The 69,451-nt window shown below is 42.6% G+C and overlaps 7 protein-coding genes, 1 long non-coding RNA gene and 1 other non-coding gene across 12 annotated transcripts; 2 read left to right on the top strand and 7 right to left on the bottom strand.

Moving 5' to 3' along the window:
* Positions 1–2,119: 2,119 nt before the first annotated feature.
* LOC133891561 (type I inositol polyphosphate 5-phosphatase 4-like) lies at positions 2,120–7,658 on the top strand. 2 transcript variants are annotated; one of them, XM_062332287.1, is made up of 14 exons: positions 2,120–2,886; positions 3,041–3,128; positions 3,773–3,856; positions 4,059–4,149; positions 4,367–4,471; positions 4,560–5,060; positions 5,225–5,360; positions 5,465–5,658; positions 5,750–5,858; positions 6,091–6,239; positions 6,345–6,583; positions 6,772–6,835; positions 6,971–7,007; positions 7,097–7,658. In XM_062332287.1, the coding sequence occupies exons 1-11, from the start codon at positions 2,857–2,859 to the stop codon at positions 6,562–6,564; spliced, it is 1,707 nt and encodes a 568-aa protein (XP_062188271.1). In that variant the 5' UTR covers positions 2,120–2,856; the 3' UTR covers positions 6,565–6,583; positions 6,772–6,835; positions 6,971–7,007; positions 7,097–7,658. The 2 variants fall into 2 exon arrangements, with proteins under 2 accessions (XP_062188271.1, XP_062188270.1); XM_062332286.1 differs by having other exon boundaries at positions 2,121–2,886; positions 6,345–6,588; positions 7,097–7,655.
* A 4,460-nt stretch (positions 7,659–12,118) lies between these two features.
* Positions 12,119–12,191, bottom strand: TRNAF-GAA (transfer RNA phenylalanine (anticodon GAA)). The gene has a single exon. It is a non-coding gene; the product is annotated as a tRNA-Phe (tRNA).
* Positions 12,192–15,443: 3,252 nt separating this feature from the next.
* On the bottom strand, positions 15,444–15,791 carry LOC133891280 (uncharacterized mitochondrial protein AtMg00810-like). The gene has a single exon (XM_062331989.1). It carries the CDS (start codon positions 15,789–15,791, stop codon positions 15,444–15,446), a length of 348 nt encoding a protein of 115 aa, XP_062187973.1.
* Positions 15,792–34,513: 18,722 nt separating this feature from the next.
* On the bottom strand, positions 34,514–35,749 carry LOC133891796 (non-specific lipid transfer protein GPI-anchored 5-like). Its single transcript, XM_062332550.1, has 3 exons — positions 35,090–35,749; positions 34,897–34,968; positions 34,514–34,807 (listed from the first exon to the last, which is right to left on the bottom strand). Exons 1-3 carry the CDS (start codon positions 35,427–35,429, stop codon positions 34,692–34,694), a joined length of 528 nt encoding a protein of 175 aa, XP_062188534.1. The 5' UTR covers positions 35,430–35,749; the 3' UTR covers positions 34,514–34,691.
* Positions 35,750–40,927: 5,178 nt separating this feature from the next.
* On the top strand, positions 40,928–47,713 carry LOC133891774 (uncharacterized). Of its 3 annotated transcripts, XR_009904265.1 has the most exons (6): positions 40,928–41,068; positions 41,179–41,367; positions 42,200–42,303; positions 46,772–46,859; positions 46,932–47,021; positions 47,171–47,713. It is a non-coding gene; the product is annotated as an uncharacterized LOC133891774 (long non-coding RNA). The 3 variants fall into 3 exon arrangements; XR_009904264.1 differs by having other exon boundaries at positions 41,179–42,303; XR_009904266.1 differs by lacking the exons at positions 40,928–41,068; positions 41,179–41,367; positions 42,200–42,303 and adding an exon at positions 42,341–42,391.
* On the bottom strand, positions 42,681–47,172 carry LOC133891773 (replication factor A protein 1-like). Its single transcript, XM_062332521.1, has 9 exons — positions 46,082–47,172; positions 45,733–46,003; positions 45,558–45,651; positions 44,895–45,004; positions 44,740–44,818; positions 44,518–44,653; positions 44,278–44,438; positions 43,899–44,193; positions 42,681–42,803 (listed from the first exon to the last, which is right to left on the bottom strand). The coding sequence occupies exons 1-9, from the start codon at positions 46,220–46,222 to the stop codon at positions 42,792–42,794; spliced, it is 1,299 nt and encodes a 432-aa protein (XP_062188505.1). The 5' UTR covers positions 46,223–47,172; the 3' UTR covers positions 42,681–42,791.
* An 881-nt stretch (positions 47,714–48,594) lies between the features above and the next one.
* Positions 48,595–49,865, bottom strand: LOC133891272 (non-specific lipid transfer protein GPI-anchored 20-like). The gene is made up of 3 exons (XM_062331982.1): positions 49,165–49,865; positions 48,998–49,063; positions 48,595–48,900 (listed from the first exon to the last, which is right to left on the bottom strand). Exons 1-3 carry the CDS (start codon positions 49,814–49,816, stop codon positions 48,734–48,736), a joined length of 885 nt encoding a protein of 294 aa, XP_062187966.1. The 5' UTR covers positions 49,817–49,865; the 3' UTR covers positions 48,595–48,733.
* Positions 49,866–53,066: 3,201 nt separating this feature from the next.
* On the bottom strand, positions 53,067–54,178 carry LOC133891025 (non-specific lipid transfer protein GPI-anchored 20-like). Its single transcript, XM_062331714.1, has 3 exons — positions 53,691–54,178; positions 53,524–53,586; positions 53,067–53,427 (listed from the first exon to the last, which is right to left on the bottom strand). The coding sequence occupies exons 1-3, from the start codon at positions 54,019–54,021 to the stop codon at positions 53,237–53,239; spliced, it is 585 nt and encodes a 194-aa protein (XP_062187698.1). The 5' UTR covers positions 54,022–54,178; the 3' UTR covers positions 53,067–53,236.
* A 4,552-nt stretch (positions 54,179–58,730) lies between these two features.
* LOC133891279 (potassium channel AKT3-like) lies at positions 58,731–62,721 on the bottom strand. Its single transcript, XM_062331988.1, is given in 11 exon segments — positions 58,731–58,968; positions 58,970–59,615; positions 60,039–60,114; positions 60,283–60,480; positions 60,644–60,829; positions 60,937–60,969; positions 61,107–61,205; positions 61,296–61,541; positions 61,637–61,954; positions 62,020–62,077; positions 62,192–62,721. Coding segments are annotated over 11 exon segments (2,628 nt in total).
* Between the last annotated feature and the right edge of the window lie 6,730 nt (positions 62,722–69,451).

The raw sequence follows: 69,451 nt of genomic DNA, 5'->3' as shown, positions 1-69,451 counted from the left end.
TATCCCTCTCACTCTCTTTCATAAGTAGCCTCTAGTGTCTAAATCAATATATTCCTATGTAAAGTACTTGTATAAAGAAAATATTTGTTTTTATTTTGTCAAAAGATATATCATTATAGCATAGTCATATAGCTTAATATAAAACTACTACACCAACAAGAATTTTCCCTGCACTCCAAGGCCAATCACCCAACGTACACATATATAGATCATTGGTGGAGGCAGTATCTAAAATTCAATGTGGTTTAAGGCTTAGCCAACCGTTATCTTATACTGTAAATAAATGACTAGCTGCAAAATAGAAAAAAAAAATTAAATCTAAACAGCGATTAGATTATATTGAGTAAATTTAAAAAATTAACTATTTTAACATATATTGCAGAAAATTATAACTTCTGATGCTCATTACAAAAACCTATAACTATTTTAACACTTAGTTAAAAAAAACTACAACTTCTCACCATATGTTCACATATCATCCTCTATAGCATGTAATAAGAGGATTAATCATGAGTTCACATGTTACGAGAGGATGATAGGTGAGTCTATTATGATAAAATTGTAGTTTTTTAACATGTGTCAAAATAGTTATAGATTTTTATAATGAACATCAAAAGTTATAGTTTTCTACGGTATATATCAAAATAGTTATATATTTTTAAAATTTACTCAATTGTATTGAACTACTGTACTTGTCGAAAAAGGCTCGGCTCGTCACTATAACCAAGATTCATTCAACATCTCCTTTCCCCCTTTTTTTTTCCCTCTCTCTCACCAATCTTTACGCACTTTAATTCGCTTTAACTACCGCGACCCCTACTAGCAAGGTAACCTCTCTGTCCGAACCAACAAGTACCCTTACCTGCCAACTTATCATTCACTGACACGTGGGGTCTACGAGCTCATTGTCCCCACATTTCAGTGGTCCGTTTCGCAGGTGCGGTTCCTATCATGTGTTATCGTAGCAGGGGCGACGGGACCGAATCCGTCCAGCAGTACACACGACCGGTTGACCGTTGCCAGGGAGCGGGCCAGGGTGCGCAGTCACTGCACTGAGACCCATCGAGGAGGGCAGGGCAACTACGTGTGGGTCTCACATGGGACCCATGGGGTGCGCATACCAATTCTCTTCATTGTACAGTAACAGTGTTTTTGTGAGTAGCAAGCTAACTTAGTAGGATCTGGATCTCATGATGTCGACGTTATGATGACTTTGTCGTTGATGTGTGAATCTAGTTTCACATATCAGTGACGACGCGCGACGTTAGAGGATCTTTGTCCAACGTAGTAGACGTGTCTTTGCTGGTTTGGGGGGTTTCTATGGCTACCATTGCAATGTCATAGTTTTTTTTGATAGGAAGATGGCAACGTATTCTTGTGGTTGATTGCAATGATATAATATGTTTGAAATGTGACGGTTTTTACGATTCCTACCAGGAATTGAATTGTTTCCTGTGATGTTATTGTGTATTTTTTCATGACCTTCCTAAAAATTAAATTATTTTTCTGTGAAATTCGTGCGTCCTAAATGATGCCGTAAGCCTAAAGTATTGTTGACATTCTAACGGACACATGCTTAGAGAATGGTTCCGGTTCTTGCACCGTGTTTCAGGACGAGAATATAGATATCTCGTGGCTCAAAGGAGCATATTTTTAAGATTTAGTGCAAATACAAATGTAGACAATATTATTAGAAAGCACAGCTGATCACGTATCGTGAGAGATATTCCTTGCAGTTCGTAGCCTTTGCTATAGTGTATGTTTACCCCAAATTGCGAGCAATAAAACGGATTTCACGTTTGGCGCACTAGCTAGAAGCAACGGAATCGATCATATACCATGTCAAAAGAAATGTGACAAGCATTGCCGCTAGAAAGTTACAAGAAGGCCTCACCGGAACAGCATAATTGCAACGTGAGCTTGCACATGGCATATTCGCAAATTTCTTTTCTTTTCCCGGAAATGGCATACAAAGAAATCCCAAAATTTGGTAACTGTTTTTTATTTCTTCCCCGCATTGCCCTCGGGGCGAGCAGCAAACTGCTTTGTCCACGCCACTCGAGTCCACTGCCATTTGTGCTCCCTGCTGCAGCTGCTTCACCAATCACAGCTTTGCGTTTGCGCTTCGCTGGCCCCTCCACCCTTTCCTCTCCTCCTCCCTGGATTTGGGCGACAAGGCCCAGAAAAGCAAGAGGGAGAGAGAATCAGAGAAGGCCAAAGCAAAGCAGTGCGAGAGAGAGCACAAGGAGAGAGAGGGATAAAAGAGCACAAGGAGAGAGGGATAAAAGAGCAGCAAAAGGAGAGAGCACACACAAACAAGAAGCCTCACCGCACAGTCCGCACCTCACTCTCTCTCCTCCACCACCCTCATTTCTCTCACCTGCACACAAGCATTTCGTTGTCCCCCTTGTCCTCCTCCTCTGCCATCCCATGTCCTAGCTCCCCAGCTCCCTTGTATCATCTCAGTACTGCAAGGCTACAAGTAGTAGGGCTTGGTACTGCACGAATCCTACCTCCTGCGTCCTGGAGGCTAAGGTGGCGGGGAGGAAGGCGGCAGCTGCATTGCCGTGCCGGCAGGGGAGATTCTTGGGCTCCGCTCCCACTGGCTGAAGGATTCGTGCATCAGCCGTCGAAAAATCCAATCTTGACCCGGTTCGTATCGGTCGGCCGGCTGATTGATCCTTGTTCGCGGCTAACTTGGTCTGAGATTCGAGGATCCCGGGTAAAAGTCCCGCCTTTGGGGACGATTCAATCCTGGATTTGAGGTTTCTTGCTGCAAAGTCGAGACTTGGGGTGGCGGCCGGGTAGATAGATCCCTCTTGCTGGCAGCGCCCTGCGAGGAGCAGCTATGAGACAATGAGAGAAGAGAGCTCCAAGAAGAGCAAGGTATTATGAGCTGGTTTAATGGTTTCTTCTTGATCACATAGATCGCTACATCCATCTTGATGTTCATGTTGAGCTGTATTTTCATCAGCTAGCTGATGTTCTTTCCATTGTGATTTGTTCACTTTTCCTTTCCTTTTCCTATTCATGTGTGTAGCTTTCATGGTCCAAGTCCCTCGTGAGGAAGTGGTTCAACATCCGGGCTAAAGCGCAGGACTTCCATGCTGATTTCGATGCCGGCCAAGGTATGGTTAATGCATCGTTTTGGCTGTTCGAACATGAGTAATTGCAGTTGCAGCCCGTTTCTTGTTAGGATTTATTTATTTCTCTGCATTTATTTTGAGATTAAGAGTTAAGAGAGCCCCATCCCAACCCCAAATGGCATCATTTACCTTTGCTGCTGCTGTTTGGTCTGGGGAAATAACATGCCTGATCCAAGATAAGTTCATTGCTTGAGGTTGGGGTTATCCTAATGTCCTATTGTGTTTGTAATTATCCAGATTAAATTCCTAGTCTCGATTCAAAGGTAGATGTGCAACCAAGTGACCTGTCCCTATCAAACACTTCTGTTGCTACTCATAGATATCTGCTAGTGCATTTCAGTTTCCAGTTTTGATCTAGTGATGCACAAGCTCTTAAAAGGTCCCAACCAACCAACAGCCTTTTTACCATACGTTTCTTTTTTCAAATTTTGTTCGATGTTGCTTGGATGGCTCCTCTATCTGTATGTTTCTCATATCTATCCCATTCTTTGTGGTGTATGTTTCTACTTTCTGATTGAATGGGATAGAGATTTCATCAGAGCTCACGAGCAAAGCAAGCACCTTTCCCTTTACATTTGCTTCCTTCGTTTTCTTTTGTGCTCAACTGGCCGTGTGATCCATTCTAGGAAGGGATGGTGGCGGTGGATCGCTGAGGCCTAGCGGCTCAGCTAGCGAAGCATGTGCAAGCACGGCCAAGAAAAGCAGACCTGGTACAGTGGAATGAACCATTTTGACCACACCCCTCCCCCTCTCTTCCTGCAGCTCCAGAGATGCAGCTCTTTCCCCACTACTGATATGTTTTGCTGCTGAGTTCCACTTTATCAAGCTCCTTTAAATCTTTGTTCTGCATCAGCTCTTTTCTTCTGCCAAGTTATATGATTGTTTTGCCTGTTGTTCCTTGTGGGCCTGTAGACCGGTCATCATCGAAGCGGAGTACCGATCGTGCTCGCCGAGGGAGGAATAATTTCGATGTAGCACGCCTGACTGAAGTCCAAGATTACAGGTAACTGATTAACCATGTGTGTTTACTGCGAGGGCCATCATGTCTGTTGTGTAATTTGAAAATTTCAGTTTAGTAGATTAGATGGAATCTACTGTCCTTCAATCATTATCATTGTCCATATTGCTATTAGGTAGTTCATGGTTTCATGCAATTTGACTGTGCAACAATATGCTAAAGGAATCTGTTAGATCATTCTTTCATGTCCATTTGCATGTAGGATCTTTGCTGCGACGTGGAACGTCGGTGGTAAGTCTCCACCAAGGGGGCTGAATTTAGATGAATGGCTCCATACTTCTCCTCCTGCGGATATCTATGTATTAGGGTATGTGTTGGGTCCTTCAAGCTAGTTTGATTTGGACGGTGGTGATTTTGAGCCTTTTCAGTTAATTTGATGTTTCAATCTTTGGTAGGTTTCAGGAGATTGTCCCTTTGAATGCTGGAAACGTTCTTGGCACTGAAGATAATATTCCAGCCAAGAAGTGGGTGTCCCTCATTAGGAGGTCGTTGAATAAGAATCCTGGAGCCAGTGGCTGTGGTGGCTATCACACTCCTTCACCGGTCCTTGACCCGGTTGTAGAACTAGATGCTGATTTTGAGGGTTCTGCAAGAAGGCAAGAGAACCTCTCATTCTTCCATCGTCGATCGTTCCACAACCTCAGCCGTAGTTTAAGAATGGATGGGGACTACATGTTCCCACAACCAAGGCTGGATCGCAGGTTTAGTGTATGTGACCCGGTCAACCTGGGAGGCAGACCAAGTGATTTTGATGGAAAATTGCGATTCCCTGGGTCACCAGATGAGGAGAACATAGATGTTGAAGTGAGCAATGCTGCACAATTTTCACCATTCCCTCATAGCTACAGTGCATCAGCGCCTTATGAACAAAATGATGAGCAATCAAACAGCTCTAGGTATTGTGAATGCTTTGTCACATATTAACATTTATTAGTTGAATCTGACACAACTTATCCTAAAGTGTTTTTTCTTTCTAAATTTTTATTTCAATTCTTCCATATCTTTGTGCTTGTTCAGTTCCTGGGAAACTAACCCTTTAAAAATATCTGTGGCTCTTCAGGTATTGCTTGGTTGCCAGCAAACAAATGGTTGGCATATTTCTCACAGTTTGGGTGCGCAATGAAATAAGAGATGATGTGAGAAACTTAAAAGTTTCTTGTGTGGGCAGAGGATTGATGGGTTATCTTGGAAATAAGGTATTATAGAATCAATAAGAATGTAGACAGCTGTCACTGTAGACATTTTAGTCATTGTCAATATGTTGTAAATTTCTTGTAGTAAGGTCCTCCCTTTATTGCAGGGTTCAATTTCAATAAGCATGTCTTTGCACCAGACAAGCTTCTGCTTCATCTGTTGTCATTTGACCTCGGGGGAAAAGGAAGGGGATGAGCTCCGTAGGAATTCCGATGTTATGGAAATTTTAAGAAAGACCAGGTTCCCACGGGTTCATGCTGTTGGTGACGTTAAGTCACCTGAAACAATTCTTGAGCATGAGTAAGACTTATTTGTGTCTTTCAGCATATTAATATAGAAGCAAATGCAAACTTGCCTAATAACTGGTTGTGCGCCTCAATACAAATTGCAGTCGTATTATATGGCTTGGAGATTTGAATTATCGGATTGCACTATCGTATTGTTCAGCAAAAGCTCTAGTGGAAATGCATAACTGGAAGCAATTATTGGAGAAAGATCAGGTAATCCGCAGTGCTCTTTTAATAGTACTCATTTCAATTTTATTGCAATAGGCTGTTCAATTGTTAAGGTTCTGAAATATACTTTAGCAAGTAACAAAATGGGAGGAGTTAGTTGTTTCACAGCAAAGGGCTTAAAAATGCATTTTATGTTTTTATCCCTTCTTTCTGTCCCCTTTTTCTTTGTGATATTACAAAGGCTACTCTCAAACCTTTTAGTTTCCTTATGAAACAGCTTCGAATGCAACAAAGATATGGACGAGTTTTCCAGGGCTGGAAAGAAGGAAGGATCTATTTTCCACCCACATACAAATATTCATTCAACTCAGATCGGTATGCCGGAGAGGGCATTCACCCCAAAGAAAAGAGGAGAACGCCAGCATGGTAGGTTTCTTTAGTTAATGTAATATAGATAGAACTTCTACATTTTACTGTAAATTTTCTTACTGAGGATCTCATTCCTTTTATATCTTTCTTATGAACTAACAGGTGTGATCGCATTCTCTGGTATGGTAACGGCCTCAATCAGCTGTCTTATGTTCGTGGAGAGTCCCGTTTCTCCGACCACAGGCCCGTGTACACTATTTTCTTGGCAGAGGTTGAAATTGTACACCAGAGGAGAAGAAATATGGGCTATTTCAGTTCAAGAATTGAGGTGGAAGAACTTTTGCCGCATTCGAAGAGCCACAGAGAAATAAACTTTTACTGATTTTACTTATAGCAAAGATGTAAGGTATGCTAACTTCTCCTGGTCACTGAAAAAATTCCAAGGATAATACAACTTGCAGTTTGTTCTGGTTGCATTGAGGCATAGAAATGTTGACTTGCATTCGTTTTCTTTTTCTTTTCCTTTTTCTTTTTGGCGAGGGGTTGACTTGTATTCACTATTATTTACTATTCTAGATACTTCATGCAGGTTAGGAGATCGGTCAAATGTTCTATATGTAGGGTTCCAGATTCAGCTCATTAGATGATCAGATGTGAGTATGATTAAATAATTTTTCCTCCTGACAATCTGTTTGCCAACTTGAGATATGCTTAGGGTCTAAGATTTGACTGTGAATCATTATGGTCTGAAACCTAATAGTCTGTTTGTTTGGCATCCTTTATGACAGATACTCAAGGAAGAATGTGCAAATACTAACTTAAAAAGTACAATTTCTCAATTATCTGGCTATAACTTCCTTTCTTTTGTAAAAAAAACTGAATTAGTTAACAATGTTTTTACTGTGTTGTTGCAGGATATAGGGCAATTTTGCTGCTAGCCATCCAAAGACGACCATTATGTCGACGGAAAAGTGTCAGCCCATGTCGCTAACTATACACTTAATCCAACTTTAGCCTCTTAGTTTCTCCTAGCAAAATATCGCTTCAAATTTGTTTCTTTTTCTTTCAGTTGGACTTTGCAGTGTCAACAAACACCATATGTTATTTTATTCTCCCTTTTTCTTTTAGAAACTGTCAAACTAGCAGGTGTATCTCATGCAAGCTATTGAATTATTGCAAGAGACATGATACTTAGCTTTAGGATAATTGTTCGTAGCCTGAGGGAGGAATGATGGGTGTGTGAGAGCCTTTGCATGGCTACAATCATGTCTCTTTTTGTTGTGCTTGAGCAGTTCAGTGAGGCATGCATTTGTTGTACTCATTGCTGTGTGTGACAAAGATTGGCGCCCACCATTATGCTCCAAGATGGCTTTGCTCTGTTCATTGTTCCTTGAAATCTCTGGTGTTGCATGCCTCACTAAACTGCTCAAGCATCATTCTTTTGACATATTTGTCACTGTTGCTTATTTTTCAAATCATTTCATGACATGGTTTGATGCACCCATTGGCAAAAAGGAAGTATTGCTAAAAAAAGGAAGTACTTTCCGTCTCACCTCATCTGAGACACTGAGCTACTATTTGATGTTCATCATAGAGTTTGTCCCTCTCGTTGCTGTTTTCAAATGGATGTTATGTACTGTATTGCATGTTCTCAAATGATATGTTATGTACTGTATGCATGGCTCTTGAATCTAGGTCGGCCACTGGTCCTTAAGCTCTTGTTAATGGCTTCTTGTTGCCTAAATGATGGACGTGATACACCTCTCTCTCTCCCCATGGTATTGTAAAATTATTATTGGAAGTATAACTGTTTGACACCCATTTTTGGTCTCTAGCTGAGTGGAGTCATGCTGTGTGAGGCTGTGAGCCAGTGATCTCTCCTCCCAATGTTCTTTCATGCATTGAATTGCCATGATACCGGAGCCAATTTTCATCGTCTCTGCTGCTGCTGCTTCTCAAATGGCACACTGTGCTGTTCCCTTTGCATGCACTCATTTGATAGAAATTTCTACACAAATCAGGAGAAATCAAGCTTAACATTTAATCATCCACCTTAGTTAGGCTGTTAGGTAGGGCAGTTGCATCATTAGAAGAGCATGGTTCTTGCCATGTAATACAAATTCAGATGAGCACCTTTATGGTACTCCATACTACTGGGAGGTGGGGAGCAGTATATATCTAATCTAGCTGTCGATTTATCAGGGTATTTAGTAATTGTCATGTTACGTGAGAATTTTACTAATTGTGCCATTTAGGGCTGATTTGGTCTTTCTCCACTAACATAACAATGTGGTTGTGCCCTAATCTTCCACTCACCATCGACATGGCCTAGTAAACCGCCGCTGCCAAGCCCTCGCCAGCCACCACCGTCGTCGCTTCCCCGCTAACACTACATTGAGGTGTCGTCCACCAACCTCCTCCGCAACCAATCGTGCTAGTGCCGAGCCATTGTGAGGTGACGGAGTTGTGCCCTATTCATTCATCCCACCCCCTCCTCTATGACGCCATCATATGTCCACAACGCTTTCGCGGCCTACATCCCCATCGTCACGTCGCCGTCCAATGTATCGCCCCTGTAGCCACTACGCGTTTGTGTCTTAGCGCCGCTCCGCCGCACTCCGACACCTCAGCATCACATCGTCACCCTAAATGGATCACCCGCTTCCCCAAGATGGCCATGAGCCCCAACTTGGCTACTTTGATCTGTTGTAAGCATTGCGTTGCCTAGGGTTCCGCCAAGCCTCTCGCCATGCGCTCCTGCACAATGCTACCCCCATCAATCCGCTTCACGTCGTTGGCCATGCTACATGGATGAGTAGGGATGAAAATAGATGGAGACGATCGAAAAAACCCCTAACTGTTTTCATTTTTACATTTTTTTTTCTCAAAAATGGGATGGAAAATGAGTAAGCTGGAAACGGGTATGAACTCGGAAATGTTGGGATAGAAAAAAAGAATCAATCCGAATGGAAACACGCCGGTATCGGTCGAGAAGCGATAATTCAAATTGGGAACACCAACCCGTAGAATTATGACTTCAAACATCGGCGCGACACATAATTAATTCACACAAACAAAAATAATTCATACCATACAAGTCTCAACTTGAAAAACAACCATCATGTTGTAACTCGAGTACTCGACGCAACATATAGTCACACAAATATTAGGGTTGGAGGTGACGCTGGCGTAGGAACTTGAACGACATCGGTAGGTCAGTAACCAACTAAGATTGGGCTACTGGGGTTTAGGTGAAGTTTGAGATAGGGGTGATATTTGGGCTGGCTGGCTGGACTTGACCTGTGGGCTACATTATGATTTGTGAAGTTTATTCTCAATTGAAAAAACAAGAAATTCCCAGTTAAAAGCATCGATAATACGATCGGAAAAATAGTAAAACCGTTTTCGTCCCATTTTCACATAAGTCTCAAAAATCTAAAAATAATCAGAAAAAATATAGAAAACATATCGAACTCGGACGTCCCGTTTGCTTTCATCCCTATGGATGAGAAAGAAAAATAAAAGAAATGAATGGTTTCCTCTACTGATTTTTGGCCTACTAAATACACATAATTACTAGTCTGTCATGTCTTTTTATTTCCAATACTATCCCTATAATACTCATGCTACTTCCAAATAATACTCATAATACTAGTGGGAGTAAGAGTATTAGTAGCCAATCTAAATTTTCTGATGGAAGGAATTGGATGGTCCATATTAGTTTTTAAGAAACCCAGTACAGCAAGCAGATATACGTACTCATACACTCACACCACTACACGCATGTACTAACATAGTGTCTACTGAAGACCAGAGATGCACTGAAAGAAAGGGTGTGTTTGGTTCTCCAGATGAGGTTTCGTAGAGTTGTATCGTATAAGCAAACCGAGGGGAAGCAAGCTGAGCGAAGTCATATTTGTTGAAAAAAAGAGCGGTTGGTTGTATCTATTTGGATAGACTGAGCTGATTTTTAGTTTAATTGACTGAATCTAAGATTGTATGAGCGGATACAAGAGTTGATATTATGATTGATTACTTGCATGAAGATAATTTTATGACACTGATAAATAGATCCGTCTACATAAGCGGATGTAGAGCCTGTATCCGTCGGGGCAGGATGTTGAACGAAGCTCCAGCTTCACTCCCGAGTCAGGATGAGACCGTATATTTATATCCCGAGGTGAGACAGGCTAGAACAGTAGATACGAAAAATATATTTTTCTTTTTAAGATTATACGTATTCATAGAGCTAAACTGAGAGAGGATTTAAATAACCAAACACATCTAAACTTTTACTTTGGTGAGATATAGCAGGAGTAAACTTGGAGTTTGATACCTAATAAATATAAGGTACAATTACCTCCGCTAACAATCTAAATCATGACTCGGTTCTTGTTGGATGATCTTTATTGCTTTGGATGTACCGTAAAAGTCCACAATTCAGATTCAGAATCGTGGCTCAGATCGGGAGTTCTGACTCGTTGCTTCTGTGTTCTGCCACTTACCTCCATCCGAGAAGAAACAAGTGTTGCTACTATTTTGATTCTCTGCCATCCATGTCAAGACTAATTTATAATGTTCAGTCAACCAAGTACTGTGTTAGTAGCATGTGAACACACCTCGTGGCCTGCCTACCCAGTGTGATGTACAAGTTGTTATCTTTAACTAATTTTCTCCACAGTAATCTGCCACTAGTTTTTGTTCTCAAACGGATTTCAGAATCACGGTTGCTGTCATGCTGCTCCAAGCACAGAAACAACAACCAGCAGAAAAGCGAAAGCAAGAGAGGAAGAAATGCTGTTCCAAATCCAACAGCGATGTGCACGTAAAAAGATAAAGGTAAAGCCGGTGAAAGGGAGAGGAACAGTCACATCGAATCCAACCCAAGTACAAGCAAAGCATCTGCTGCACTGACAATTGACAATGGGCTTTTGTTTCCGTCCATAATCTCTGACAGTTTGTTTAATTTGCTTACCTTTTCTTTTCCCTAAACCACCGATATGGGCAATGTCCCTTCATTGTGTTTTTTTTCTTTCTTGAACAAATAAAATGTCCCTTCGTTGTTGTTGTAGACACCAACGCCATTGTCAAGGTCGAAACCTTGTCTCATCTTTTTGGCATGTAGTAGTTGTTGTAGTCGGAGTACCAGATTCCTGAACGGTGGACGCCACAGAGTTGTTCCGTCAGGCTGGGCCGGCCGTTACACGCCGGACGATCAGATCTCTCGTCGGTACCAATGCAAGGTGGCAGCATCGCCGGCATGTGATTTGTTTAAAAGTAAATCTCTCACGCACACAACCGGTAAATCAGTCACCAGTTCTGGTTTGCATTGCACAAACCTGGTGAGGATTCAGTTCGTAACTGTAACAACTGATACTTACTCTGCTAATGGCATCCTGATGGTACTCGAATATTTCCTTTTGAAGAGCATGTAAGCCGAGCAAATCAAAGAGAAAACACAATGAAGTCATCGAGATGATCGATGGATGGAGGGAAGAAGCAGAGCAAAGGTGGCTGAGAGGGAGTCAAGTCCTGAACAGTGCGAGCCCAACTTCAGCTTGTTCTGAGTAGCTGTGACAGGCAGGCAGGAGTCAGGAGCACGGGAAGGCAGGGGAGCTCTGCAAAGCCTTCGACTGCAACAATGGCAGCAAGCAGCTCGTCGGAGATGAAGTGGACTCGTGTTCCTTCTTTTATGTGCATCTCAGCATCTGTCGGGGTGAGGTGAGACGTGGAGATGAAAGAATAGGAGGGCGTCCAGCATCGAACCGTGGGCTTGCAGAATGCAGATGATGAGAGGGCGGCAGGGTTCCTGCGAATGTTTGTAGAGTGCATGCTTCATTGAGCAACCAGACGATGCTAAAGAAATTTTCACTAGTGTCAAAAGAGTGAGGAAGAAAAAAAAATCAGAGTAATCAATTGAAAAAGAAAAGAAATAATGCTGTGAGCGTGGATCGAACACGCGACCTTCAGATCTTCAGTCTGACGCTCTCCCAACTGAGCTATCCCCGCTTATTGAATCAATACTAGAATTAAATCATATTACTTAAGTATCCATATGTTGCAACGAGAATATTACTATTGGACACGGTATCATCGAACGTAAACTTAAAGTACAAAGATGTCAATGTGCTATAAAAGCATCGTTAAATAAACATATCGGGATAGTTTGATTTCAGATGGTATTCTAAAATCGAGAAAGATATTATCCGATAATTTATTTTTTATTTTTATTAGTAAAATGAGTTTAATATTAAAAGTCGGTAATTAGACGGAGATGGTAGATAACAAGATAAATTATTTAAATTTTTGAATTTTTAATTAGATAGAAGAAAAATAGAGGAACAGACGACATATGAATTAATTGTGTTTTACACCGTAAAGATGTAGGTTATCTCTCTCATTTCGAACAGTTTTACGCGGGGCGTGCGTACGTGCTGACGCCACGCTTGCGACATGTGGCAGGTGCCTCGGTCGCCTCATGCGCCTGCCTTTTGCAGCTTGCGCGTCCTACGAGGTGGACGATGGATGGGCGTCTGCGCGAAACAGCCAGTTTCGCCTACACCAACGCCTAGTCGGCCAGTGCTCAACTGCCCAACAAGCAAGGAGAGAGAGAGACAGAGACCGGCCAGGTTTTACCAGGCCATGTCGAGGTCTGTTTGCTTCTCGTCAGGTGTCACCTCCTCCTGCCTTCTCGTCTGCACGATGGTGTCGGGAAGCACCACTGGTGCAATGCCTGATGGTCGCGAGGTATTCGACCTCGAGATTGTTGACCAGATGGACGGTTGCATGGCTCGATTCGAGGCTCTCGGATGCGACTACCAGAAACAGTTTTCAATGTAACTTATTTTTTTAGTGTTTAGCTTTGGTCGAAGTTCTATAAAAATAAATAATTTTTATAAATATAAAAAAGTCTGTTTGTAAAAATTTATTATCATAGGTGGTTTACTTAAAAACCTTCCTGTAATAATTTCACAAGCGATTCGTTTAAAAAACCGTCTAAGATAATAAGTTTTCACAGTCTATTTCTTAAGTAGACTGTCTCTGATAGTCGGTCTCTAAATCAATATTTTTTTAAAAAAATCAAAAAAATTTGCCCGACCAGCACCCCCACGGTCGAGCCGTCACACGTGACGTGATTTTTCACATGAAATACATGCCCGTGGGGTTCGTGGCACTCGAATTCGGGACCTTTCAGCTCGCGTGATGGGTGGCAGCTTGGCGGTGCGACGAGGCAACGATGGCAGCGCCAATGATGAGTGCGATAGGCGAGTGGTGGGCGGGGGAGCGTGGCGGTGGGCGTGGATCTAGCGACGGGAGAGCCACTAGAGACGGTCAGAGACAGGTAGGGTGGGGGAGCACTGCAGCTGGGGCGGAAAGGGCAGGTGGGAGGAGAAAGTACCGTCAGGAGGATGAACCGGCGATCGAAAGAGGAAGAAAGAGGTACGAACATCCAATCTTCATTCAATGGTTGATATTTATCACTAAAAAAAATCAGACACCTGATAAATAATATCATCCATACTTTACAATACACGGTCCCATAAAAAAATATGGAACTGACCCCATATATAAAATCTGATCTAAATGAATAAAAAAAACTCAAGTATTATCTTTCCTCCTAAACCACCCTCCTCTTCCTCTTCCTCTTCCTCTCGTTTCGTTGCCGTTCCCACCACTGTTTCTTCTCCTCTCGTGTCGTTGCCGCTCCCACCACTGAGAGGAAGCCACGATGGCACAACCTTTGTGAAGACGACGCCACAAAGAGGTCAGGAGATCCCATTGAGCTCGTCACCTCTAGATATCGCCTCCTGGAGCCGAGGTCGGGAACAACAACCTCAATTATCGTAGCCTTCAAATCCGGCTTAGCTTAGGCTAGCGGTGGTTGGATGCCAGGAGACGCGAGCAAGAGAGGGTTGGCTCTAAACTAGTGTAGAGAATGAGAGAACAAGAGAGATGCAACCTTAAGGGCGTGTTTGGTTTGGCTGCTCCACTCATGCAGGACGCGCGCGTGCAGCCAGACGGAGAGAGACTGACGTTTGGATGGCTGCACCGGTGGGAAAAGCTGCACCCGCTGGTGCAAATGCATCCGCCCAGCCAGGCCGGCGGGAAACGCCGGATTCGGCCGTTTCTCCCGGGCCTGGCCGGCGGGATGCAGCAGATTAGCACTAATGACGAATAATTAGTGAATATTAGCTCATATTAATATTTTTAAATTAGATTAAAGTTTAATATGATAAATTAATTATTATAGAGTGTATTTATGTTAAATAAACATCATATTAATACTTGTTTTTTATTTCAATCTAATGTAACGTATACTCGTGCGGGTAACCAAATACAATCTCTTCTCAGCCAGACTGAACACATGCAGCCAACTAAACAGACCCTACTGCATCTCCTCAGCCTGTCTCAACTCAACCTGCATGAGCCATACGAGCCAGACTGAGGACGTTCGGGCAACCAAACACACCCTAATTGTATTGATTGGTGCATCAGGTATATATGCATGTACAAAGAGATCGTTAGACCATAACAAACGATGACAGAGTCATCTAAGAGCGAGGAGACTATCCTAAAGACTAGGACGTATACAACAGAAAATACAATGGACAACGTCATGCTAACACCCCGCCATAGTGTGATTGTCGTTGTGTTCGGCGACAGACGGACTGGATCGAAATGTCTTGTATTGCTCTGGTCATAATCCTTTTGTCATAATATCAGCGAACTGGCTATCGGTTGGTACATGCAGAACCTTGAAATCTCCCAAAGCAACACGTTCCCAGAGGAAATGTATGTCCAACTCTATATGCTTGGTACGCTTATGATGAACCGGGTTTCTGTCATATAGGCCGTAGATATGTTGTCACAATAGATGACTGAAGCTTTATTCATAGGACAACCCAGCTCAGTCAACAATTATCACAGCCAACAACACTCTGCTACGGTGTTTGCGACGACTCGGTTTTCAGCTTCTGCACCTGAACAAGACACCGTAGGTTGCCTTTTGGATGACCAAGAGATTAGAGAATCACCTAGGTAGACACAGTACTTGGATGTCGATCTTCGAGTGTCTGGGCACCCAAGCCAATTGGCCTCAGAGTAGGCGCAGATCTCTGTTGATAGTGAGGAACAAAGTTGCAAGCCGAACGACGTCGTTCCATGCACATAGCGCAGAATCCTTTTGATCAGCGCAAGATGACTGTCGCATGGATCGTGCATGTGTAAACATGCCTGTTGAACGGCGTAGGTAAGATCCGGTCACGTCATGGTGAGATATTGTAGTGCGCCGACGAGGCTATGATATTCAGATGGATCAGCGACAGGCAAACCTGTGGTTGCAGAGAGCTTCGGCTTTCTATCAACCGGTGTCAACACAGGGTTGTAGTGAAACATGCCAGTGTGCTGCAAAAGGTCCTTGACATAACTCCATTGTGACAGGAAGAAGCCGTGAGGTATCCGTGTGACATGAATGCCAAGGAAGTGGTGCACGGGACCAAGGTCTTTCAAAGCAAAGGCTTGTTGAAGCTGTGCAATGGTGTCATGTAGTAGGCTTGTTGTCGAGGAGGTGAGCAGTATGTCGTCCACATACAGAAGAAGCAGCGCCATGGAAGCACCTCGTCGTTGTATGAACAGGGATGCATCGGATCAAGACTGACTGAAATCGGTTTGAGCAGCCACTGATGCAAACCAAGTAAACCAGGCCTTTGGTGCCTGCTTCAATCCGTAGAGGGACTTGGACAGTAAGCACACATGCTCGTTGAGAACACCATGAAGGAATACATTGGTGATGTCAAGTTGATGAACAAGCTAACGCTGAGATGAAGCCAATGTCAGCACAGTTCGGATGGTGCCTGATTTGACCATCGGACTGAATGTCTGTGAAAAATTCACGCTGGGGTGTTGTGTGAAGCCACGGATGACCCACATGGCCATGTAGCGCTCCAATGTGCCATCAGAGCAGTACTTATGCTAGAACACCCAGTTTCCAATGACAATATGGCTATTGCGCGATTGGGGCACAAGTTGCCAACTTTGGTTGGCGACCAGAGCATCGAACTCCTTCTGCATAGTGTTACGCCAGTTTGGATCACGGAGGGTTGCACGAATAGAAATGGGCAAAGGTGAGATGTCAGTGGTGCTGGCTATGTTGGCATATCATGGATTGGGTTTGTGAATGCTAGCACGCCTTCGCATGATCATCAGGTGAGTTGGTGAGGGCAGAACAGAGATGGCTGGCAGTGCGGCTGGAACACGAGTAGTAGTGGAAGTTGTTGGAGAGGAAGCTAAAATGGTGGACGCTGATTGTGGAGCCGTTGGAGAGGGAACATGAGGTGGATTCATGGTCGTTGGCACTACAGGTGGTGTGGTGCTAGAGTCGAGCATACATGATGCAGTTGGTGCGCGCAAGACGCTGTTGAGCATGTCGCATGGGTGCTGAACTGACGGAAGATGTAGAGGCTCCTATCGTGATAGCTGTGAAGCAAAAGGAAAGCAAACATCATCAAAGAAAATGTGCCAGAAGATGATTACCTGTTTGGTGGAGAAGTCATAACATTTATAGCCCCTATGATCAAGCAGGTAGCCAAGGAAGATGCATGCTGCAGACCGCGGTGCAAGCTTGTGAGCAGAGATGGTAACCAAATTTGGGAAGCACAAATAGCTAAAAAAATGCAGGTGATTGTAGTCCAGTGCCGAACCATTGAGGATCTCATATGGAGTGGTGAGCTTCTTGGGTCGACATGGACGCCAGTTGAGCAGGCAGCATGCAGTCTGCATTGCATTGGCCCAAAAGGTGTATGGCAAAGAGGGTTGGAGGAGCATGGTTCGCATGGAATCATTCAGAGTGTAGAGCACTCGTTCGGTCTTCCCATTTTGCTGGCTTGTATAGGGGCGTGAAAGGTGGAACAAAATACCGTGCTGAGAGAGGAAGGTGTGCAGAGCCATACTGTCGAATTCTTGTTCGTTGTCAGACTGAAAATAGCGGATAGTACGGGAGTGTTGAGTCTGAACGTAGGTATGAAATGAAATCAGCACCGAGGCGACTTTAGATTAATGCTGGAGGGGAAAGGTCCACACAATGTGAGTATAATCATCAAGCAATGCGAGATAATATTGATAACCAGTGACACTAGTTATTGCCGATGTCCAAACATCAGCATGCATAGGTTGAAATGGAAAGCAAAACATGCTTGCTGATGCGACATGCATGGCAAGTATGTGGAGCTTATTTATTACATTGAAACTAAAAAGTGCGCAAAAGGTGATCAAATGAAGCATGACCAAGGTGACCGAGTCGCTGGTGCCATGTGTCGCTGGAGACGGTGATGAACGCATGTGCCGCTGAAGAAGAACATAGGAAGAGGTAAAGATCTTCATCACTTTCACACCTAAGGATCACCTCCTTGGTTCGCATATCCTTAATATAGAAGCCATGAGGATCAAACTCCACGGAAACAGAGTTGTCACGCGTGAGAGTGTGAACAGAGAGTATGTTTTTAACAAGGCAAGGAGAAACTAGAACATCGGATATATGGAGATGATGAGAGGCAGTAGGAATTGTAGTATGGCCAACATGATAAACATGAATGGAAGATCCATTGCCGATAACAATGCTACGAGAAGGTGGAGAGGGAGCGAGGGAGGATAGATTACCACTGGTGGATGACATGTGCGAAGAGGCACATGTTTTGAGGTACTAGTTGTCGTGGTGTGTCGAGGGTGGAGTGACGACCATGTTGTTCGATGACTGAATGAGGGAAGACTGATCCCAAGAAGGTGACAACGGAGTTGTTGGTGGAGGAACATGCTACTGGTGCGGAGTGGTGTGGTAGGCTTGGTGTGGTGGTGCACTAGAGCGCGGCCCGAGAGCACACGTGGCAGAGGGTGGTGGCGGTCACTGCATTGGCCAAGCATGCAATAGCCCAGCCAAGGCGTTGATAGCAGCTTGGTTGATAGAGGGGGCAGGATGGATGTTGGTGGAGTTGGTGCCGCCGAGCCCCTTCTTGTTTTTATTCTTTTTGGTGCTGTAGTTGGATGGCTTGAATGTACGTGATGTCACCTAGAGGGAGGTGAATAGGCGTTTCCTGAAAATTAAACTTTGCAACGGATTACAGAATTTAAATACTCCAAGTCAAACCGGAGACTTCGGGGTCCAGAGGTTTCGGGCTCAACCCGGATAGTCCAACTGGAACAGGAAAAGATAAATTATGAAAAACCTAAGCAAGTCTAGTTGAATATAGGGTTACCACATGATCCTAAGGGTGTATGGAAGCTTTTCAACAGATCACCTGCAGCTAGAAACATACAATTACGTAGATCGGGGCAAATCACCCAAAATCAGGTAGAACAACAAAGCAAGCAAAAGAAGACACGAATTTTTTTCCCAAAGTTTGGATCCAACAATCCTACATCTCTTTTGAGATGCTCACAAAGAGCTACGTCTCTTTTAACCCTTATCCTCATCGAACGAATACAAAGATCGAGTTCGGAGCTTACTCGACTTTTCTCTTTCCTTTTGGAGGCGAGGATGTTCTTCACAAACTTCCCAAGGCACTCCACAAGCTTAAGTGCTCTTCAGGTGACGCCTAACCGTTTAGGAGCTTAGAGATCCAAGAGTAATGAACATGAAGCGATGGCTTGATGATGAACTCAAGTGCTCAAATGATGAATTTATGCTCACTAGCACTCGATCTCACTTTCCTAACCCAACTCTCAAATCCTTGCAAGATTTAATGCACTAGAGGAGTGGAAGAGCTCTAAATAGGCTTTGAATGCTTTTGTCTCGAGTTAGTTCAGCAGCAAATAAAGGTGGGGGTGTGGGGGTATTTAAACCCAACTCCTAAAATTAGCCATTACAGTACCTTTTGTACTGACTCGGAGTATCCAGGATCAACCCGAAGACTCTGGATAAAACATTTTAACTCTAACCGTGCACGCTTTGCCGGAGCTAAGTCCAGAGACTCTGGCAACCTAGAGTATCTAGGTCAACCCGAAACCTTCGGATTGGACTTCAACACCAAATAGAACACCACAGCCCTGAGCTAAACTCAGAGACTCTGGCAACCCGGAGTATCTGGGTCAGTCCGGAACATCCGAGTATAGATAGAGGCTTATAATTTCCTGGTGTTTGTAGGGTAACTTGTGTCTCTCATCTTTGGTCTAAATAGGTACCTTGAGCACTGAGGCATCTTTAAGACAGTTTATACGCATCCCTCTTTATAGTACGACACACCTATACTTAATTTTAAAAAATAAAAATAATTTAAATCTATTGAGTGACTACATGCCGCTTCTCTTTTTTTTTAGGGACTCCAACACCTTTTAACACTACAATGGGACTAAAACATGTTCATAACCTCAATAAACTCATGAGTCCCTTAATGGTTTGTCATCAGTTATCCAAAACCCATATAGGGGGCCTAGATGCACTTTCAATCTTCCCTTTTTGGTGAATGATGATAACACGATTAAAGCTTACAAAAGATATTTGAAGTAAAGATTTTTGAATCCTAAGATATGTGGTGAGCTTCCCCTAAATGTGTGTATTGACTAAAATTTATTTTGATATCAAATGCACATATTTAAAAAAAAATTACAAGAGCTCCCCCTATATCTTAGCATTCGCAGGGGTGCAAAGAGTGTGAGTGAACAAATAGCATCATGATGTATATGGCATGGTATATCACAAAAGAAAGGGAGAAACAAACATTACACTATAGAATGTTATAAGGGTATCACACTAACAACTTAAGTTCTTACATATTTAAATTCGACAACTAGCACACCGCACATAGTTCATCACACATTATAATAGATCTTACATGTCCGACAATCAAAAGATAAAGAGTTTGAACTAAAAGAATAAGATAGGACACCACCCAGAACCTGGATACTCTGGGTGAACCCGAAGACTCCGATTTCAGACAGAGGACGGACAACAGAAAGATAAGGACATTCTCTCCCCCTTTGGCATCAAGCACTAAAAAGGAAAGAGAAGCAAAGATAAAGATCTATTCGCTGCCCTCTTCATAATCCTCGTCTCCATCGCCATTTCCATTGCCGCTACCATCATCATCAAGAGAACTTTCCTCGGCACCACCCAAGTCCTCTTCCTCGGTCTCTTACTCATCAACCTCTTGAGCAGGAGAAGTTTCAGCACCCCTTGCAGTAGCCTGGGCCTTATCATACCGAGCCTATGGGTTCTCAAAAACTTCTGGTTTGCTCACTTCTTCTTCGAAGGCAACCAAAGAGCAATGAGGCTCAATCCTTAAATTAGCATAAATTGCCTTTTGTCTCTCCTTAATCTCAAATTTTTCTTGTCTTTTTGTTCCTTTATCTTCACAACATTGTGGGTGCAAACATTGAAAATAGCCTTGAGGGCGCTCTTGATAAAGGATGGTGAGCTATGAGAGGACGATGCATGCCTCGGTGCTGCCCTTTGTGCTGTGCTAGGAGTTGACCTTGGAGGAGAAGGTGGCATAGATGAAGTTGATTTTGAGCCTACCAACCTTACCCTATAAGGCTCGTGCTTTACTTTCTTGAAGAAATTTTTCTTTGTGACTTTATCGATCATGAACATAATATACGGAGCATAGGCACAACTTCTGCTAGGTGTGTGGGAAGTAGTATGTATTTCTTCCTAAAGAAAATTCACCACACTAAAAGGATCACTCTCATTGGACATCCTACCAAGCAGGTTCCTTGTTATACCTTGGAGAGTAGTGGCATCGCCACTTTTAAGAGTTAAAGTAACACAGAACAAGAAATTGAGGTATTTGTGGAAAGGCCTCATGCCTTTGATTATACCAAAAGTCACTTCACCTTGATTCTCATACATGAAATCCATTTCTTCCGCAAAGATTTGTTGCTCAATATGGATTTTGGTATTGCTAGTGTCACGAACATCAAATCCAAACAAGCGACCAAAATTTCTATACTTGATCTGATATCTTTCTTCTTCTATCATCTAATGCATTGTTTGGTTCTCCTCATGATCATAGTGGAGTGTGGCATAAAATTGGGCTATGACCTCAAAACTCCAATCATACTTCAAACTCATGATTCTTTTGACTCATTTGTCCTCACAAGCTGCTATGACCACATTGAAGGTAGGATCATCCTTGTTTGCCATATAGTCCCACTCAATTCATTGCATATGAGTAATCGACTTCTTCTTCTTGAGAATCATGCTTTCATAGAAATCTTCTTGAAAGTCATTCCAAAAGCGATGCTCTGTCATACCCTTCTCATATTCAAAGAGATCTTCATGTCTTTTCTTTTTGGCCCTGCCAGACCTTTTCATGTAATCTGTCATTCTTCTGGGCATTTGAGATAAAGTGCTTGTCCTGTAGGGTCTGTGAAACTTTAATGGTCCCAAGACATGACTTTTTTCCTATTCATCCACATCCTCTTCTATTTCCTCATCTTGTGCCCTTGAGCCAGATGCAATTGCTTCGCCTTTGCCTCTTCCTGTCCTTGTTGCACCCCTTCCTCCCCTTGGTGGCAAAGCACCATCACGAAGCACATTAACTGTTTGAGCCGCCTCATCAATGTGGATGCCACCTGAAGAGACCTGCACTTTCCGAACAACTTTACGGACACGACCTTGGCCACCACCGCTGCCATTGCCACTGTCACAGCCTCTAGACTCAGCTTGCTACGGAAGAATGTTGCTTTGAGCTTGTGGATCAAACTTAGCTTTTGTTCCCCTTTGATAGGTTTGAGAGTCAAACTTGTCACGTCCCATCTTGATCTTTCCTGAGATAGATATTCTTAAGATACAAAAAAGATTTCACAAGAATTGATTTGAGGAACAAAAATTAGATGAACAAGAACTGGACAACCCGGAGTATCAGGGTCAACCCAGACACTCCGGGTTGCCTGACTCCGAGGCAAATCTCTAGGATTTGAGGGATTTTTCCAAGGCTGTTGCAAACCGTTGAAATATATGATTCCAGGAAGGATATAGAGCACCTTTACCAAACGAAATCGACTCTAGAGATAAGCATTGAAAGATCAGGAAGAAATGGTCTTCAGGGTTACCTTTAGGTCCAACCATTGATCCCAAAGTCAATCCAGAGGGAGGGCCAGAGAATTTGACCAAGAGATGAGTTCAAAAGGTGAAGAACTTGGAAAACCCAGGGTGAAAGCCCTAGATCGCCGGAGGGAAGGTCACCATGGTGGGGGGATGAAAGAGGGTAGGATGGTTAGAACAAAGAGGTAACTTCTTGGGTTGGTGTTAAAGACTGGATAACCCAGAGTATCCAGTGGACCCAAAAACTCTAGGTTGGGATTTAAATCCAAACCAAGAGGGGTCACCCGGAGGGGAACTCGGAACCTCCGGGTTAAGTGACAGAATCCGGATACTCCGGGTGAACCCGAAGACTCCGGGTTCTGTCAACTCGACAGATAAAGACAGGAACGTGAGGACTTCCAGAATCCAGATACTCCGGGTTAGGTCGAACCTTTCGAGTTCTGGAATATGGCAGAACTTGATTTTAGAGATGAGATTTGACGTGGGTCTTTAAGAGATAGGATAGTTGGACATATAAAATATCTTTACCACTTGTGATGAGTCAACAAACATCAATACCTAAATATGATGACAAGTAGCAAAATATGATCATAAGATCAAAGAATCAAATCTTTTAAAAATAGTACTCAAAAGAGATTTTCGTAAACTTCTAGCTACCAAAGCTAAAACTATAGAACAATCAACTGTATGCAACATATCAAGCCACGTTGCGAGAATCTAGGATATTTAGCTCACTTCTCAACTCGTAAAACCTTTGCTCATCTAGTAGCTTGGTGAGGATGTCGGCTAGTGTTTTTTGGTTCTCACCTGACGAATATCGATATCCCCTTTGGTTGAGTGATCTCTCAAGAAATAGTGTCGAATGTCTATATATTTAGTTTTAGAGTATTGCACATGATTGTTAGCTATTTTTATGGCACTCTCATTGTCACACAAAAGTGGGATTTTGGTCATGTTGTAGCCATAGTCTCTCAAGGTTTGCCTCATCCAAAGTAGTTGAGCATAACAAGCGCCCGCGGCAACATACTCGGCTTCGATGGTGGATAAGACTATGAAACTATAAATCATTATCAACATTTTTAATGAAAAGAGTAGAATCAGTTTTGCCTATTTCAAAGCCCTTCTTAATAAGAAAATCCCTAAGATATTTATACCATGCTTTAGGTGCTTGCTTAAGCTCATAGAGCGTCTTATGGAGTTTGCTCGCACAATGAGGATACTTGAGATCTTCAAATCTAGATGGTTGCTCTACAAATACTAATTCGGAGATTGATCCATTAATAAATGTGCTCTTCACTCCTATTTGATATAGCTTGAAATTATGGTGAGTAGCATAAAGTAATATACGAATTGATTCAAGCCTAGCTACGAAAGCATAAGTCTCACCGAAGTCCAAACCTTCTATTTGCGTGAAGTCCAAACCTTCTAACCTTGCCTTGCTTCTCGTCACGATCCTGTTTTCATCTTATTTGTTCCGGAAGACCTATTTGGTGCTAATCACAATTTGATTGGGTCTCTTCACCAATGACCGAACTTTATTCCTCTTGAAGTTGTTGAGCTCTTCCTGCATGGATACCACCCAATTCGGATCACCAAGTGCATCTTCTACCTTCAAAGATTCCAAAGAGGAAACAAAAGAGTAATATTCACAAAAATTTGTAATTCTAGAATGAGTGGTTACCGCCTTTTGTATATCACCAAGAATATTGTCAACCGGGTGATCTCTTTAAATACTTTGATGAACTCTTAGATGTGGCACTTGGGATTATGGTTGAATGTCTTCCACTTCATCATCATCAAGGAATTTGCTGGAGTCATCATGAGCCTGATCTTGAGTTGATGTCGGTGTCTCCACTTGAGTTGATGAAGATTGATGAACTTGATCATTATTGGTCACTTCTAGCTCTTGGGGCTCTTGAGGCTTAATTTCACAAATTTCCATCCTTTGTATTACCTCACTTGGAATTTCTTCATCACCTAAAATATTAGTATCAACTTGCTCCACTTAGGAGCATTAGATTCATCAAATATCACATCACGTGCGATTTTAACACAACCGGTGGTTTTATTGGAAACACGGTAGGCGTAGATATTTGATCTATAACCAAGCAACAAACCTTCATTTACTTTAAGAGCAAACATAGAACTTTTTGCCTTCTTATTTAGAATATAATATTTACTACCAAAAACCCTAAAGTATGAAACATAGGCTTGTTGCCGATTAGAAGTTCATAAGCGATCTTCTTGAAGATCTTGTGAAGATATAACCGGTGTTGATGGTCTCTGCCAAAAATTAATCTGAAATCTTGTACTCATCAAGCATGGTCCTTGCCGACTCTATGAGAGTCATATTCTTACTTTCGACAACCCCATTTTTTTTGGGGAGTAGGGTGCCAAGAACTCCTGCTTGATCCCTTCTTTATCAAGAAATTCTTCAACTTGTGTATTCTTGAATTCGCTTCCGTTATCGCTTCTTAACCTTTTGATCTTCACATCAAATTTATTTTGAGCTCTTCTAAAAAATTTCTTGAATATGGCTTGTGTTTCACTCTTATCATGCAAAAAGAATACCCAAATGAAACGTGAATAATCATCAAGAATAACCAAACTATATTTATTACCGCCAATACTTATATAGGCGATTGGTCCAAATAAATTCATGTGAAGAAGCTTCAATGGCCTTGTGGTCGTGGCAGGGTGAGGAGCTCCAACTTGATTGCCCACTTGACATGCACTACAAATTCTATTTTTCTCAATGAAAATATTTGTTAGTCCAAGAATGTGTTCCTCCTTTAGAAGTTTAGACAAATTCTTCATGCCAACATAGGCTAGTCGGCGGTGCTATAGCCAACCCATGCTAGACTTAGCAATCAAGCAAGTCTTAGGACTCACTTCATCTACTGAAAAATCAACAAGACAAAGCTTACCCTTCAAGCAACCGGTGAAACCTATTGAGGAGTCTTCCCTTCTAGAGAAGATCACATTCTCATTAGTAAAAAAGACAATTATATCCCATTTTACAAAGTTGTGATACAGACCAAAAATTGTAGCTAAAAGATTTAACTAAAAAGATATTTTGAGATAGAATTACCATTTGATATAGCAATTTTAACTAGACCAATTACCTCTCTTTTTCCATCATCTCCGAATACAATATTTTCATGTTATCCTCCATTTTCTTCAAATGAAGAGAACATGTTCTTCTCTCCGGTGAATAAGCGTTTCCTAAAAATTAAACTTTGTAGCAGATTACAGAATCCGAATACTCCGGATCAAACTGGAGACTCTGGGGTCCGAAGGTTCTGGGCTCAATCCGGATAGTCCGGCTGGAACATGAAAAGCTAAATTATGAAAAACCTAAGCAAGTCTAGTTGAATCTAGGGTTACCATAGGATCCTAAGGATGTATGGAAGCTTTTCAACATATCACCTGCAGCTAGAAACACACAATCATGTAGATTGGGGAAAATCACCCAAAATCAACTAGAACAACAAAGTAAGCAAAAGAAGACACTAATTTGTTTCTCGAAGTTCGAATCCAACGATCCTATATCTTCGATGAGGTGCTCACAAAGAGCCGGGTCTTTTTCAACCCTTATCCTCACCGAGCGATCATGAAGATCGAGCTCAGGGTTTACTCGACTTTCCACTTTCCTTACGGAGGTGAGGATGACCTTCACAGACTTTCTGGGGCAATCCACAAGCTTGGGTGATCTCCAAGTGATGCCTAACAATCTAGGAGCTCAAAGGCCTAAGAGTAATGAACACGAATCGACGGCTTGATGATGAACTCAAGTGCTCAAATAATGAATTTGTGCTCACTAGCACTCGATCTCACTTTCCCAACCCAACTCTCAAATACTTGTAAGATTTAATGCACTAGAGGAGTAGAAGGACTCTAAAGAGGCTTTGAATATTTTTGTATCGAGTTGGTTCAGCAGCAAATGAATGAGGGGATGAGGGTGTATTTAAACTCAGCCCCCAAAAACTAACTGTTATAGTACCTTTTGTACTAACTCGGAGTATCCGGGATCAACCCGGAGACTCCGAGTTGGCACTTGAACGCGAAACCAAAAGCCTCGGCCGAAACCCCAGTCAGAGAGTCCGGACAAAACACCAGATCCCGTAGTATCCAGGTCAACCCAGATACTCCAGATAAAACATTTAACTCTAACCGAGTGTCAAGGGTAATCCCTGACAATGATTCTGGGGTATGTTGGACAGTGGGTGCGTGATCTTTGTTCGAAATGCATCTGTTGGATCTGGCTGTGTATGTGCAACTTAAGACACCGGGGTTTATCCAGGTTCAGGCCCCTCTCAGGGTAATAGCCCTACATCCTGTGTATTCTTTTTCTTGTGATCTAAGCCAGTTACAGATGATGTTCTTGCCAAACCTTCTTCTCTGCCTCTTTCGCCTCTAGTCCTCTCTTTTTTCTCTCCCATCCCCCTCTCCTAGGGAGCCTGTTACTACTCCCTTTATATATTAGAGAGAGAGAGAGAGGACTTACACGTGAGTCAAGGACATAGACCCAGGCCTAGCTAGAGCTTTCTACCTAGGCCTATTTGCTCTACGGTGCCATAGAGCCTGTCCCATCACTCCACCACCTGTGTCATCCCGGTCGCTCAGACTGTCCTGTCCCCACGCGCCACCTGCGCACCTGCAAAAGAACTCCTGCCACACCTGTCAGGTCATCCCGTAATGATTAATGCTACGAGATGGGTCACGGCCGCTCTGCACCGACCACGCCGTGGATGACAGGAAAGGGGACCTAGGGAAGGGAACTACTCAACTAAAAAAACATTTATTGTGATTAGATTGTTTGGATACATACCTGCCCTGCGACCAGAGGAGACTAGTCACGGGGTTTGCTCCTGTGACCTGGGGACTGGTCGCAGAGCTCGGTCGGAGAGTCTAGTTGCATGGTCGCTGGCTGGTCGCGCGGTTGCTGACCGGTCATGCGGGAGAACCACAGTTCCAGACAAAACGTGGCATGCAGTACCTGTTGATATCTTACCAATGTGGGTCCACCCGCGACGGGACCCCACTATTCTTTACACCGACACCGAGCACCCTTTGCCGGAGCTAAGTCCGGAGACTCTAGCAACCTGGAGTATTTGGGTCAACCAGGAACCTCCGGGTTGGACTTCAACACCACACCGAGCACCCCAGCTCAGAGCTAAATTCGAAGACTCCTGTAACCTGGAGTATCCGGGTCAGTCCAGAACATCCAGGTACAAATAGAGGCTTAGAATTTCCCGATGTTTGTGGGGTAACTTGTGTCTCTCATCTTTTGTCTAAATGGGTACCTTGAGCACTAAGACATCTTCAAGACAGTTTATACGCACCCCTCTTTATAGTATGACACACCTATACTTAATTTCAAAAAATAAAAATAATTTAAATCTATTGAGTGACTACATGCCACTTCTTCTTTTTTTGAGGGACACCAACGCCTTTTAACACTTCAATGAGACTAAAACCTATTCATAACCTCAATAAACTCATTAGTCCATTGATCGTTTATTATCAATTATCTAAAACCCTCATAGGGGGCCTAGATGCGCTTTCATGGCCGGCTGGTGGTCGACGAGGATGATGGGCCTGGTGGTGGTGGCGTAGAGGGTGACTGCGCGACCAAGCCAAAGTACATAGGCGACTGAATGTCGAACGATGCAGAGTTTGGTGCGGGTGACTACACCAGTAGGGCGGCTTGCTGCATGAGCCGTTTAGACTATGCTAGATGGTGCTCCTTGAGAAGCAGAGAGGAACACACCTACAAAAAAGATGGGAGAGGGGGGTGCATGGTAATGGTCGGGATGATGCCATGAGCCGAGGGTTGAAACCTCGTAGCAGATTGAGCACCAGGTCACGATCGTCAATTGGAGCACCGAGATCATGAAGAGTGTTGGCGAGGTTCTTCATTTTGGTGCAGTAGGTGAGCACCGTCATGTCCCCTTGATAGAGGTTGCAAAATTCAGTAGAGACGTAGACGAAACGAGCCTCCTTGTTATCGCGGAACAACGAGTGCACAATGCGCTAGAGATAGTATGCCATGTCCTCGTCGGTCTGCATGATATGCAAGATCTCACTAGAGACAATTGCAAAATCATTTTGAACCCACTCGGAGACAATTGCAAAATTGTTTTGAACCCATTCAGAGTCACTGTGGCAGTGGAGCCAGCAATATGATCGCCGAGCCCAAACTTGCCGAACACCATGTTGAAGAACTGACACCATTGGCCATAATTGGATTCATGGAGATCAAGCATGATGGGAACATGGGCTTTGATATTGATTAGTTGGATTTTGGAGGAGGGCAGGGATTGAGTGGTCACTTGAGAAGCAAGAGGCGGCAGAGAGGAAGATTTGTCATCAAAGGAGGAGGAGCTCATGGTGGTGAGAGGCAGCGGAAAGTTAGGATTGAAGAGAAGCTTATACCATGTAGAAAATGAGAGAACGAGAGAGATGCAACATGAACTGTATTGATAGCTACAGGAGGTATATATGCATGTACAGAGAGATCGTTAGGCCATAACAAACAATGACACAGTCAGCTATGAGCTAGGAGACTATCCTAAAAACTAAGAGGTATATAGAATAGAAAATACAATAGACAACATCACTACTATAAAAGGCATATCAGTACCGGTTGAAAAACGGTTTTAGTACCGATTTTTTAACTGGCACTCCTTACTCGGCACTGATAGTCTCCAACTATCAGTACCGGTTGCCCACCTGGCACTATTGCCATTTTCAGGGAATAAAAAAAAAGAGAATTGGCGACGACGGAAGTGGCATCCAAGCCGGCTCAATTCTAAGCCGACTCTGATGCCGTTCCTGCCGGGCACTATCAAGCACACATGTAAACACAGTGGCTCGAAGGCCATCGTCACAGCATAGCACATGCACAGCCACAACACACGCACATGCATAGCCATAGCACACGCGCTCGGCCACCGCTCCCATTGGATTCACCACTCCCTCTCGGCCACCGCTCCCGCTGGATTCACCGCTCCCTCTAGGCCACCGCTCCCGCTCGGCCGACCTGAAGCGGCTCATCATGGGGACCACATGCCATGCCCACGGCCGAATGCGCAACCGCGGGCCCAGGGAGAGTGTCGCGCTCTCTGACGCGCAGAGCGGCGAGGAGTACACGGACGACAGCGCGCTGGTCCCACGCAACTCGATGGTCATTGTGCGTCGAGTCGTTGGGTCTCCTACCGAGACCATCACCGTCGCCCCGGCCCCTCTGCCGCCCGGCGGTTGGAGGGAGAAGGAGATGGTGAGGGGAGGAGGCCGATGGGAGGGAGAAGGAGATAGGGAGGGGAGGAGGCTGGTGGAGAGGGGCTGGATGGGAGGGGAGGAGGCCAGTGGGGAGGGATCAGCGGTGGGAGGGAGAAGGAGATGGGGAGGGGAGGAGGCCGGTGGGGAGGGGCCGGCGGTGGGAGGGAGAAAGAGAGAGGAGAGATCGAGAGAGAGAGGGGTGGTGGGGAACGAGAGAGAAAGGAGAGTTCGAGAGACTGCGCGAGAGGGAAAGCCAAAGAAAATATCTGAGCCAGACTTGATAAGCCAAAATTAGATTAGAATGAATTTTCGGGTCCATATAGACTATCAGTGCCGATTGTAATTAGAACCGGCACTGATAGTTAGAGTCGGATGTTTGGCTGAGCCAAAATTAAAATAGATTAAAATTTCAGGTCCAGATAAACTTTTAGTGTCGTTTATTACTAGAATCGGCACTGATAGTCAGTATCAGTGTCGGTTCGCGTTACAGACCGATACTGATGTATCAATATCGATTTTAATTTTTAACGGCTCTCTCACTGTGTGGGCACGAGAAGTTAAGAACCAATACTAATACATCTTTAATAACAGTTCTTATACAATTGATACTGATATACAGCTACTTTTGATCAGTTCTAACTGAGTGCGTCATGCTAACAACTGGATCAGCCAGTAAAGAAACACGCGCTTGCTCGTGGGAGAAAAAAACTAGAGAACTTTTGTAGTGCGACACAACCAGCACTGTTTTCTCTTTTTCTTTCCACAGCACATGCCCTGGTTACACAGATCTTAGCCTTAAATAGGCTGACACAAACGACTAGAACTCCTACTCGTATACCCTCGCGTATATAACATGAGAAGGCTCCGACCAAAACAAGCACAAGCTTGTCATGCATACACTCATGCAAACTAATATACTAGCTCTACGTGCTAATATACTTTGTAAATAACAAGATTAAATCGAACAGAGAGAACCGCCGGATCTGGACAGCCACGCGAGGTCAGGGATGTGAGAAACAGAGTTCCCCGCGCGCAGCCATCTCCATTGGATTCAGGCACCAGGAGCAGCGGAAGACGACGTGGAGCATGAACGAGACGCCGTCAGCTCCCTCGGCGGCGTGGTGCAGGAGGGGCAGGGCCGCATTGGGTTTCCCCTCCGGTCACGGTGCTGCCTTGTAAAGGCGAGCCCGGGGATTGCCGGGGACGGCACGCCGGCGGTGGGAACGTTGGGCACGGACGCCATGGCCTTCCAGATCTGCGCCGATGGAGTGGGAGGCGGACGATTTGGATGCTAGAGAGACAGGTCACGGAAAAGATCGTTGTACGCAAGCACTGTACTTCGTTAAGGTTATCATCAACTGTACTGTACTTTAAGATCCTGGAAAAGACCGTGGTCGACACCCACGTTGTGAAGCACCTACGTACGTGTACGTACAGGCATGCACCTTCTGCACAGTGATCTATGTATTTATATTTCAATATTTGAACAATGAACATCTAAGTGTGCAGCAACTTAATGGATCTAGAACGACTGAGCCGACCACTGACTAGCTAGGTGCCTGAACTGTGCGCCAGCTGAGTGCAGGCAAGGAAGGTGCAACGCATGCAAGCAACCAACGACTGGCTTAACTCGCGAGGTGACAAGCAAAAGCAGTCCACGACAAGGTGTCAAGAAGACCTGAGGCCTGTGCAGCGTGCAGGGTGCACCGGCGCAGTGCGTAATGAATCCACAGACTCACAGGGCGTGCAACTGTGAGTCTGTAAAGACCGTACGTCGTCGTGGTGTCTGGTGCGTCATGAAAAGACTGAAACCAATTAACTAGCAGATGCTACTCCATATGTTAATGCTACTGGCTATCTAGCTCTCTATTAGAGTACGTACTGAAGAGTTGATGTGCGCGACGACGACCAGCTTTGGGAACCTGCATGCATGCACGCATGCGTTTCTCTGCACTGCATGCCGTATTGCCGTGTGTCGGACGCCGTGTCAGTCTGTCAGACACCGGCCGTTGCGGCTCAGTGTAGTAGTTCCTTCCCACTGTATACGCATGTATGCATCGCATGCAGCTACGCTCAGAGACGCTACCTCAGAAACGTTCGTAAGTACGTACGTGTACATTCATTGACCAGATACGTACGTACGTTGCATCGATCGCCGCTGCAAGGGGCTGATGCACGAATGCATGCATGCATGGCTTGGAACTGATGCTCCACTCGCGTGTGCTGACATATACTATACGCGGATATGATATAAATACACAGCATCCGCGCGCAGTTCGTTTGCTCCAACCCTCGCGAAAAGAAACAGATCTCATTCGCTCCAAGTGGTAACTGAAGACCCGTGCACAGCACAGTGTTGCGCACCGCCAGAGCTGCCGCGCGTAGCTGCTTGCAGTGTGCACCGGTCACCGTCTCACCGATGTGCCTTCATGCAGGCGCCCATACCGGCCGGTCACTGCCCATGCGCAGGCACAGCACAATGCTACTTGTCGAGTACGCAGACTGCATGCAGGCAGCCACTACCACTGTACCGTACTGTACGTGTTGCATTGCATGCAGGGACGCGCCCCGTACTTGCATGCACGACACCTGTCGTCGTTAACCTAGCGCGAGCAGGCTGGCAGGTGTTTCTGCCCCGCCGCACGCACGTCCACAACTGCGAGTCGACGCCGGCGAGAGGCACGGAACCAAGGGCGTCCATGCATGCACGCACTGATGCACGCACGGACGGTCGCATGGCACCGGCGTCCTGCTTCGTCGCCGGCAGAGTCGTGCATTGAGACTCGGTCCAGTCCGCGTCAAACAGAGCGCTTCGATTTTTGGCCCAGTTAATCTGGGCTCTTGGACCCAACAATGCCAGCAACCGGCCTCCGTGCCCAAGCCCACGAACCTCGTCCGATCCGTTTCGTCTTCCCGGGCGGAGCAGCGACCGGCCCGCCGGAGTTGTTGCCGTCGGCGCCTGCCTTCCTCCTGGATGAACGTGATAAAAAAAAACTATTTTTTCTAGATTTAAACCTATTTTTTTAAATTAAAACTAATTTTATATGAAAAAACATATTAAAAGTATTTATTTTATCAAAAAAAATATTTTTAAACTTTATCAGAATTAATCTATATTTTCTAAAACTATTTTCCAAATTAAAACATTTATTCTAACATTTTTGGAATAATTTTTACACTAGAAAAACATTAAATAATATTTACAGAAATAAAAGTGGAGCTAAAAACATATTAAAACATTTATCTAAATTATTTTATTATTTTTTTAAACATAAAACCTATTTTTCGGAATAATCTATTTTCATGAATTATTTTCTAAAAAAAAATCGAATTATTGCGCAACGTTTATGTCAGCACGCTGACAGGACACGCTGACTAGGACTGCCACGTGGTGAAACCGCCACCACATCATCAAAACCATCGAGAAAACCACTCCCGGGATAAAATGGACTATTTAAAAGTTCAAAAATTATCCGGACAAACGTGATAGTTAGATAGAGTAAAATAAACTTATTCCTTTTTTTATCACGCTTCCTATTCTTCATAAGCCTAAGATCCATCCAGATTTCAGGCAGCGTTCATCTCTGACCAAAGTTAGGAAAGAAGGACTTCTGGAGTTCAGATCAGAGAGGATTCCATAGACTCGGCTGAGAAGAAACTTCGGGAGGCAAACCGGTCAGGCTGGGGAGATGGGTTGTGGATGGGACGGCAAGATGGCAGGCAACCGCCTTTATTTATTTATTTTTTAAATTTTTCCTAGGAAAGTGAAAACGCGTTGGTTCAAGTTCAACTCTCTTTCTCACCCTCTGAAACACGCAGCTTGTTTTCCGAAAACTTGGTTTGAAACTTTTCTGAAACTTTCACCGAAAGCCCTCCGAGAAAGTGTGCTGGAAGTGCTATATATTGGAACTCTACGACACGCGTGTTTCTACCTACTGAACGTGCTGTGCTATCCCATTAGGCTGAGAAATGATGATGTCTTTCTTTTTCCCTTTCTACCTTGTGTTGTGGGGGCAGTTACTATATATCTATATTTATTATTTACTATTTTAATTAGCTAACCTGTTCCATTTTGTTTTCCTCTCTTCTTACAAAAAAGAAAAGAAAAGGGAAACGCTCTCTTCAACTGTAACCATGTTGACAATGTCATGAAACTTTCTGCACGATAGACTATGTTCTTCTCCTTTTACTAGCTATTCAGATTTTCAGATGCAAGTTCTCATTTTCCCCGGGCGGATTTGTTGCGTTTGGTGGAACTGCTGCATCTAGGATGGATGATACAACACGTAGTCGAATCTAGAGCAGTCGCAAGATTGCGTTTTACTCTGAGCTGCTGCAGGTTCCTCTTTAAAGGAAATGGAAAATCAAAGAATATATGCATGCAGAAATATATCGACTGCTTCCTAGTATTAACCAACCATATATGCATGCAGAAATCATGGGGTGCACCTACCAAAAAGAGGGCAACTTACAACCCAGTATTTTGGGCCTACATATCTGAAATGAAAATTTTCAAAACGCAAAAATAGAATTAAACCTATCAAAGCACACCTAGTAATTGGAGGAAAAAAATTTCTCAAACATCTATTGTATGCACTACGACTCAAATATCTAAATTAGTTCAATTTTTTCACACAAAAGATATTCCTGATTTTCTTACTACCGGAATTTTTGGAGCAAAATTTTTTGCTCCAAAATCTCAAACATCTATTGTATGCAGTACCGGAATTTTATTACTACAATAAATATTTCATGCCAATTTCGAATGTTACTACCAGAATTTGATATTTTATTTAGAATTTAAATGATCACTGAGAATACAAATCTATTACTTTCTTTAGTTGCTATGCCAACCACAGTGCTTTAAATAGCATGTGCCAAAACTTATTACTTTCTTTAGTTGCTATTTACCTCCCAATAAGTAATAGAAATGCCAACCCTTAAATCAACTCATAATGGACTACCACACTACTTTGGAGTGCCGTAAAAAAATCCATTGCAGAAACAAAGAGAAAAAACTATTGAGGCATCTTTATTCAGAACGAATGCAGAGATGAATCAAATATAGATAATCAAACTATCTCACGGGTACAAATCTCAAATCACAGATGAGGGTATCTCAAGTCTCAATTCCTACAAACGTGCCAAAACCCAGCTGAAACCTCTGACTCAATACAGATCGCGTCGGATCACATGGCGGCGACGGCGAGAACGGCGGCGACGATGAAGCCGGCGACCAGGCCGGCCGACCCCCGCGGCGACGCGGCGGCACCGTTCCCGGGTGTCGTCGGCGTCGTGTTGGACCCTGCACGCAGAACAAGAGACAAGACACGTCTCTGTCAGAGGTTGTGATTCAAGCAGCTGAAGCCAGGCAGCGTGTTGGTCTCTACGCACCTGTGGCGCCCGAGGCTGGCGTCAGTCCGGCCGGCGTCCCCGAAGACGGCGATGTCGGAGCGGCGGCAGCACCTGCAGCGGCGGGGACACCATTAAGGCATCAATCACTGATCAAGCTCCAAGAACATTCTCCGAAACCGTCGTGGAATGAAACATGAATTCCTCAACTGTTCTCGAGGATTCGATCGCTCACCTTTGCAGTTGCTGATGTCAGGCGTCTTCACCTTGCACGCGTCGGGGAGTCCCAGCACGCGGGTCCGGTTGACGTTGAGCCCCAGGGACGCCGGGTCGGCGTTGAGCGCGACGCAGAGGCACTGCGGGTCCGACTGCACCACCTTCCCCAGCTGCGAACAGCACGACGCCGGCGCCGTCGACTCGTTGCCCGAGATGTAGTTCAGGCACGGCGACAGGCTCACCAGCACCGACGTGCACTGGCTCGACGGCGACGGCGACTGCGCCGACGCACCGCCGGCCAGGAGCGTCACGACCAGCATCATCGCCGCCGCGAGGATGGCCACTGCTCTTGCCGCCATTTCTTTTCTTAGCTGCTTGCTTCCTTCTTGACTTGCTGACAATTGATTGCTAGGTTCCTGTGATCTGTGTCTGATCTGCTGATTTGTGAGTGGTTTTATAGGTGGTTTTGAGGGCTGCAGAGATGGCCAAGAAAGAGGAGGACAGAGTCGTTAAGTGGCTGAGCCGAGCTGAACTTTCCTACTCCTGCAAACGAAAATGGTTTTCTTGCAGGAATGGTTATGCAGCAGCTATAGCAAGCACTTCAGGATTTCAGAATTCAGAATACCATTCAGCCTTGTACTCTTGTGTTCTGGCGTTTGATTTTTCGTCAGTCTTTCAGATTAATAATCAGACCAGGTGCCGTTGATCTCTGCACTGCCGTGTTGGAAGAGACGAACGACGGTATGTGTGCATGCGCGTCGCCGCAAGAATATTTTTGGACGGTTAACGAACGGTAATAGTTGGTGTGATTGGCAACCAAAATTTGCATCCTTTTGTAGAAATCGCATGGGCAGAGCTGCTTCTACAAATCACTTCCGTGAACAGGTCATAGTTGATGTTACAGGTTTCTTTTTCTAGAATGAGTCGTCCTGTTTCTTTCTTTTCCTTTTTCTCTCCAAAAAGTAGTAGTATCTTTACACTGCTTTAAGAGACTGCCGCTAAACAAACTATTTTCATTAGCATTGCATTTGCAAAGCTAATGATTGGTTTTTGTTTAATCGCCAGGCACCGGTGATTGTGGAAGCTGCACACGAAATAGACGCAGGGTTGCTAACTGACAAGAGGAACCAAACATGTTTTGTCGTGGTGGTGTCATGTGTTGCTTGTTTCCTGCTTGCTGGTCGGATGTCCCTTTTCTTCCTCGTCAGTCAAAAGTTGCTAAGCACTGGTTAAAAGTGGTCGGTTAGTTTATGATACCTTTGAGCAGTAGTTTTCGATTGTTCTTGTGCATATATGCAAATGTAACCATCCATGGACACATGAGGCATAGATTTACATGAAACCCCCCCCCCCCCCAATATGGTGGGAAAAAACCACGGAAAATAAAATTTTATTACAACGGTCTAAGATTATAAATACAAGAGATGATCTATATTTATAAACGTCTTATGGAGGCTAGGATTTGTACTCTGACGTGTTTGAGTCTTAATCTAATAAACCTCCTCTTGATTCAAAATCTCAAAAAGATGTCCATAAAGAAATTTTCTCCAAAAACAACTCAAGATAATGACTCAAACACCTCAGGAGTATAAGGCTATGTTTGTTTGCTGCTTCTGAAACTGCTTTTGCTACTGGCAGAAGCCAGAAGTCAGAAGCCAGAACAAACGAGGTTTTGGAGAAGTGGCTTCTGGAGAAGCCAGAAGCCTGTTTCTGAGGAAAATGAACTAAAGCTGAGAAGCTCGCTGAGATGTGCTTCTCTGAGAAGCTATGTGCTGAGAAGTCAAAAATTTATTGTAGAAGCCAACAACCTATTTCCAAAAGTAGTTTTTCAGAAAAACCAAAAGCACAGCTTTTCAGAAAAGCTCAAAAGCAGAAGCTCAAACAAACACGGCCTAAGTCCTAGACAAATAATACAAGATTACAAGTGCAAGGGGTGGTCTATATTTATAGGCGCTTTGAAGTCGTGTCCGACTAGGAATATTTGTATTATTCGTCTAGAACTTATACTCCTAAGGTGTTTGAGTCATTATCTAACAAATTTCACTTTAACTCAAAATCCAAACAAAGGTATCTATGAAGAAATTACCTCCAAATATCCTGAAGGGTGAGTGTTTCTTCATCAAATTCCTCACATTTGTCATTTGACATGTCCGCCCGTTTAGTAAGCAACGACTTCCGTACGTCTACTTGTGTGAGAATAACTTTCATACTTTTGTACGTCTACTTGTGTGAGAATAACTTTTATTTAAATCTACTATATGGAAAAATTGATCTTGCCATTGAACTTCTCATTGTCAAATTTTGTAAATGAATGGTGCAGAATAAATACAAGTAAAAAATATAGTAGATTCTGAAGGAAAAGAACTTCTTGGTATGATGTGGGTGTGCTAGCAAATTCCAACCAAAAAAAGTATGCGCTGGTTGATCGATTTTGTGTGTGTAGCAATAGAACCAGACGGGCGGTGTGAACAGATGGCATGGAGAAAGCCACGGGCGAGCGCAACAAGGAGGCGCGTGAGGAAACCCGAGCGGTGGGCGTGTGAATGCGAATTACGAGGGCAGCACGGCGACGAAGAATCCCGGGGGGCACACGACGGCTAAGAATCCCGGGGGGCACACGACGGCTAAGAATCCCGGGGGGCACACGACGGCGAAGCATGGGGAAGCCGGCACGCGTGAAAACCCGAGCGGCGGCATGTGAACAAGGCGTAAAGTTGGGCGGACCGCGGACGTCACGAAAACCCCAGCGTCAGCGCGTGAACATGAATCCCGGGGGCGGCGTGACGGCGAAGAATCCCTGGGGGTGCGTGACGGCAAAGAATCCCCGGGGATGCGTGATGATGAAGAATCTCGGGTGCTACGGAGCAAAATCCGGAGTGGCAACGATGCAAAGACGACCAGAATGATTAATCCTGACGAATTGGTGAAAGTGGTTCTAAGCCACTAAGTGGATTTCAGTGATAATAATAAAATAATTAAAGAATTAATGAGTTTTAAGAAGTATGGACATATGTAATTTTATCAAGCGAGAATTTGACATATGGTAAACCCTCCAAAAGTGAAAAAGGAAAGTAACACATGGATCTTATAGTTTTAAATTTTTTTATCTTTTGAATTTGAGTTTAGAATGCCACACTATAAAAAGAGATACGAAATTTACTTGTTTGCGTAGAAACAGTACTCAAAATATCCAACTAAACCTATGAGAGACATAGAACACAAGACTTTCCTCTCTGTTAACTCTAATCCTTTTAAAACAAGGAAATGTGGAGTATCCACATATTTGTGCGGATAGTCCGCACTTTGGCAGTTTCGGATTAATCTACGAAAGATCCACACTTTGGCAGTTTCAGGTTAACCTGCGGAAGGTCCATATTTTTGCAGAGTATCCGTACTTTCCAGGTGTAATGGCTAGTTTTGAGAGTGGGGATACTCCACATCTTTTCAATCCAACTGTAAGCAGGCATTCATTTTCGACCAAACCTGAGACAAAAAGCTTTAGCTCATTCAAAACTCCCCTCTTCTCTCCTCTTTGTGATTCTTGGAGAAATCTTTAGTAGGATTAGGTGAGAGCAAGGAGTAGTGCTAGTGAGATACAAATCCATCATTTGGGCACTCGTTTTCTTCGTCAAGCTGGTAATTTCGTGTTTATTACTCTTGGTGGTTCGTCCACCTAGACGGCTAGGTGTCGCCCATTGAGCTCTCAATCTTGTAGTGAGCCCCAGGACGTATGTATCACCCTGACGAATTGAGTAAGAAATCTTAGCTCGATCTTTGTGGTCGTTTGGGTGAGGAAAAGATTGAAAGAGACCTGGCTCTTTGTGAGCTTCTCAACGGAAATATAGGCACTTCTTTGTGGAGTAACCGAACTCTGGTAAACAAATCCCTGTATCTCTTTTGTCAATTTCTTGTGATTTGTTATATCATCTTGCTATATTTGAATTTTAAGGTTTCAACCCGATCTCTTTGTAAGGTTTGAGCTGCAGGTACTTGGTCATATAGATTGATATACATTCCCTAATGCTTTGTAATTTGTGAAATTGAGTCACGTCATCTTTACATAGGAGTCAATTTAGTTTTTCTCTAGAAAGTTTGGAGTATCTGTAGATTTTTGTGGAACCTCCGCATATTTGCGGAGGTTCTTGGATATATCTGTGGAGAGTCTGCACTTTTTTATCAGCTGCGTTTAGATTTTTCAGAATTTCAGGTTTCGCCTATTCACCCCCCCCCCCTCTAAGCGACATTTCAATCGGGCGTGAAGGCAGCGGCTCGAAATAGTCTTTGATACCACTTGTTAGTGAATTGGATATGGGAGACACTGATTTACATGAAAAAACTCTCTAATACAGAGTTAAAAAATCATAGAAGACATAATCTCTATTATGATAGTACAGAATTACATGTACTAGAAGTGATCTATATTTATAGGCGTCTTATAGAGTCGTATTCGACCAAAAATATTTATAGTGTTTGTATAAAACTTGTACTTCTTAGGTATTTGAATCATTATCCAACAGTGTCTCTTGTTCTTGTTCTTTTTTCTACTTTCTAGACCCATATATGCGTTGGTTTAGTTTGGATTGACAACAATTTTTGCTTGTTCAGAAGTTCAGAAGTTATGGTTTCCGCGTTATGGAAGATTATGAGCTTGCAGTTCGCACGGGTAACGACTAAGGAGCAATGCTGACATACTGATTTATATGAAAAAAACTTGTCCTGACAAAGAAAAGGAGAACAAACCACCGGGGCAAACAGTTCATCCCAAGCTTTCCACAGTAGAACGATAATGGATACATGAGTCTTATTTACATCCTCTAGATAGCATCAGCAACCTCGATATAGCAGGAATATCAATAAGCAACAACTATATTACACTGAAAAAAAGCAACAACACTATATCAAAAATTATGAAATGTGTTCCATCCTCTTCAAAATTTAGCTTCCTCGAGCAAATGGTTCCATAACCAACTCAATTTTAGGTAGATTGGAGACCTTGTGACCTCTCAAACAGAGCTTCTACCAAGACTGCACACTACTCAGATCTATGAAACTTCTTAAATATAGTCCTACACTAACTAAATTTTCAATCCAACTATAAAAATCAGAGAGTCTCAACCAAGCACAGGAACAGGGTTTGTGCTCCCAGCCCTTTCTCAAGGAGGTATCTCAGCCGTTCAATATGATGGCAATAAACCGGCACTGGCCTTATTATTAGACCCTTACTAGCCTATCAACCCGTGCACTTGCACGGGCTAGAAATTTAGATCAAAATTGAATGGTAGAATTTTTTTAAATAATAATTATATGTTAAGATACATTAGCTATTTTTATTTTATTTACTTGATTATTATATATGTAGTTTATTTATAATATCTGGATCTTGTTTATATATTTGAATCAATATTTGGTATATTATATATATTTATTTGTTGATTGAATATTTGTAGTACTTCTTATTTATAATGTTGTCACCGTATCATTTTCAATTATATTATTCTTATGTGATAATCTATATTGTAAATTTTGATTAGAAACATACTTAATCCAATTTTTTTTTAACTCCTATATACTTAAAGTCATGATCGTTGTTGAGAGAAAATCTATTTTCCACCAAAACGGGTTGAGATTTGTTTCCCTGGCAGTGCCAAAACCGTGCAAGTCATTGCACCTCCCCTGCATTTCACTCAAAAATAAAAATAAAAAATAGCTTGAGCTGGACTCACATGCCTGGATACCCCAAACTTGTGTGGAACCTTGGAAATTTCATGCAGTAGTGCACTAACAGGTGGTTGGTTCGACCTGGCTGCTAAGTTTCACAGTTGTACTACTTCTCTAAAAAAATTCTCTATGGCAGCATATGGGGCGCGTGGCATGCCATAAGATGGTGCAATTTGCAGACGTCTTCTCTGATAATATAGACGCACGGGTCTGGAGACATGTGTGCTTATACACATTCACCGAGACTCTCGTATTAATTTCGCTCCTCCTCCTCGGCCAGGTCGCTCATACTTTATTCAACTTATTTTTTTTATCCCGAATCAGTTCAGTGAGCGTTATTGCCTCAGCTCTCGTACGCTCGTATTCATTTCTCTCTTCCTCCTCGGCCAGGTCGCCTCTTCCTTCTCCGGATGCGATCTGCTTTTCCTGGCTTCTTCCTCTAGATCCAGTTCTCCCGTCGCTGCCGATGGTTGATATTCCAGCGAGATCCAGGCCAACGTGCTTTGCGGAAGGAAGGGCAAGTAGGCTCGCCTCCAGATTTGGTCGCGTTTGGGGAAGATGGACCGGCGACGGCGTTTGGTTGCCTCTTCCTCCTCCAGATGCGATTTGTTTGTCTTATATTTTTTTCCATTATCCCCAGAAGTTGATTTGATTTTGAGGTTGAAAGTTAAGATATTTGTCTCTTTGTAATGTTCTGTTTTGATTGTGTGTGATAAAATAGCGTTGACAAATTTTGGGGATCTCTAGATCATATACTGACGATTAGAATCTATTGGCAATTGCTTCTAATATTAGATTCATCTACACTGTGTCATAGATTGAAACTGTAAGGACTGGGCATGGTAGTTACATATTGCGAATCAATGATTAAGTGATTGAATGGAATGTACCGATATTATTTGATTGTGGTCTCTTTGTGCAGTTAATATGTTCTTGCTTTTTTACTATATATATTGATAAACATGATATTGGTTGTGAAGTTGATGACAGTTATGATTTTTGAAGTGTAATGGTTCAGTTCATAGTTGAAAAGTTATCAGCGTTGTGCGAGGCTAAGCATTTGAGCTTGAATATTGGATGTCTAGCAACTTGTGATTTCCAAATTATGATTTCAAAACCCTATAATAATTGCTTGTCCTTTTATTCAGTTACTGGTTGAACTCTAATGAGAACCATTTAAGTTAATATATATCCTTTTCAGTTGAACTAAAGTTTGTTAATTAAATTCTCAGTGTAGCATAAAAATTTTAATCCAAAAATGGATAATAAGATTCAGTTGTTGATATAATGCATTTTATGTTGGTCTTGGAAATCGTTTAGTGCAAATGCAAATCAACAGTGGCCTTTTCTAACAAATACTTTGACAGACAATGCTAAATTTTACCTTCTCTCCATCTTTTTCATTGTACAGCACCATCTGAAAAACTAAGAAATCCAAGATATGCTCGGACTGATTTTTCATATTTGTACCAGAAGCAAGAGATAGTCAAAGAAGTCCTCCAGTCTTTAGAAAAGGTTTGTTTGTGTTCTCCCTTCATTTCAGTTGTTTTGTGGAACCTTTGAACAGAAGAATGGATTGCTATATGGATGGGGAAAAGTCAGAGTAGGTCACTTTATCTCTCATGTTACTAAAATATTTCATTTGATAATGCATTTTTAATCTGAAACTTTATGGCGTGCACATTAAAAGAAAAAAAATTGTAGTGAAGGAATTTTATTACTGAACATTGTCTAAAACTTGTGTAATTATTATTGAGAAAATAAAGTCAAGAACAAAATTATTAAAATATTCTCCAAATGATGGAGACAGAGAAAGAGCTAATGTCTATTAAGAGACTTGATTGTCCACTGATAATGTTACATATATTTGTAGTACGTATCCACACTGATAATTTAAGAAATGTCTGCATACTTTGGGTTGGCTTTGATTGCTCTCTTAGGTCTTTGTTTATTTATTTGATCTTCTAGCCGATCAATTTTCTTGGCTAATCTTTCTCCGGTTCTTATGGCTTTTTCTACAAAAGATTTTCGTCTGGCGTGACTGTTATCAATGCTGGAGCATTTTTTTTCAGATCCTTTTATGCAATCTTCTTCGGAGTCATCTTCTATTTTCTTGGCCAATCTTTCTCCAGTTCTCATGGCTTTTTCTACAATAGATTTTCGTGTGGCGTGACTGTTATCAATGCTTGAGCCTTTTTTTTCAGATCCTTTTATGCAGTCTTCTTCGGAGTCATCTTCTATTGTCATGTATCTTCGTCTTGTTTGATTGCCACACTGCAGTTTGCTTGATGAAGATTTTTCTTCTTTGCATCCACTTTGATCTATGCTGCTTACATCGCTATCTTCCAGTTCTTCTTTCACGCATGCAACTGAATTTGATGCCTTTTTGCTGGCGGAATTATTGTTAATACCTTCCTGCGATGAGAAACATTTAAGCTAAATTCGTTGACATGTTTGGAAAATAAATATTTTGTATAGATAACAGTTGAAGCACCTTTTTGTCTCTCTTTTCGTATTTAATTGTTCTTTTAGCACACTTTCTTTTTCTTTGCAACTTTGAATTTTTGTAGTGGCTTTCAGAATCTTCATTGTCTTCGAGTTTCATAACATGTCTCTGCATTCTTCTTATTCTTTTACTGCCGTCTGATTCTTTGTATTCTTCATTGTCAGCATCATCCGATACATATATGATTTTCGTATCTTGAGGCTCTTGTTTTATGAGATCATCTTTTGGATCTTCTCTCAATGTAGTCTTCCAACAACAAAAGATAATTAGAGGTCATTACTTATGTTTAGCTTACGGATGTATTGTAGATTAAAAGGTTACCTTGATATCTTTCTGAATGAATGTAGCTGATTCCTTGTCACTCAGAAGAGCAGCATGTTTCCTCTTATATACTCTTCTTGCATACTGTTTCTGTTCATAATCTTTATTAACATTAGCAACTACAAAAGTGTCTTCATGTGACTCTTGTTCTGTAGTATTATCTATTGGACTTTTATATAGGATATTCTACAAAAAATAAAGATCCGTGTTAGATTGAAATATGTGGTAGTGTTTGAGAAAAAGTCATTGTTCAATTTGCTATAAAATACTCAGGAAGTGTTACCTCTTTGACGTTTTCAGTTCTGATTCTTGGATTGCTTTTTACATCTGGAAGAAACAGCCTTGAAACAGTATAGTCAGGTCTACAACTTCTAAAATTGTATTCTGTCAATCTGAACTGAAAAATTAGCTTTTGTCCACATATTTTTTCAACTGATTTTGGGAGCTCCATATTATCTTGATTGATCGAGGAAATCAAGAAATCTGCAGATTCATTAATTAGCATCTGAGCTTCCTTGTCGAAAAGTACGCTAGTTGCACTTGCTGTTGAATCACTTATTTCAATCTTAATTTTGTATCTGCAATTGTGCAAACATTATGTTTTAAAAATTGTATTCGTATTAGCAATAGCAGAATAACATTGTAAACACTAAATTATTTACCGTGTTTTAGGATGAGCCTTTTTGTTGCATTTCTTGCAGAAGTAGTGATCATAATTCTTGTCAAGTTGCTTCTTGCAGTTATCTTCACTACATGAGATGTAGTACCAACCATATTTTGCATTAACTGCATTAATTGTTGCTTCAACAGTAAATATCTTTTCCTGCACATAGAAACATGTAATTCATATGTATATAATTAAGTTTAAAAATGTACTTCATAAGGATCAATCGATTGCACACCTCATTTGATGAGTCGAACAGAATCAAATTTAATTCTTCCAAAGTTCTTCTATTGTACTGCATTTGCTCCTCTAATGTCCCTTTTAGATGGCCCTCTGTATGTATCTCTTTGGTAACATTTTCAATTGAACATATACTAATTGTATAAAAATAATATATTTTATGTTAGAGTGCATATTACAAAGATTAAAATTGAAATATCAATATAGGAAATTATTTTACCTGTTTTGTACATCCATAGCTTCAGGAATAGGTAAATCTATAAAAACTTGTGTTGCGTTGGTTGATGATAGAGAATATTCTGCAAATATCTCAATTATTTACTTTGTACTATTATGCTTATCCAAAATTAAATGACTGATATTATGAAAACTTACTGCCAAATTTCTTCACGGTTGTAGATGTTATTACGATAACATGAGATTTCGACTTAGCATCGACTAAGTCAACTTTGGAATTCCACAATCTAACTTTGATTTCTTGATCACTGCAAATAAAAAATAGAGCATATAAATCATTATGGAACATTAAGTATTTCTAGGTGTTTAGAATTTGATAGGGAAAGTAAGTATGTAACTAATATGTTATTTCTACATGATTACAGATAGTTTTGCATGCCATGCAATTTTTTTTATTGTGTACCATTGTGCAATTTATTTTCCCTATTAACTGTTGTTATTTTATAAGAGATTTGTATAAACAATTTGTTTATTATAGCAGATAGATTGTTTAGTAGCATAAGAGGTTGTAAAGTGTTGTGCATATGTCATAAACATTAGTACCAGATTAGTTTATTTGGCAGCATGCTTGAATTAGACATTGTTTATTTCAATGTGCCTTCATATTGCATATAAAAATGATTGTTTCATTTGCTTTTGTAACTTAAAACATTTAAGTAGAGAACCGTCAATGGATGCATAGTGGTTGGAAATATAATGGCTGTCAAACATTAAGTATTTCATGAAACAAAAGGTATTAAAAATCTGACTACAAAAACATGATTTGGCAGTTGACTTTCATTACATTTTTTTTAAACTTACTCGATTAGGAGCACAATATCACGGATTTTGGATACTCCAAATTGTGTCTTGGTTTCTTCAACTGGACCAATGTATGATGCAACTCCTATAACATCTGTTTAGACATAAACATGAATGCTTAGGTGGCAATCACATGAGAGAAAAAAGGAAGATATTAGAAGTTAGTGATACCAACCTGACAGGTAAGTGTCGTTGTTGATTCTTTTGGAAAGCATATCTGTGTTGAAGAACTTGAAACTATATCTTGGAATCTCATCTATATCTTTGATCTTCTGCATAGTAGTTGTGGTCAAGAAGTTCACTACCTTGTCGTTTTCCACTGGTCGATATGTTTTCGTTGCTGGTGTCACTTTAACATTCGATATGACGTAAACATTATTTTCTTGAATCAAAGATTTGAATTTTTCCATAACTGCCTTATTGATAACTCCGTGCACCATGGTACCCTAGATTGTCATCATCATTAGCTTGAAAACTAAAATAAACTACAAATAACTTTTAATTACAATGAAGAATCTTTTTACCTCTTCATCAATAAGGATCATGTCAACACTTAAAAGTTCACCACTACTGAGCAAGATAGCATCCCATAGTCTTGTTACCCTTGCTTTGATTTTCCATAGCTCCTTTCCTGGTCTAATTTCACTTAAAGGTTTGTACATCATTGCAACTTGTGAACTGAAACTTCAGGTATAAAAAAAACATCAAGAAAACACACAATGGATATAAGACGAAAGCACTGCTCAGATCTTTGGGTGTACAAATGTAGAATACGGAAACACTTGTCAGAAAAGTAGAATACTAAAGCACCTAACAGATTAATATTACACGAATCTGCTTGATGTCACTGCCCTGTTTGATGTCCCTGCCCTGTCAGAGCACCTGACAGATTGAAACTGGACAATGCTTGATGTCCCTGACCTACCAGATTCTTTTGGTGAAGAAGTCTTATCGTTGTAAATATTAAGGTGTTCTTTTGGTGAAGTCGTTGTATATATAATGGTTTCTTTTGGTGAAGAAGTCCCATCGCTGTATATATTAAGATGTTCTATATTCGATTCGGAGATTGATTTGTATTTGATTCGGAGATTGATCCGTAACTAAGTTGGAGTCTGTGGGGACACGAAGTCTGTGTCATGGAATTCATGCTTTTTCTCGGTGTATTGCTTGTGTAGCACATAGTGAGTTGTGTTATTTCCTTTTCCATTTTCCAGGGCAATAACATATAAGGCGGAGGGGAAAATAGGGGTTTTTGCAACACTAAGCATATTTGGCGAAATTTCAGTGTGCAACAGTGCATAGGTAATCTTCCGTATACTGCAAGATTGATGCTGATGCTCTTGATTTTAACCAAGTTGTGATATTTGTCAATAGTTTTAGCAGAGCTGCAGAACTGAATAAGTTGCTTTGTGAGTGCAACTTCACTTCAATCTGTGTCCATTCTGGAATGACCTAGGAAGAAAGGTATTTGCTTTCCTTCCCTGATGTCAATTGTTAGTACTTGTGGGAAAATGGTACTTTCTTTTACACAGAACAGGCACTATTATGTTTTCTGTGATTCTGTGTTTTTTATTTGTTTTTTGACCCGATACTTTCCTGGGTACAACTGACAGATTGAAACTGGACAACGCTAGCTGCCAGATTCTTTTGGTGAAGTATACTGACCTGTCAGATAACCTGACATATTTTTGGTGAAGTCTTATCGTTGTATATATTAAGATTTTTTTTGGTGAAGTTGTTGTATATATTAAGGTTTCTTTTGGTGAAGAAGTCCCATCGCTGTATATATTGAAGTCTGACCTGTCAGATTTCAGAAGTCTCATCGCTGTATATATTATTTGATTCGGAGATTGATCAGTTGGAGTCTGTGTGGGACACGAAGTCTGTATCATGGAATTTATGATTTTCCTTTGTACTCTTTATGGTTACGGATCGTCGATCAATCAATTCAACGGTTCGTAACTAATTTGGAGTCTGTGGGACACGAAGTCTGTATCATGGACTTTATGATTTTCCTTTGTACTCTTTATGGTTACGGATCGTCTTCCTTTGTTCGTAACTAATTTGGAGTCTGTGGGACACGAAGTCTGTATCATGGACTTTATGATTTTCCTTTTTACTCTTTATGGTTACGGATCGTCGATCAATCAATTCAACGGTTAGATGTTTTACTTTTTTATGAGAATTTCTATGATTTTTCTAGGATTAACGTGGAGACACCAAAAGGAGTCTCCAATTAGTAAATATAAGATAAGATGCTGAATTTTCCTTACGGTTTCTTATGGTTTCTGGAAAGGTACCAAGATGTACCTCCCAAGTTATAATTTTGGAGGTCTACGAATTGTAAAAATCTCAATTTTCTCTGTATGGAGGGACATTTAGCCTTACTCCAAGTTTTGGGGCAAAGTGGTTGGGTGCACCCCCTTACAAACTTGTGGAGGTAGGTTGACACCTTTCAATGGCCGATATAGTCGAAGTTGTGACTTGACGATTGAGTCACTTTCACTTAGCTATGATCCAAGCCTTTGAATTCGTACATAAAAGAGGAATTCATCCGCACTCGTGTTAGACTCGTTCTTCTTCAAGGTTACTATTTCCTTTGTTTGGTCCAAACCTTTTCAGCAGCTTCTTGGCTCTATCTGCTTCGATACTGACCTGGCAAACACGAGAGAGCAGAAGTCTTCATCTCCATGTGAAGTCTTGTGTCGTTTGGACTTTGAGCTGGTAATTTGTGGAAGATAAACTATGAGCATGGAATTGTACGAATTGCTGAGCAAAGTTTTACAGCCTTGTTCACACTGAACAGCCACAGCAGATTTAGTTTGTTCGTTGAAGTTGCTGCAAGTCTGAAAACCACCAATTAGACTTAGCAGGCTACTGAATGCAATGAAACATATATACTATAACTGCAACATCGCACTATAGCTTGCATGTGTATTGCAGGAAGACTATAATAATAAACCAGACTGTGTGCATCTTAGGGTGCAGAGGTCGGAAACATTTTTTCTATTATTAAAAAAAACAACTGCAACATCACATTATTCAGCTCATGCTCAGCCAACCTGAAAGAATGTACTAATTTTCACGTCCGGCCCAATTCAACGCCGCAAACCACTCGCAAAACACGCCACCAGTACAATTCATTGCTTGCTCAGCTGACCAGTGTGATCGGCCGATCACACCAGCGCCCCTCCAACCGCGAGCAGCAGCACGAACGCAGGTGTCGCGGACACGCGAGAACCCGCTCTCCAGGCGGAGCTGGGCAGCACCATCGGCCTCGTCTGCCCCTGGCTGACCGGCGGCGCAGGCGCCTCAGGCTCCGGTGTTCCCGGCGTCGCTGGCGCTGCGAGTTAGAACAAAACCACGACGTTCATCAGTACGTAAGATCTCCACAAAATAAAAGTGTCACAGCTTACACAAAGTTCTGTCAAGGTTCTTACGCAACGAGGAGGGCAAGGAGGGTGCAACTGCGACGGGACCCGGAGCCGGGGTCTGAGCCGACGTGTCTGCAAACAGATCGCCGGCCGGACCAAGCATGAGGATTAGCATCTCGTCACCACGACTGTCAGATACTGCAATGAACGCTAGTGCTCAGCCGATCGATTACCTCGGCACTGGAGCGGGACGGACATGGTGTTGCACGCGCGGGGCAGCGTGACGGCCAGCGTCCGGTTGATGGGCACGCCGAGCGGCACGTTCCCGGTGAGGATGAGGCACGCGCAGCCGGTGCTCGCATTCACTAGCGCCGCGAGGGACTGGCAGCAGTCGGCCGTCGGCGACCCGTTGGTGCTGTTGGTGATGAAACTGAGGCATGGGGTGAAGCTCGTGACCAGCGACGCCGTGCACGACACCGCCGTGGGCGCCTGCCCGGACGCCGGCGCGGCCAGCGCCGTCACGGCCGCCGCCGCCGCGAGCAGCATGATCAGGTTCGTCCCCATCGATCTTCCCCCAGGCTCCAGCTGCCTCTCACGCCTGACGACACAACTCGACCACACGGCCGAGGTTGGGATGGGAGGAGACTGGAGAGTGCGTGCGTGGTTGCTTTGCAGTGTTGCGATACGTCGTTGCAAATGTGCTCGTGTTTTAAGTGATGCAATGGAGGAATGTTGGTTGTGAGATGTTATGTTGGTAGATCGAGAATTGGTTATGGTAGCATAACTACCACAACTAATATTTTCTTGTGTTGTTGTCAAAGTGTCGCATGGATATATAATATTGAGATGGTTCAGCTCGGCCAGATTCGTGGCAAATGAAGTCATGTCCTCCGTGTACCAGACTACCGAGGAACGAACTTTGAAACATAGTAGGCAGGAGAACTGTCTGACGAGTGAAAAGACAGTTCTTTTATAGAAAAGAAAGCAGAGCGTAAAAATATGTCCTAGGTGGTGCGCACCAGCGAATGTCCAAATCTCGGCGTCGACACCAGGGAACGAACTTGTTTGCTCATTCTTCTTTGTAAGGACACGTGTGATGAACGTTGAATTTGACCGTCTGGAAGTGCCACGATTCAATGTAGTTGACTGAATTGTTTGCCGGCTTTCTGCTGCTCGGCTCCTGTGTTCACAAGAAGAGATCATGATTTCTGTAGTTCTGTAGTAGCTGGGTATATGATCCCGGTCTGGTTGAGGCGTAGAACGCATGACAGCAAGCTAAATCCATGAGGCGGCGACCATATCCATGTGTGAACAATCAGTTTGCATCTATGATATATGCCCTACAACAGCTTGTGCTCAACAAGATGAGAAGCAGTAGTTGCTGACAAAACTGACGTGGTGTTCTTTCATCGCGTCTGCAGTCTCCAAGATGAGCATCTCAGAGGCAATGGTCCGGCAAAGCCGAGCTTGATTTCGTCTTTGATCAGGTCAGATCCTCGGACGACAATTTTGCAACCGCAGATATGTGAAATAAAGGATGGCAATGTCCAGTGGCAGATCCATCATAAAATTTTAGGGAGGCTGGCTGACCCACGCCGCCAGTCCACACCCACCGTCTGCACTGCCCAGCTCTTCAATGACACACCAAAATTTTCAGAAGGGACGAGCTCCCGAGTGCGCCGACGCGGTAGGGGGCTTGAGCCTCTACGCCTCTTGGAAGATCCGCCACTGGCGATGTCAGCAGATGCAAGGTGGAGAACAGGGCAATAGATCTGCAGTTGAAGGTTATGGGCAGCAGTGCTGCCGGTACATGTCATGTCCATGTGATTAAATATTTATAATTATTATGGTATTATATTTATACGCGTTTGATTGATAAATTGAGTTAAATATGTTTTAAAGTACTCGAAGGTAATTTAGAGTCTTTAAAAAAATCCTAAATATTATAGAGATAAAGAAGAATAGAAAAAGAGGGGTATAATCAAGTTTTCAACGTGAGACCGCTAGCGTACAGCCACGTAGGCTTGCCATATAGGCTTCCCGCGGTCTGACCGGCCTATTCCGCGGTCTTAAACCGGATGCCATAAACCGCTTGTATGTTTAAGCACTGTCTATTGGTGCCGTTGACTTTAAAACTTTTCATACAACCACATATTCAGATAATAGACGAATGAACTAAGTATCATACGTTGTGCTGACGCTTGCCTTGTGACCCTATGACGCGTAAGAAAAATAAAGGAAAAGTAAGGTGACGGGGAGCCAAAGGTGTCCGGGACACGCTCGCGATAACCCCGAAGCCATAGGTGCATATGCAAGTGGGTAGTTCTGGGTATGAGAAAGGTTATCTCGGGGGCTATGAGGATGGACCGGGTCGTGTGGGTAAAGTTGTACCCTCTGTAGGGTGTAAAAATAACTTGAATTACCGCTATCAGTTATGAGCATGCTTCTGTCAATCCGCATCGGTGGTAGACTTTTCGGATTTGGGTTGATTGGTATGGTAGGTCGGGTTTGGTTGTTGAGGGTTATTGATTATATGAGATGTATCCTTTTACAACTATGTGCATATTGATGTTGCAAGGTAGATGTGCCTTGAGTTAATTATATATGCTCACACATAGAAATCTAGGTTGCTTACGCACATAAATTTACTTAACCATGTGGCCTACTTCTTGTTAATGACTTAATACATAATTCTAGGAGTCGAGTTATTATATGTACTTATTATAGATTAAGTCTTGTGAGTATCTTCTTACTCACGATGCTCTTTGAGGTTCTACTGGTAAGGAGGAACCCGTGTTTGGCTACTTCACACCCGCTGATATAGGTGGTAGGAATGAGTAGTGTAAACTAATTATGTGACGAGACTTTTGGGTAGAGCCTAAGGGTGTATAACTTCACCTAGATTTGTTGGTGCACAGATATTAATCTTTCATTGCGTAGTTTCTAGTTTTGGTTAGGATTTGATCGGTTCTTTATCCTTCTAGCTTTCTTTTGATGTAAATTGTTGTAATTTGTTTAATACTTAAAAACTTGCAATAATTTAATTACTTGTTCTTTTTTAAACTTTGTTATGGTGCTATATGTTAGAAAGATATGTGTTCCGATCTTGGGTACAAAACATATGTCAAGACTATCGTAATAATATTTTGATTAATTATCATGATCGTAATTAAACAAATGATCGTCTTAATAATTAATTAAAATACAATTTAGACCGTTCCTCACATACAATGTTTGGAATAATCTGCATGCCAGTTGAAGGTTATGGTCTGGGAATTTGTCGGTCATATCGGCAAACTCCGGTAAGGCAAATCCTACCGGTATCTGATATGTGGTTCAAACAATTTTGTCAAATTTTGGACCAAATTTGGTTTAATTCATTTTTCTACTATCATTTTCTGTCAAATTTCATTTAAAATTTCAAAAATAACAAAGGATTTCCATGGTAAATGTATTACATGTGCACTTTCATCAGAGCGAAACTTTGTACGTGACTCAAAAAAAAAAATTAACCTTAGAAACCTAGTCAGAGACTCACGGGAGGAGCCATTATATATACTATCACTGGGGTCCTATGAAGTAGAATACGAAATTTCCACTAGCGTATATAGATATATGGTTTATCAGAACTATTTATTTACGTTAAGATTTATATTGGAAGGATAGATGAAAAAAAAATCATAAATTAGATAACATAATTATTGTAGAGATATGCATAATTGTATTTTCCGCAGCTGATGACCTCATGATTCTAGCACATAGTTTTCCTCGATCCAACCTGCAGAGATTACGGGCTCGTTTGGTAGGGCTCCAGATTCTCTCAGAAACGTTTCAGTTTCAGATTCTCCTTAGAAGCGTTTCTACGATGAATCACCCTCAATTTTCTGAAAACGTTTGGCAGGAATTCTGGATTCGGATTCTTGAAGAAAAATGACCTGAGTGATTCTCGAAATGGGTGAAACACCATTTTGGATGATTCTCCTCGTAGTGTTAAAAATGAGAAACATTTCAGGTGATTCAAGGTGAAACGTTTCACATTTTGATGTGTTTGGCAGGAATTCTAGAGAATCACCAGAGAATCTGAAACGTTTCTTGCAACTAAACGGGGCCTAAGACTAGCACAGTTGCTATTGAATGAAATGAAACATATAACTATTCACTATAACTGTATCGTTACATAATTCAACCTGAAAGAATGCGAATTCAATGCCCCAAATGACTTGCAAACAAATACTAATACAATATAATCTGTGTACCACTCTGCTTGCTCATCGCTTGCTCAGCTGACCAACGCGATGAATGCAATCACACCAGCGCTCCCCCAGCTGCGAGGAGCAGCACGAACGCAGCCGTCGCGGAGACGCGAGAGCTCTCTCTCCAGCCGGAGCTGGGCACCACCGTCGGCCTCGTCTGCCCCTGGCTGACTGGCGGCGTCGCGGTGGGCTCCACCGGCGGCGCAGGCGCTTCGGTCTCCGGCGTTGCCGGCGTCGCTGGCGCTGCGAGTTTGAACAGAATCACGGTGATCGTCAGTAAAACTTGAGCAAAATAAAAGCGTCAGTCACAGCTTACACAAGTTTCGGCAAGGTTCTTACGCAGCGGGGACGAGGAGGGCGCATCTGTGACAGGGCCTGGAGCAGGGATCTGAGACGACGTGTCTGCAGATGGACCACCAGATGGATTAGCATGCCGTCACCTCGACCGTCAGATGCTTGAATTTGCAGTGCAGGGAATTGGTCGCGGTGTTGATCAACGCACGTACCTCGGCACTGGAGCGGGACGGACATGGAGTTGCACGCCTTGGGCAGAGTGACGGCGAGCGTCCGGTTGATGGGCACGCCGAGCGGCACGTTCCCGGTGAGGATGAGGCACGCGCAGTCGGTGCTCGCATTCACCAGCGCCGCGAGGGACTTGCAGCAGTCGGCCGTCGGCGTCCCGTTGGTGCTGTTGGTGAGGAAGTTGAAGCACGGGGTGAAGCTGGTGATCAGCGACGCCGTGCACGACACCGCCGCGCCCTGCCCCGACGCCGGCGCGGCCAGCGCCATCACGGCCAAGGCCAAGGCGAGCAGCTTGATGACGATCAGGCGGGCCATCTCGCTTGTCAGCCTGTCACGCGTCGTCGTCGTCTCTCTCTCTCTCTCTCTCTCTCTCTCTCTCTCTCTCTCTCTCTCTCTCTCTCTCTCTCTCTCTCTCTCTCTCTCTCTCTCTCTCTCTCTTGTTTTGTTTTGGAGGGAAAAGCTTTGGGTGATGTGAGAATCCGTTGCAGATGTGCTCGTGTTTATATAGTGAGAGAAGGTTATGGAATTGGATTGGATGCGTAAGAATAGAATTTGGTTGTGAGGTGTTATGTTGGTTGATCAGAAGTTGGTCACGGTAGCATAACTACCGTAACTAATCTTTATATGTTCCTGTCGAAGTGCTGCACAATTGAGACGGTTCAGCTCAGGTAGGAAGGGTCTGTCACCAAATTATTTCCTTATTGATTTCCTCTACGCACAAGGGAAAAGATATGTTGTCGTTTTTCTAGAACATTGACTTTTGACCATCTGCGTGGCATGGGTATTGCACCTAACTCTCAGTGTTAGTTCTTCCTTCTTTTTTCTATTGCAATATAATCACCAGGGTTAAAAAACCGTCGGTAACTGCCCAAAAATCACGGTTACTGACCTTCTTGGTTCGGTCCGGTTTCAGAAACCGAACGGTAACCAAAATTTGAATTCGAAAAATTCAAAAAAATAAAAAAAATTCAAAAACAATCTTAAAAAAACTAGACACAATTCTAAGACCTTCTGTGAAAAAAAATTTCAAAAATAATATTGTTTGCATCATATTCTATAGGGAGAAAATTTGAAAAAAATGAAAAAATTGAAACGTGCGGCTCAGTTATTAACTCATGTTAAGGAAAAGTGTAACATGCAAACACATATTTTTCTTGTATAAAACGTATTTTAAGAGAATCTTTAAAATTGATTTCACTTTATTTAGAGTTTTATTAAATTCTCTATGATTTTTACAAAGTTCACAAGCATAAAGTGAATATGTTAAGAAACAACACTGTAATTAACTTTTTTATGTCTACTATTATTTTTTCTACGTAAATCATAGTATAAATAAGCTAATGAAAGTGGTTTCACTAATTTTTGAGGTGTGATGGGTCAGTTATGAATTAATCTAGTCGCAACATATTTACACAATCATGCATGTTACAATAACTAATTCATGAGTTCATGTATTTTTAAAAGATATAGGATCATGTAAGAAGACTAACAAAATTAGTTTCATGATTTTTGGATTAGCAAAGAGTAAACTATGCATTTAACTTGGTTTAACAAATAAAATTTCTCACAGAAAATTTTGAACTTTTTTATGAGTATAAATACTTTTATCATGTAGATCATGTTACAAGGAAGCCAAAAAAATTTGTTTCACTTGATTTGAAGCTCAGATGAATTAGTTATTGATTTTACAAGATTGAGCCCTTTTTTAGGTTTTTTGTTGAACTGCGCTGAAATTCGATAAAAACCGCTCGATAAATCGAGAAAACCGAGCGATTACCGACCCAAACCGCTCCGTAACCGACCAAATCAAAAATGCGAGAAAATCGCTCGGTAACCGACCAAACCGCTCGGTAACCGACCAAAACCGAGCGGTTACCAAGAGGGCAAAAACACGATTTTTTCGCAAAAATTCAAATTTTGCCGAATGAATTTTCTCCGGTTTTTTTTGAATTTTTGACCGGTAACCGCGGTTACCACGAGATTTCGGTTACCACCGGAGCTTGGTAACCTTTCCGGGATGATCTTCCCTTGCCGCAGGTTCATCAGGCACTCATCCTCCGCCTCTAGAGGGTGGGAAGGGGGGTTCAGGGGGAAACCCCGAGCTCCAGTCGGTAACGTGAACCTTGATAATCACACACACTCATACAACGTCTATTAAAGACCGGGGATACAAAGTTTAAAGATTGACAAAATCATCATATACGTCTCGTTGTCGACGAGTACATCACCTACCATAAAAAGAAATACATCTTAAAAAAAATACATCTTAGTGAGACATACAAGGAGAAAACATCCTAAATGGGTGGAGTATACAACTACTTTCACTAACCACCCAAGCCTGGTTCTCAATTTTGCAAAATATTTTGACAGATGTTAGACACTCAGCAGCCTGCACGTTTTACCCTCGCAATTAAAAACACCATGTACTAGCTCCAAATCACAAAAGGTCATTATTTGAAGTTAAATTTAGATCGCATATCATGTACTCACTACAAAATCATTGTTATTTAGATGGGCAAATTCCTTATTTGCCATAAAAAAATTCCTATTCTCTCTGTGCCACTCAAAATTTCGAACTTTCTTCATTCCCATCGATTTTATCTTTCGTTCCTTTCTTGTCATTCCATTCATATTTTTGTTCAATCATATGTCGAATTCACTGTTGCTGATTCCGTTTATCTAAAAATCAGTAGTTTTTTGTTTCTCTAAAAATTCTAGAATTTTTTATACGTGTTCCATAATCTATGGACAAACCATTTTAATTAGATTCACCAAAAAAAGCTTATGTAGAATTAAAAACTAAAATTCTCCAAAAACTATAACTTCTAACAATTGTTGGGGCCTCAAATAAAATCAAAAAAATTGGAAAAATTCACGAATAATATTATTATGTTATGGACTAATTTCTAAAATTATTTTTAGCCCTAGGTTATATGGTAAAAAAGTTATTTCATTTGTAATACTCTATTTTTATCTATTCTATCACGCTGCATATAAATGCACCATTACAAAGAAACTCATTTTTCACCATATAAAATAGGGCTAAAAATAATTTTAGAAATTAGTCCATCACATAATAATAATATTAGTGAATTTTTCCAGATTTTTGGAATTTTATTTCAGGTCCTAACAATTGTTAGAATTTATAAAGTATTTTTAAGAGAATTTTAGTTTAAATTCTACACATGTTATTTTGGGTGAATCCAATTACAATAGGTTGCATATAGATTATGGAATATGTAAAAAAGTTCTAGGATTTTTACAGAAACAGAAAAACACTGATTTTTGAAGAAACATGACTGGTAAACAGTGAATTGGTGAACAGTGAATTTGACAAAGGAACAAAGATAAAATCTATGGCAATGACGATGGCAATGAAGAAGTTTAAAAAATTGAGTGGCACATAGAGAAGAGGAAGTATTTTTTATGGCAAATAAGGAATTTGCAAATAGATCCATTCTGTGAGCGCGGCATAGAGTAACACTAGCAGTGGTGGACTTTCTTGTCTAGTTCTGAACTGAAAAGAACTTTCAACTGAAGGCACCGCATGCATATTAGTAGAATACAAATGAAAATTGAGTAAATACTAACCAGATCTCACACGGGCATTCCAACGAACACATGATGTGGTATCGCTTCCACTTCTAGCTCCATTTGGCATTGCGGTGTTTTTTTTAAAAAAATGCTTATTTAATTCTATTTTTAAGTGTAGTTATTAGTTGGAGTCATCTTTTTAGATATGTAATAACAAAAATCACATTATGAATAACAAATATTCCTCTAGCTTACTAGATTCCACAGCACAACGCAACCACCGCAAACAAACCCTACATGAGTAACTTAAGGAGACAACTCTAAAATCATTCTTATCGAAGGAGATGCTACCTATTGTGATTATTTTTCTATCTTTTTTTTTGAAAGGACAGCTAGAACATTACCGATTTTTTTAAAGAAGAGAATTGATTTAGTTTATAAGAAAAACGGAGACTGAAAATCTCACAACTGCGCAGAATAAAAGAAAACTCGATCATTTTTATGTCAATCGGTACATTTAGATTTTATGGCACTTATTATCATTGTTCCCTATATGCTTATCTCGATGATCTTTTCTGCCAATAATTCATTAACTTTTTTCTTAAGTCATTTGACAGGTACGCTACTTCAGTTGATGATCTTTACAACTTTTGTAGATGTGGACAAATATATTGAAAAGTATCTCAACACAAATTTGTCCATAGCTTATTGATGCAAAATTAAGAGCAGTCTGTCAGATGCGGTTCAATTATGTAATTAAACTTTTGCGCGGGCAGTCCACTAAAAATTTCAGAGAAGCAAATTGATGTATCAATTATAAAGCTGCAGATAAGCATCTGTATATAATGGAAACCTGCAGTGACTGAGTCAAGGAAAGATAACTCATCCAGGAGCAGGACACTTCAGCATTTCATCAAACATCTTTGCTTCGTCGGGGGATGAACCTCTACTGCCGCTGTGCTCACCCGCACCGAGCAAGTACAAGACGGCGGTCGCATCCAGGCGTTGCTCTGAAGCGGTGCACACCGGTAAGCCTATGGTGCTGCACTCGCCATGAGGAGGCGGCGGCGACCACTGTACGCAATCGGTACTTGAGGACCAGCCGAACAGGTCATAACTAAGGCGATATAGCAGACGGATTATAAAATGCATCTGCAATAACCTTATCCTAGAGCAGATCCGGTGGTGGGAACATCACCGGAGATGGGAGGAGGCAGGCGGGACGGCGGCGAGCGCAGGAGAAAGGAAGTAAAACAGGGTAGGAAGAAGATGAACGTGTACCTGTCGGGAGATAGAAGAAAGGCTGGACATCCGATGGAGATCCAACGGCCAAAAATAATCAACTGAAAAAAATAACGCGTAAAAACATGCACCTCACATATAGCATCGCCCTATTTTATATAGTACGTACTAACTCATTACAAAATAAGAGGGTTGCTATTCTTTTGTCGGTTGAAATCAGATATTTTCGTAGGATCTCAATCGGTCGGTCAGAACATCTTCCTTCGTCGTGTCACTCGCGCGATGTGGGTGTCAGGCACCCACTGATCGGTGACATGGAGCAGGTGATCGCCGTCACTGACGAGCCTCGATTTGTCGACCTCGGCGCCTTCCGTCGTCACTGCCCTCGTCGGCGAGAACCCGAACCGACTCCCTCCGAGCTCCACGAGCTGCCTCATCGTCTCCGGCATGAACACCAGCTTCCTCGCTTTGGCGGCCTGACGAGCTTTCTCTCCCTCCGTGGCCGCCGCCGAAGAGCAGGCTTCCGCTGACGCCTTTGCCGTGCTGGTTCGCATGGGACGACGAGATGACGCCGAAGAGGGAGTTACGGAAGCTGGCCATCCGCAGGGGAGTGCTGTGCCTCGACGACGGCGGCGACGAGTCGATGCTGTCGCGGTGCGGGATCCTCGCCGCGGGCGCGCTCTGAAACCTGATCACTGGAGCTGCCACCCTGAGATGATCCATCGACGAGCCTTGCTGCATCGGACTCTGCACGTCTTGGTGCGATCTGAACAAGAGCCGTATGTCGCGGTGGCCGAGCTGATCGGCCATGGCCCTCGGTGTCCGGCCGCCGCCGTCCTCTCTGTCTGCGTCGGCGCCGTGCTCGAGCAGGACCTTGACCATCCCAACGTTCCCCAGAAGGACGGCGCGGTGGAGCGCTGTGGTGCCGTCGTCCCAGCACGCCACCGCCGCCACGTCCCCGCCGTGGCGTGCGATGTCCTCGAGGAGCGCGGCGTCGTCTCCCTCAACGGCGGCGCGGGTGTACAGCGCTGCGTCGCCCGAGGATAGGTCAGCACCGGCGTCCACCAGCAGCTGCACGGCCGCATGGTGCCTCCTTGACAAGGCCTCCCATAAGGGGACCCTCCCTTGAGTGTCTGTTCATATTGGACACAAGATTTGGTAATCCCGGTTAGTGCTATATCTAATCAGAATAAGGGTGCGTTTGGCAGCAATAAATAATTCGGATTCTACTAGACTTAGTGGAATCCCTATTAAATTGTACTTTTAGTAAGTAATTCGAATCCAAAACTAGAAAACATTTCTCCCTTTTACACGGCGAGGGAGAAACAGGCAAAACAGGTTTCCTCTATTTCTAAATTACTTTCTTTTCACTTATAACTGTCGTCATCTTTGAAGAATTAGAAACCATCCAACTAGCTAAAATATTGCACAAAGTGATTTTGACTAAAAAAATATTTTCAAGGAGAAATTAGGGTTAAAACGTTTTTAGAAGAATCTAAAACACTAACAAATGGGTCCTAAACTTTTGCAAATAAAAATTTAAACACCATATATACCTCTAGCATTAGGATCAGCGCCATGATCCAACATAACCTTGACGCATTGCTCGCTCCCAATGGAAGCTGATACATGCTGTTAAATCGAGCACTTAACTAGTAAGTTTCTGGTTTAGAACACTAAGTAAACATCAACATATTAGTGAGCTCTTTTACGGTTGTATCATCTTGATATAACGATGAAAGTCAATAAAACCTTCATTATCGAAAACAGATTAGTGAGAATTTATGAGCATATGTATACCAATGCTGTATGCCCATAGTTATCTGCCTCATTTGGGTCAGCCCTACGCTTTAGGAGCTGATGCATCAGAAAGTCGTCTCCTTTGGACGCTGCATAGCAGAGCGTGACAGGGAGCTCCAGCTGACCCCGAGCTAGCATGTACTCGACCTCCTCCGCGACACCGGCGATCGCGCCGATGTCTCTCTTCTCCTTAAGGTACTGCAACGCAGAAATGCAATGTTATGGAAATTCACAAGCTCATCAGAACCACAGCAGTTTTATTTCACAGCTTGCAATTGCCCAGCACAACCTGGAAATCAAGGTGATTCTTTTTTTCTTCTTATTTCCTTTGTCGAAGTATCATCGCGGTGAACTGACTGACCTGAATAAGGTTGTTGATGATGATGGTGCCATCCCCAACATTGGACTGAACGATCCTGAGGAAGGCGGTCCGGTCCATGCGCAGGAGCTGGCACAGGGACCGTGTTCTTGCCGTGAAGAGCTGGGGTCTGTAGCAGAGGACCCCGATCTCGCCGACGACGTCGCCCGCCTTGGCCATCCCGGCCATCTGCAGATCACATCGTAATATTAACTGTTGGATGCAATGCGCAAACACTCGCCTGAGGAATGAAACTTTGAAAGGCTTATGGAATGAAAAGAACAGAGAGGACTTGCCTGCTCTGCACCGTTTTGGAGCTCCAACAACTCCTGCAAATGCATCAGTTGCACATGTCAGTATAAACATCTTTGTTAGTTCAGTCACCATTAGTGCTGGGTAAATTAATTGTTTGTTACATAACCTCTAATTACTGGAGAATCATGGAAAGAATGTGTGTTTTTTTTACCACACTACCAGTGACTAGAATGTAGAAATCCGACGGCGCCTCGTTCTGCAGTATGACGTCCTCCCTCGGCGCAAAGTATTCGGCGTTCATCTCAGAAACCTTCATAGTGAATCACTCAAACAGAGCAACAAGATTGGAAAATACTCAAAATTAGAGGATGAGATTACCATCCATGGCTTTGACTATTACCAGCTGGAAGATGAGGTCATTGGAGACCCCCTGGAAGAGGTAGACGTTCTGGACGAGGCTGAAGAAGAGGTGGTGCGAGATGCTGGACCGGATGGCCTTGGGCAGCGCGTCCAGGGTCTCCTGCTGCCGGAGCCCCTCCAAGTCCGTCCTGAACTTGAGGCTCAGGTGCGAGATCATCTGCTCCTGCAGCCGCGCCGGCAGCTGGTGCCGCAGCGCGAAGCTCGTCGCCGCCTTGATCGTGTCCCTCTTTATACGAGTTCATCGATCGCAGACCAAGATGTCAGAGTGAAATCGATCTCGACGTCATCAAGATCGACACGATGGAGTGATCACGGGCGTACGTATTTTCTGGTGCGGCCGGTGCCGTGGACGACGAGGTTGGTCATGTTGCCGATGAGGTAGGCGGTGAGGCCGAGGTTGAAGAGCATGTAGAAGGTGGTGAACACCATCTCCCGGGTGTTCACGGCGTGCATGTCGCCGTACCCCACGGTGGTGAGGGTGGTGATGGACCAGTACATGGACGCCACGTACCGGTTCCAGAGGCTCTCGCTGTGGAAGTCCGGCATGGCGGTGCTCAGCCACGTGTGCGCCGGGTCCGGGTACCGGTCGGCGAGCAGGTAGTAGAAGCAGCCCGCGCTGTGCACTGCAAAGAGCGTCACCTGCACAAGGAAATATCACCGCCAGAGCTCCTGACCAATTTTGTTCAGAGTCGAGAGTCACTTACGCAGATGAGCTTTGCGCATCGAACCCAGAAGTAGCTGAACTTTCTGTCCTTCTCCAAGCTAGAAATCAAGCAATGATCAAGTGGAAGGTCCAAGAGTGTGAACGTTAGCTGCTTCGATATTTTGTAGCAGGAGAGACGACAGAATTGATGGATGGTCGTTGCCGGCACGTACTGGGCAAAGAGGGCGCCGACGCGGTGGAGGCGCCAGAGGCGGAGCATGCCGAAGAAGTTGTAGGACCTGGCCTGCGGCGGCAGGATGCGCCGGGAGAGCTCGGTGGGGACGGTGGAGGCGACGTCGAGGGCAAGCCAGGTGGTGGCGTACCGCCAGGCGATCCTCCTGGGGTCGTCCTGGAGCAGGTGCGTCTTGCTGTCCGTGTAGGCGACGAAGAAGGTGAGCGCGATGTCGACGGCGAAGGCGGCGTTCACGGCGTTGTCGGCGGCGGCGAGCGCGCCGGCGGGGTCCTGCACGAAGGCGAACTCGAAGGGGGACACCCACGCGGAGTAGACCACGAGCGCGATCAGGGAGTGCTCCCAGAGACGGTACCGCGGGTGGTAGGGAGAGACGATGAACCGCCGGAGCCGGGGCCGGCGGCCGCTGTGCGCGCCCAGCGATGGGAGGAGCGCGCCGGTCGCGGCGCTGTAGCGGCCACTCCCGCCGTCCATACCCGCGCCGCCGCCCCACGGTCCGCACCTCGATGCCATCGCTCGCGCGCGCGATCAATTTTATCCCCGGCGTACCGGCGGCGAACCTTGCGTGCGCCTTCCTGTCTCTTGCCGCCAGATCGTGAGTAGATCGTGGCATGCATTGCTCCCTCTGATCCGCTTCCTCGAGCGGATCGCTTTAATTAGGAAGTGGCAAGCGCGCGCGGCGGGAGTGACAGAAGTTGGCTTTCCCTTTGATCACACAACTGGGCCTTGGGCCTTGGGCCCTGGGCCTTAAGTCTTGGGCCTTGGGCTTTATCATTTGGAACAGCGGGCTTTGTAGCAATTCCCTCTCTCTCTCTCTCTCTCTCTGGAAATTTCTTTAACAAACAGTGAAATTTAAAACCCAGTTAAAAAAAAATGAAATGCGTGGTGTCAAATTTTCCAAATTTTTATCTAGGAGACTACTTACATATTTTATGGACAAAATATAAGAATAAATGTGCAGACATATCTCGAAAATGATTTCATAATATTTATTAGGTTTAGTAAATACATTAGAACAAAAGTTTTTGGCCCTTCATTCGTTGCATCTCAGAATTTGCTAAAAATAGGTTACAATTATATTTTATGGGCCATGTGGATACTCAAAACATTGTATATTTAGCTAATGTCCCGAACGTGGGAATTCAGCTCATATTTTATAGGGAAGAGTTCATTTCCGAACGGAGCCTTGCAATTATAATAGCAAAGCTACTTTTTGAGACAAATGTATTCATACGATTTTTAAATATTCGAATTCAATATGAAAAGTACCTGATGATTAGATAGCTTGACTGCATGAACCCAAAAGGTCATTTTTCTACGGAGTGGGTAAGAAAACGGCTAAGCACCTGTTAGAAAATTTGAACTAAATTTAGGGAAATATTTTACGAGTAAGGGTCTGTTCCGTTCACAAAATTAAATTAGATCCATGAAATTCTTGTGCTGTTTTCATCTAGTTGAGGACTAGACTACACCTTTTAGGATGAATTGCGTGGACATTTAATCTGCCACTTATCTTTCTAATCCTAACCTAATGCACCTTAGCATTCTACTTAACCAAGAGCAGACAGAGACCAGAAATGACCTGATGAGATTGAAGATATATAGATAACATAATCTCGAACAGTTTCCTAACACCATGCATATGCATAAAGGTTCCAGCGCCTCTAAATCTTTAGTTCTTGATCCATTAAAATTAAGTTCTTCTGCTCATAGCATCAATCAAGGCATATTCTCGGCATAGTGGCATACACTCATAAGTCACATCACTGAAAAATGATCTTGTGAGCCCCACAAATCCTCTATCTTAAAGTATTCATCCATTGAATGCAATTTTCATATACATCACTACTTCACTCACATATACATGTATACATCACACTGGAAGATTTTAAATTTTTTCCCTATAGTTTATTTATGAGTGGGCGACAGTTTTTCTAGTATAATCTGTATCTTTTATGACAGTTTTAACAAAATACCAATACATAACTACCAACAAACTCATTGCCCATATTATGTAGATACTTTAGAAAAAGTATATTACAAACCGTCGGCAACTTTCAAATAATAACCGTCGGAAAAATGGATAATCTTGTAGTGTCAGTACATCAAAGTGCTTAGCGCTCATAAGGTCTTACAAAGAATAAATAGAATGGAGTGATGCTAATCACCTTGGGTTATTGGTACTTTCTTTTTTTAACCAATCTGTTCATGCCAATTTCATAAGAGCTCATGGACTCATGGTCTACTACTCATTGATGCGTGTTTCCTTCAATGCGGTTGTTGAAGGAGCTATCATTGGTCAAACAAAAGGGATTATCATTTGGCTCCCTGATTGCAGAAAGGAGTACATGCCAAAGCCCAAGAGTGAAGATGGTGTCATCTACCTCATTTTCTCCTTTTCTAAAAGGATGGTTGTTTCGTTTTTTTGTGCATGGCTTTTGAAGAGGTCACTTGCATTCTGTGTGCGCTGGCCAAATGGATAATTGCTCATGAATCGTAGCTGCATCAGTTGTTGATCTTTTAGATGGGCCATTAGTGCTCTAAATTTGCTCAAAACAATATTCAAGAGCTGGGCCAATTAATCTACAAGCATGTTACCTCATTATACTCACTCCAGTTGCAACGTGTTGCTTTGGACATCCAAGCAGTCAAATTTTCGAAACCTCGATTATCAGTATCTTATTAAATATAGGGTCTTTTAAAAAAATGCTTTCATAATACTATGATTCTATTAGATTTTATAAATATATTACAAAAGAGCTTATTGCATTTTCAAATCATGTCATATCCGAAACGACATGTATTTGTGAGTGAAGCGGGTATGAGCTTTGTAGACGAGGCACCACCTCAAAATTAAGAAGAGAATGGTCTGCCACTTGCGCAGTTGTCAAACCATGTTATGCGTCGAATTTGAGCATTTTAATTTATAGGAATAAATTTGGGTACTATTCCACAATGTAGTTTACTACATTGCTGAATTTTGTTTCAATCCAACTTCAAAGCAAGCAAGTGGCAAGAACAGATGGTGTGCATTATACGCAAAAATTTCAAAGCTACATCAAGATTGGATATAAGATAAGAACGAACAATTACTTAATTGGGGGCCTATCCTAATGGAAAGCGAACATTTTATTATGGGCGTATTTGCACTGTCGCGATCTGCCTACAAAATACATTTACGATTAGGACGTAAATAATTTGAAACTAAGGATTTTGCAGGAATTAGTACAGCTCCTCTGATTCCTGGCGAAATCCTCAATTGGAGACATGTGGTATTGACAATTCCGAAATTTACCATACATCTAAACTATAAAGGTGCGAATGCGTTTGGTGTCGAGTATCCCAACCAAACCTCCAGATCCAATACAACGTCCCCTCCCACCCCAACCAACCAAACCTCCGGGTCTTTTGCTTTATAAGGTTTCCTAGGAATTGTTTTTCTTTATCATCTACTACTTTGATAAAGACCAAGTAATGAAGAACTATAGAGCATAATTTTAAAATTGGCTCTTACTCTTTGGGTTAAGGAAAAAAAAGAAAATGAAAGATCAAAATTACACTTCGGTTCAATTTTGGAGCTGTAGTTTCAATTTACTTAAGGTCAATTAGACTTGAAAATCTGTAAAAAAGAAGAAGCACATTTAGTGTTTGTTAATTATCATTTCACTGTGCTAAGAAAAAGCATACATCCTACGATTCCTTAATGCAATGGTTAAAACAATATTAGTAAAGATTAGGATAGTTTGAATAATAATGTGCATGCTTACTACTATGTATGGGAGAAATGGACAACTAGGAAGAGCAATAGTTTGCTTAGTTTCAGTTGGGCAAATTCAGCATTAACTTATTCATTACTTTGCTGCATCTTCACCTGTAGACTCCTGGTATGTCTATTGGTGGACCTTTTAGTGGCAATTACATTGCTTGATTTGTATCTTAGTGGATGTCAATTTTCTTTTGTTTTTTATTTTGGACTTGTCTAAACACAAGGAACTGTGAATGGGCCAGACTTTATGTATTGACCATATCAAGATTGCCTCAACTCATGTCATGAGCTGGAGTATTGTGACCTTGCAATGCATAATATATAGATTTTTTATGATAAAAAAGCACACTCTTTAGTGCTTCATTTTTTCTTATCTTCTATTGGTACATTTCTTATCCTTTTTCTCAGTGCAATGAGAAATGCTATTTTACTATATGTATCTGAAGTTCACTACTATGTCATAAAAATATGATACTGACATCAATCTTTGCCAATGCTATATTAGATCAGAATATGCTATTTTGATACCTGTGTTTTTCTTATCTGCCCTCCTTTGTGTACAATCGAATTATAACTTCTAAATTGCTATTTTTTCTGTACTTCACCATGTCAGCTAGGATATACCATAGTTTGTACAATTTTATGGTAGATACTGCTTATGTTTTATAATTCTCCAATTTTATGGTAGTTTTATAATTCTCCAATTTTATGGTAGGTACTGCTTATGTTTTATAGTTCTCCAATTTTATGGTATGTACTGCTTATGTTTTATAGTTCTTCAATTTTATGGCAGGTATTGCTTAGGTTTTATAGTTCTTAATGCAGTCGTTGAACAAGTCCACCACGAACGGCATGTTGCAAGGACTTCTCCATTATATGAATTTGCCATTTTGTTCACCTCTGTTGTTGAAGTCTGACAGGAGAAGCACAAGCATTTGCACTATCCATTGTCGTGTCCAAGAGAACAGGCCTCTGAATGGACGGTACGGAGGTGAGGATGTTGGTGTGCTCTCTGTCTGTCTCACCGTGGCCAATGGATCAGAAGCGACAGTTGGGTTAATGAGAATCCAGGAGATGGTGCAAAATGGCTTGTCTCGTGTGATTGTACACACTGGATGGTCCGATAATTGAAGGTGTGAACATCGGAGGTTTCACCGAAGCAATTTCCAGGAGACCCCTTTTGGCTCGGTGGAGAGAAGCTTTGTAGTCTCTCAGATGGTCCGGTGTTTGATGGTGTGAACATCAGATGCATCACCAGAGCTTTTTTTAGAAGGATTTCAGAGGAGACATGACTTGTACATATTGGATGGTCCGGTGATCGGAGGATGTACACACCGGAACATTCGGTGTTCATGAATTTTCTGGGATAAGTTCTTTTGACAAAGAATTCTTGATTTTGACTAACTGGAGATGGAATTGAAGAAACATGTTTGCTTATCTTATGATGTGCAGTTGATGGACGCATCTTGATGGTTGACGATGGGATGATCACGACTAAGCAAGGTGCTTGGTGTCGGATGATCAAGGAGGCCGGATGAAGTCAAAGGTGATCCTAGCTGTACACGTGGAGATCAAGCAAAGTATGAGAAGGCAAATGAAGATGGCGTGTTGATAAAGTCAAGCAAAAGGAATGCCGGTGCAAGTGACAAGGCGGCCTGAGGGATCCGGAATGGGAGAGACTTGCCGTCAGTCAAGATCGCAAGATGAAGTATACATGTCGACATTGTGAGGCTTGCTTAAGGTGTAAGCAAGTGATGGTGAGTCACACTTTGAGAAGCGTACAAGGCGGTTTCACGGTTTGGCCTCAAAACTGTAGAAGGATGGAAGTGCACGTGGCATCATCGTGAAGCTTGTGTCGAGACGAAGCTAAGTCATAAAGGCGCCATGGTCATTCGATGGATGAAGAAAAAGTCAGACGAAAATGCCCTCAGTGGTAGGTAGGAGTACATTGGAAGAGAGGAGCAAGAAAGGAACAAGAAAACTTAGGGGCTAAGTAAGCTCCCAAGGTCTATAAATAGATGGAAGGGGCTGTGTTAGCCTCTTGAGCCAACCATTTAAGAGTTTTGTGCTTAGCCTATATGTTAGGTGAGAGCTTTTGTATGCAAAAATACTTTGTAATCCATCAAAATTAGGGTGTTCCTCTGCAAGCAATGAAGTTTATGTTTACTCTTATACTTGTGTTCATCTCCTTCTAGTTTTCATCTCCTGGTTCCCTTGCAGTTTGCAAGTTATTTCAGTTTTTGTGGTGATTTTGGTTTTCGTTGAAGAGCTGCAATTTTCCATCGTGTTGGAGTTGTTCTTCTTATTGCAAGAGGATATATTCTTATAAGAGTTGGTCTTGAACCATCTCCCACCTCTAGATCCATCAACTTGAAGAGTTTCTTCACCTATGCTCAGATCCTTGGATCTAAGTGTTCCTTCCTCAAGTTGCAAGATTTTGTGAGCAATGACACTTGAATTGGTTTTCAATAAAACCTAGTGTTCAGATCCATCAAGTGGAGCAATGCTCTTCTTGGAGATGTTTCAGTGTAACTTATTTCTCTCGAGTTTTTTCATGTTGATTTGAGGTGCGTTGGGTGAAAGATTAGGATATGTCATCCAAGAAATTGGTGAGGCTCCTATTCACCCCTCCTACTACCTTTCTCGATCCTACAGTTAGTTTGGGTTTTCTTTTCGGTTGGGTAGTGGTGGTGTCGGGTTTACTGAATTGGCGTGGAATTGGTTGCAGGACATGTGGTGAAGAAGAAGGCAGATTCGGCTAGAACACTTGTTGCTTGCCGGTCGATGATAAAGCACGATCCTTGAGTGATCTGACAATTACAGTCGATATACTGTGGCTCCAAATGATGCTTCTCCTGCATTCCAAGAGTAAGTGCTGGACTACTACCAATCCAGATTTAGGTTGCAAGTGTTTGTATTTTTTTTTCATGATCATTGTGATTTTCTCTTATTTCTGTAGGTTTCTTGCTTCCGCTCTTTGTTTTGAGGTGCATTGGGTGAGAAAATAGGAAAATACCATCCAAGAAATTGGTAAAGCTACTATTCACCCTCTCTAGTCACATTTCTCAGTCCTACCATTGGTATCAGAGCTGAGTTTAATCACTTGTTGATCTTAACCGATTTTATGATCCGTAGGCGACAATGGAGAGACATAGGAAGACCCCGTTCTTTGAAGGTCGTGATTTTTTATACTGGAAGGTGCGCATGAAGGCTTATCTCTTAAGCCAAAGAAGTGCTATATGGGAGGTTGTTGACTCCAATTATGAAATTCCCATTGCTTGTACTTCTCAGGCCCAGATTAAACAATATGAAGTCATAGTGGGTTTGATAGAGTTCAACACCTCCGTACTACTAGAGAGATTTGCTCCACTCCTAGTGTCTTTCAAAAGGGTACTAACCAAGGTGTCAGAGCACTTACAATCAAGAATATCAGATATTTGTGTATGGATCCGGAGAGTCTTTGGATGCTATGTTTGT

This window comes from Phragmites australis, chromosome 14 (assembly GCF_958298935.1).
Source record: "Phragmites australis chromosome 14, lpPhrAust1.1, whole genome shotgun sequence".
Lineage (NCBI taxonomy): Eukaryota > Viridiplantae > Streptophyta > Magnoliopsida > Poales > Poaceae > Phragmites > Phragmites australis.
Note: the sequence above shows the minus strand (reverse complement) of the source record. Positions and strands in the feature narration are given on the sequence as shown.

Bases quoted from the DNA above. Each gene is read 5' to 3' on its own strand.
- LOC133891280 (XM_062331989.1), bottom strand. From the start codon at position 15,791: ATGGCGCTGCTTCTTCTGTATGTGGACGACATACTGCTCACCTCCTCG.
- LOC133891272 (XM_062331982.1), bottom strand. From the start codon at position 49,816: ATGACTTCATTTGCCACGAATCTGGCCGAGCTGAACCATCTCAATATT. The intron at 49,064-49,164 runs GTAATCGATCGG...ATCTGTTTGCAG, and splicing joins CGTCCCGCTCCAGTGCCGAG to ACACGTCGGCTCAGACCCCG. The intron at 48,901-48,997 runs GTAAGAACCTTG...TCTAACTCGCAG, and splicing joins CTCCTTGCCCTCCTCGTTGC to CGCCAGCGACGCCGGGAACA.
- LOC133891025 (XM_062331714.1), bottom strand. From the start codon at position 54,021: ATGGCCCGCCTGATCGTCATCAAGCTGCTCGCCTTGGCCTTGGCCGTG. The intron at 53,587-53,690 runs GTACGTGCGTTG...GTCCATCTGCAG, and splicing joins CGTCCCGCTCCAGTGCCGAG to ACACGTCGTCTCAGATCCCT. The intron at 53,428-53,523 runs GTAAGAACCTTG...TCAAACTCGCAG, and splicing joins GCCCTCCTCGTCCCCGCTGC to CGCCAGCGACGCCGGCAACG.
- LOC133891561 (XM_062332287.1), top strand. From the start codon at position 2,857: ATGAGAGAAGAGAGCTCCAAGAAGAGCAAG. The intron at 5,361-5,464 runs GTATTATAGAAT...CCTTTATTGCAG, and splicing joins TGGGTTATCTTGGAAATAAG to GGTTCAATTTCAATAAGCAT. The intron at 5,659-5,749 runs GTAAGACTTATT...TACAAATTGCAG, and splicing joins GAAACAATTCTTGAGCATGA to TCGTATTATATGGCTTGGAG.
- LOC133891773 (XM_062332521.1), bottom strand. From the start codon at position 46,222: ATGATGTACAAACCTTTAAGTGAAATTAGACCAGGAAAGGAGCTATGG. The intron at 45,005-45,557 runs GTAAGTTTAAAA...TTTTATTTGCAG, and splicing joins GATATTGTGCTCCTAATCGA to TGATCAAGAAATCAAAGTTA. The intron at 44,654-44,739 runs GTAAAATAATTT...TTATACAATTAG, and splicing joins GCTATGGATGTACAAAACAG to TATATGTTCAATTGAAAATG.
- LOC133891796 (XM_062332550.1), bottom strand. From the start codon at position 35,429: ATGGCGGCAAGAGCAGTGGCCATCCTCGCGGCGGCGATGATGCTGGTC. The intron at 34,969-35,089 runs GTGAGCGATCGA...CCGCCGCTGCAG, and splicing joins TGACATCAGCAACTGCAAAG to GTGCTGCCGCCGCTCCGACA. The intron at 34,808-34,896 runs GTGCGTAGAGAC...TTCTGCGTGCAG, and splicing joins GCCAGCCTCGGGCGCCACAG to GGTCCAACACGACGCCGACG.